We start from the raw sequence: 71,778 nt of genomic DNA on the forward strand, positions 1-71,778 counted from the left end.
AAGGGAAGGGGTTCCAAAGTGTAGGTGTCACAACATTAGAAAGGCCTGTTTCCTACATTGTACAGAATGCACTTCCTGATAAGATGGCATTTACAGAGGCCCTCACTGTAGGGTGATCTACTGGGTATAGAAGGATTGTGACAATCTTTCAGGTATCCTGGTCCCAAAACCAGCACCTTTAACTTAGCCCAGTAGCTAACTGGCAGCCAGTGGAATTCTTTCAACAGCAGGGCAGCGTGTTGACAATCTATAATCCGACATCCCATAATACTGCCTCCGTAGTCTGTGCAATTAATTATGCACAGGGGAAACAGTCAGATCTGAAAAATGAAACACCAAACTGGGAGACATCTTTGCTTCCAAACATGCATTCATTGTGCTGCCGGTGCTGTTCATGCATGCTTCTATATAACGTCGTTGGCATCAAAAGGTCCACCCCCACATCCAGATTTATTAATTTTTTGCAGAAAATCAAATGCTAAAAGTGGAATCAATGTGGTGCCCAGGTGGGTCCAGGGATTAATGCATATTCAAATGAGGCAGGTGGATCCTGACATCATGGAAGAAACTTGCCCCGATTTAGTCTGGGCTCAGCGCACTATGGGAACCAAGAGATAGCCTTGATTCCCTTCTTCGGGAGCGGGGCAGGGAAGTGTGATCCTATTGTTCTTGCTTCAACTCACAGCAGTTTTCAAGGCTGTTGTCCATGGTATCATCTGCAAACTGTCTTCGTGGGCTGGGAGTTGGTGGCACTATTTTACAGTGGTTCCACTCCTACTGAAGGAGTTGAGTTCAGAGAATGACTTTAAGGGATTATATGCTCATCCCTTGGCAGTTGTGTTGTTCAGTGCCCCTTAAGGAAGGTTTATACGAAGGTGCTAGGAGCACTTATTAGAAGATTTAGGGTGCAGTGTCATTATGGGTGGTAGTTTACTATTTTTGACTCAGAGCAGACCTATTGCAATTACTGAACATGGCAAAGTTGGTTTATAAATATTCTTATCAATGCATAAAATCCCAGCACAGTGAAAAGACCCCTTTACAAAGGTGGTCTGATCTAAATTGAGTCTCCAGTTTTCCGATTCATACTTACTAACCAAGCCTGAATACTAATTGGCTACTATAACAATTGATATTGTTTCTTTGACATGCTATCTGTCGCTTTTCAAGTGGACTGCACAAAGCACTGGAATGCTTCAGGTTATTCTGCTGTTCAGCTTATCTGCCTTTTGGATTACAGAATTTATAGTTTTAGAGGATTGTGAAGTTACAGTTGTAAGGACACTAAGCAAGATCGCTTGTTTGAAGGGTCAAGTATCCATAACTTTCCAGAATGGAAGATTAATAATTACTGGCAGAATAATTTATCTGTGTTACAGAAAAACCAAGCACCCATGGCACTTAGTTGACAATACAAGTATTAATTCCTTATTTGCATGATACATTAATGATACATTAATAACTTTCATGCTGTACTGATAATGCTTGACACCATCACATTTTTTACCCCTTACGTGTGTTTGTTTCTGTAGAAAAGCATACTTTTTACTTTGCTTGATAGGTCATGGATTCAGGTGTTCGATATATATGTAAGAAATGGTGGGTTTCCCCCCTTTTTTCTTTGCTAGACCAAAGGAAAAAAGTATCAAACAATATGGTGCAATTCAGATTCAGTCCACATCCATAATTTCCCTTTATCTGCCCAACGGCTGCTTCCAATAAGGGGCCGTGCATTGATGGTGGTGACAGATGTTGTGAGTTATTGTTCATGTGGGAAATGAAATAATACCATGTTTCCACAATATCACTATTGACACCAGTGCTATTCAAAGCAGTGGCCCACAGACCAGTGGCTGCCGGTCCCTGGAGACTACACCATAGCCCAGGTTGTGAGTGATGTTCAAATGTGGTCCCTGACACATTGCAGGGAGGGTGTGTGGAACTGCTGGTCCCACACATCAGATAGTTTGAGAAGCACTGCTCTACACCTTTAGCCCCTCTTATTTATTTTGCACGTTTACCTGCTATAGATGTTTGCCAAATGTATCCATGGCATCTAATCAGCGAGATATCTTCACCATGTTTCCACTAAAGCCCAGTGGTCTGCCTGCCTGCTCCCATAAAAAAAGTAAGAGCATGGCTTTGTAAGTTAACTTCATATTTCGGTCCTTAAGAATAGAGGGCAACTTTAATTGTGGTCCACAGTGTACAGTTAGACCCATAATTTGTACTGCATTCAGAGCCATGGATTCAGTTTTTATAGGGGAAGCCAGGGGTGAGGGAACTTTTCCCAGCCCAGGCCCACAATCCCTTCATGGGCAACCTCTCCAAGGGTGACATATCATTGGTGGATGTGGCAAGATACATACCACTCTCCATCCTGGCAAGCAAAATAGACTGTCGCTGTTACATTCTAGGCAAGTGAAATCACTAGAGGGCCTAGAGCAAGGTCAGTGAGGGGTGTGGCTTGGGCAGAGTCCCAAGGGCCAGAGAGAAAGCTTTGGGGGCCACATTCAGACCTTTAGGTCTGGGGTTCCCCATCCCTGGAATAGACTTTAATTGGTTTTGTAGTACGTTCAGATACCTTAAACAAAGTTTTTCAGCCAAAGGGGACACTATATTATTATTATTATTATTATTATTATTATTATTATTATTATTTTCTTTTATATATATACTGCCCCACACCTTTAACAAGCCATAGATAATTTAATGGCCGAAGACCTGGGCAAAGAGGAAAGTTTTTGCCATTAAAAAAATGTTTTTATTCAGTTTCCAGAGGAATAGCAGTGTTCCATGGCAGCTTAATGACTGACCAATTTATCGTGACAAACTTTTGTGGGCTAGTTCTTTTTACTTGCTTCACATTTCTAAGAATAATGCCTAAAGAGCCACAGAATTACAAGAATTATAAACATTAGAAAACACACTAGTGTTTCCTTAAAGGCTGCCAGGTTATAATACTCAGATATATCACCCTGGGTCCTGACAGCAATATAATTTGATGTGTCTCGAATAAAACATGCCAACACCTCTCCTGTCTTACACACAAGGAATCTTGGTATTTTCCAAAGCCATTTTCCCCTGAATGCAGATAACATCAGGTTTAACCTTCGTCCCATAAATATGCCTCAACTCTTGCCCATGCGCCATTAAACTCTGCGCATTCCTACAAAAAGTCAAGACCCCTTCGTTGCTACACCCCTGACTTTCCTGGGGTTCCATAAACCCAAACCGAAGAGATGGATCGCCGATACCGATCTTCCAGCTGCTTTTCACCATCATAGAGAGCCAGTGTGGTGTAGTGGTTAAGAGCGGTAGTCTCGTAATCTGGGGAACCGGGTTCGCGTCTCCGCTCCTCCACATGCAGCTGCTGGGTGACCTTGGGCCAGTCACACTTCTGTGAAGTCTCTCAGCCCCACTCACCTCACAGAGTGTTTGTTGTGGGGGAGGAAGGGAAAGGAGAATGTTAGCCGCTTTGAGACTCCTTAAAGGGTAGTGAAAGGCGGGATATCAAATCCAAACTCTTCTTCTTCATCATGTTAGGCTGGGAAACTGTGCACTGAATTGCCTCTAGCAGAAAGGGCAAGGAGAAACAGAATATTAGTCTGGTTCCCTTCCTTGCTGCACAGCACCCCCCCCCCCAACTCTCGATTTGGGGAAGGCACCTGATGGTCTAGAGCCGAGTCACCCACCCAGCCCATGTCCCTGTATATTAACCCTCGCGATTCTGCCAAGAGCTGCGTTGCCACCCACTTTACACACACCCCTGTACGCTGGGCGGTCATGCTTAGTTTCCTACCCCCGTTGCATCAAACTGGCTCCCTCTGTCCCTTCGCATTGCTCAAAAGCACGTGAGCCGCCACATCGCACACGTCCGCTACACACTGCAATTGCAGCAGCAGCAGCAGCAACATACCCCGAGCTTCAAATAGCAATGCAAAGAATACATGAGTCTCCTTGGAAAACCGCCGATATCCTGGGAATCTAGCCGATATCCTGGGAATCAGCCGGTGTCAGGAAGGCGCTTCCCCGCTCTGAAGGAAAGCTGATCTGCAGTAGCATAGGGGGCGAATCGCCCCGCAAACTCCCCCCCCCCATCAGCGCCAAGAACCAAGGCAAATTAAAAACTCGCTCCAGCATTCTAGTCCTCAGCGATTTGTCCGGGTTTTCTCCCCAGTCCCAAGTTAAAAGTTTGCTTTCCTATCCACGGTGGTCCCCACCCTGCGTTCTTTCTTGCACCAGTCCCCCTGCCACTTTTATAGCCCCCATTGCCCATGCATGTTAAGCCCCACGGTGCAAGGAGGTCACCGAGCTTGCAAGCGTGCTTAAGGGAGCTGTGCGGGTTGTAGGTTTGCAGCAGGCGACTCCTTTTGCGCCCCTGCAGAAGTTGATCCGGCTCGGAAACGCCTTTTGCTTTTTCATTCTTTATTATTTTTATTATCCCGAGGAGGTTGTTTGCACCCCCCTCGCAGCCATGGCTCTTTCCACACAGCCCTGCTGACATCTCTCTCTCTCTCCAAGAAGGCTTATCCAGCTTTTCCCTCTCAGCCCAAGAACTTTCCATATACAGGAGGCGCACATACACACGCATCCCGGCGCTCGGGCGCTCAGCAGCGCCAGCACCGGCTTCCCTCAAGACTCTGAGCGGCTCCAGCCTCTTCCTAGGGACGCGCCCGCCCTTTCACGCCCATAACCCCAGTTCCCACAGTCTGACTCCTTCGCAGGGGGCGCCTCGCTCCACAGCTCAGACTGTGCATGCCCGAGTGACGCATTGCAGGTACGAAGCCACCAATCAGCGGAGCCCCTCGGTCGTTGTCTCACTCGCACGTTTTGTCTTCCTCCGCGCTACGAAAAAGTCCCTCCTTTTCAAATTTATTTATATTCTTTTTTTAAAAAAAGCTACGACTTCTCGTTTCTTGTCGATCCTTGTTTGTTTCTCGACGAGTGGGGACGACTGACAGCATCGTGGCGGTGTGGGGAAGGAAAAGGGATAGACAGCCGCAGCGACGGTTGGTAACGGCTGCTTGAGGGCGTGGGGCCGGATCTCGTTTCGCCCCGCGCCGCGGCTTCTCTATGGTGATTTGGAAACGGGGGGGAAAGGAAGGGAGATGGGGCGGGTTAGGAGCGCGGAGGGATCCGGGAGAGCGGTGAGGTGGTTTATGAGGCGCTGCCGGCAGGCGTGCTGTGCCCAGTCTGAGGAGAGCTGCCGAGCAGTTAAGGTAGCAGGAGCGGAGGAGACGACTGACAGCGCGCCACTCCCGCCTACCGCGCTTAGCGAGGCTGCCTTCGTCTTCAGCGTTAGCTGCTGCCAAGCCCGGGCCAAGCCACCATGGTTAGCAAACGGGCGAGCGGGGAGAGGCGGTTTGCGTTTTAACTCGGATCGACGGTTGGGCCGCGCGCAATCGGCGCCTTTTTAACCTGAGGCGGGGTGGGGTGGGGGAGAGAGGACATCCGCCTCCCGGGGGGCTGTGGGGAGGCGCGGGGGAGGTGGTTCGTTTCCCCCCCCCCCGCTTGTGTGTTTTATCTCAACGTTCCTCGGCTGGATTCAAAATTCAAACCACCGGCGACAGTTGTTTTCGGCGCCATGCTGCTTTTTTCTCCCTCGCGTTCTGGACGAGAGAGAAATACGCATATGCACAACCTACATAGTCGGCGGCAGTTTTCTGCCTAGTCGAGGGATTTTTGTTTAGGGGAAGAGCGGCTGAGAAGGCAGGCGCAGGCGGCAGTTGGCTGCAGGGGCGCGCGCGCGTTTATGTGGGGCGGGGTGGGTGCAACAGCGTCGTCATAGCAACCGAGATGTCACCGCCGCCCCTTCCTTGGCAGCCCTCGGCTTGGGGGGTGGGGAGGCAGCTGCTGGAATCCAGAACCGCGATCGCTGATCTCTCTCGCTCTCCCCCCCCCACCCCCTAAACAAAAAAAATAAGGCTTGAAGGCGTATTTGGGGAGAAAATTCGGTGCATGCGGAACGGCGTGTTGTCGGGGAGGGGGCGGCTGCGAGAGGGAGAAGTTGCGGGGTGCTGCTGCTGCTTGATGCATTGCAAGATCGCACCTGGAGGAATGGGGGATGCAGGGGGTAACCACAACGGCAGCGCGAGGTCGCCAGCTTTGCTCGTCCTCAAGGGTAAGGGGGGAAAGGGAGAGCTGTAAGAGCAGATCGACCTTCGCATGAGAAAATGCAATCTGCAAAAGCCCAGAGGCTTGGAGTTTCATGATGTTTGTGCAAGGGGCGGGGAGGGTAGAATGAGGCAGACGGTGCATGGGCTCCCCCACCCCTGTGCTGTTAGCTAAAGAGTGTGGTCCCGGTAACCCCTGAGATAATATAAACCGTTCGCTGTTCTTGTGTATCCTTTTAAAAAGTAAAGGGTTTTTTTCTGTTGATGGCTGCTGTCGAGCTGTCACGTTATTAAGTAAAACTTGGCAGGGTTATACCGAGTTGTCATGCACTGGAATAAAGGCACTTATTTGGAAGGAGACTTGAGGCAATCAATCTGAGGGTCTGCTTGAACTATCCAGCAGCATAATGCAGAGGCTGTTGCTGCAGTTTTCACTCTAGGCGTAAACCCTTGTGAAGAGAGCAGCTTCCTTGTCTATTGGCAACTGTGACTCCCGCTGGGAGCGCAGCAAGGATATGTAAAAGGAAAAAAATCTTTCCATGCTAATTTTGCAGTAAGATCTTAAAGGCATTAGAAAGCTGGACATGATTTGATACTCCTAGTCTTTTGCAAAGCAAGAGTGTGCTGTGTGAAGGAGATGGCTACAGACCTCTGGCTTGGCAGTCATGGGTTTATTTTCACTTCCTATTGAAGGAATTGCTTAGATGAGCTCAGTTAATACCTTTTCACTCAAGTGAAGTTGAATGATTTGTTTTGACACTAAGGCTGTATGCGGATGTATTCATCAAGGGAAACTAGCTTTTCAGTGGCCATAAAAGTAGAGGTTCATATACCAAGGGATAATTTTAGATATTCAAAGCTATCAAGATTCCAGTTAGTGCTAGTATTCTGGGAACCTCATCTACAAGATGAGCATAATATATGAAAGTTGTTTTCTGTTACCCTGTGAGAGGCTTAATATTGACCATGTTCTAAATACTTTTCCATTCCTTAAATATATTGGGTGCTGTGTCTCGCAAACATAGTGACCTACCTGAGAGAAATTGTGCATTGCTTTAGATTTGGAGAGTAGATGTAAACCATTTTGTAAGAGTTCTGCAACATGTTTAATTTGGGTATGTCAGCCTCAGCAGCTGTCTCTTAAGCAGCCAACCCTGGACAATTATGAAGCTGTGCCTGGAATATGAATATACTGAAGGCTGGAAAAATCCAAGATGCCAGATCACAAACACTCAAAAAATAAATAAAGGTTGACACCTAGGAATATAAACTTACCATTGGCCGGCCACTTGAGAACCAGATACTGGCCTAGATGGAACACTGGCCTAATTCCACAGACCCTTTGCATTCTTTAAAGGCTTCTGTTTTGAGGCATTGGAAATTTTTTAGTGCCTACCTATGATACCTTGTTTCCCCAGGTACTGTTTGTTTCTCAAGCAATGTATTGTGAGTAAATGGTCAAACTAGAATAAAAAATTGATGGAGAAAATGAAACACTTTGAAGATCTTATCCAAAACTCAGGCTTTCTTCCTGGCGTCCTCCTTTTTGGAGCTCATATTGCATATATCTGTGATAGCCATGCTGTTAGTATAGGTGTTGGGTTCAAAGCCTCCCAACAATAGAGCCCCTTCTCTATTGACAAATATTTTCTTCCACAGTATTCCAACCTGGAACCCCTTCACATAAGGATTACTGTTCACTATTTCCCCCTCTGTCCTCAATGGAGTTTGCCTTAAAGCATTTCCCCCCCATCTACACAGAAATAGCCCTTGGTTCCTTTTTTCAAAGCTTGTCTGTAGCCTGTTGCTCACGACCTTCTACACTTTAAAAGTCTTTTGTTTTGGGGGGTGAAATTAGGGATGTCATGGAGAGAGATGGGTTTCACCAGGAGAGCTAGAAGCTATCATTATTTATTAAATTTCTATACTGCCCTTCATCAGTAGAACAAAACAATAATCCCTCTCCCACAAACACATTTAAAAGGGTATAGGATATTAGTCAGTCAAAAGCCTGGTTGAAGAGGAACATTTGCACCAGGTGCCTAAAAGTATATAATGAAAGGCTTCCTTGCAGAGAGAATTCCATACAGATTCACTGCAGAAAAGGCCCATTCTCGTGTTGCCAACCTCTCATTGAGGCGGCACAGGAAGAAGGGCCTCAGGATGGTTGCAGGGTCTGTGTAGATTCCATTGCAGCTGAGCCTGCACTGAAGCTCATTAGTATGTTTCCTTGCAGCATAAGTTAAGATGCTTGTAGATGTGAATGGCAGGTAGTAGCGACACCTCAAAATTCCATTCATGCTATGATGTTTAGGTCAGATTGTTGTTTCGCTTGATAGAGCTACTACAGAGTATTATAACTGGTAATTTTTAATGAAAGTACATGGTCAGTTCAGTGTATTAGTAGTACTCTTCTGTGGTGATGACCTCTTGGATGTGGGCCCCTCATTAATCCTAGCTTGCATAAAGGGATCCACTTTCATCTTGCATAGGCCTACCTCATATTTGAACTTGCTCACTTTACCTTGGCATGATAGAGGAGTGCTAGTTTACACCAGCACGTCATGATACCTTCCATTAGTTTCTCTGTCGTAATCTGAATTGCTCACACAACTTCCCCATAATACCATGCTTTTTAGTCTTGGATTACTTCATCTTGTAAGAAATGTTTCCTCTTTCTTTGCCACAAGTATATACCTAGACTCTGACCAGATGTTTGGAAGTATTCTATAAATGCAACACATATGAGCTATGTGTGCAATTGGCATGCACTCTTTCTAGGAAATATATGAATTGCAAAACTAGAATTTTAACCTCAAAGTCAATTTATTTATACCGGTTCTTCCTCCCACTCCAGTAATTTAAATCAATCCACCTTGCTTCATGGAGCAGGTCTAGCTCCGAAACAGGTGAACAGGGTCCTTGATCATATGCAGAATGTACAGCTTGCACCAGTGACTCACTGTAGTCTATTCAACTTACTGAAGCAAATCTTCTTGCCATACAAAGTTGCCATACACTTCAAATGTTGCACAATGCAGCTCTTTGGCAAATAAGGGATATAGTATATGACTGAAATACCTATCATCCCCCAAGCCCTGCTCGTGTAAGATTGTGGGTAAGGATGAAATACCTGATCCACCTCTCTCCACCCCACCTGACATAAATTTATTCAGAAATACACTTGATTCCTGTGAACCAGATGAACACCATTTGTAATCAAGATCCAATAAGTGAGTTAACAAATCAATTTGAGGGTGGGGAAAATAGCCAAAACAGGAGCTTGCCTTTGATTCTGGGCTACTCAGTCTTGCTGTTTTCACTGTCTCAGTGAATCGGTTTCCTGAGGGGAAGTGAGCAGCAAGTTCACAAGACTCCTGCTAAATTTTTTTTTAGTCATAGTATTAATGGTAACCAAGAGTGGTGCTTTTTGCAGGCTTCACTTCATGCATAGCTACCCCAGCATCCTCTACTTCCATTCAGTAAGTTTAGCTATATGTGTATGGCCATTTAGACAGTATATAAAAATAGATGGTGTTAAACTCATAAAGTAGAAGGGTGTGAAGCAAACTGAGAAAGCCCTTTCTGTGTATATTTCTTTTGCCTCTTCCACCACACACACTCTAACCTAACTTGAGGCCACAGAGAGAGTTAGGATCTTGGTTTATAAAACTAAAGACTTACTTTGTTGAAATACATACTGAGGTGCACCTTAGGTCTGGTATCTTCAAATGGAATGCAGTCCACTACAGGGTTATGAAGTGCAGGCCTGTGTAGCTTGTGATTTGAAAGCCATCTAGAAGAAAGCTTACCAGCAACATACAATGATGCACCAAGGCTTCAAATATATTTGTGCCAGAACAATTAAGTCCCATCCTTCAGTATCTTGTCACCTTTCTCTTTAGTAACTAAGCTGTAGGAAGCTTGAGTATGGGGAAGGCAGTTCGTGTCATTCCACTTTGGTTCATATGTATGTACAAGGAACTCCCTATTTGCGTGGTGGTTGCGTCCTAGGCATTTGCACGTGTCAGCGGAGCACGCATCTCCCCACCCTTTTTCAAGTCGAAAATGACCTATGTGTCCGTCAATTAAACATGCACAAAATGGTCACTGCTTGTAATTGGAAATTTATTGTATATCTAGTTGGAGATTGGGGAGCTTGCAACTTAACCTGAAAATAATTGAATCTGGGACTATAAAAGTGAAGATTACTTGAAAATGTGACAGATTTGAACATTAATTTCTGTTGTATCCAGAGAACAGTTCAGGTGGCCTGCTGGTGAAGGAGGTTGCTATTGCTCGGCTTAATATGGTCAGTTAAAATTGGTTGAATGGTTCTGTGGTAGATTGGACTATGGTTCTGTGGCAGACTGGGATAAAAATTAGTGTTCTGGACCTTTGGGTTTCCAGGTGCTACATTGGGCTACCATCATTCCTAATATTGGCTAAACTGACTGGGGATAATGAGGGTTGTAATCCAACACCATTTGGTGACCTGAGATTGAAGGGCACTGTGCTACATGATGCAAACTGAAATGCTTTCGTATTATGACTAATATGATGTAATATAACTTGGCTTTCCAAGGGAGGTGTGGCATTGGTAACTGCTCCTAAATTTTGGGATCCTTTGGAAAATAAGTAATGAAATCATACTTTTGAAAATGTTAGCTTGATTTTATTGATTTCAAGATTCTTACATTTCATTGTATGATACTATTAATAAGTAATATTAATATTATTGGGTGAATATGCTACTTAACACTTTATACTTGCATGCAGTTTTCACTAGGCTTTTTTAAAATTGAAGACTGATTTGTACGTATAGGGGTTTTTGTATTGTGGAGAATAGCCTTGTCATCTTACATAATATAAATTAATGCTATATTTAAAATCTGAAATACAACTGTAAGATACTGTTGAGTGCAACTTGAGATTTTTTGGTGTTTATGAAACTTATGAATGCTAAGAGACTTAGTAGAATTTAAAACATTTTTCATATATCTGTTTCTTGGAAGAATTACAGTTCACTTTTGACAACAACAAACATTTCTCATTTATAGTAACTTTCCATGATGCACATATAAGATGTGTTTTTTCTATAAAACCATTATTACTCTTAATGTTGAAAATTAAGTTTGCATTGAGAAAAATCTATATTTGCACCTGAAAGAAGCAGGATGTGATTAAGATGTTTAAAATCCTGCTCGCATTTTGCTCTGGTTTCTGTGAACATATTGGACTTGAACCACATGGGAACTTTTGATGCAACCGGTAACATACAAGTATAGCTCAGTTTATGCTGCAGGAAGCCCCATTGGGGTTCTTGACATAACCCAATAACATTACTTTTCCCCAAGAAGTGTATATTTTAAAGCATGATACCTATTGTGCATTATTGCCTACAATAAGTGTTGCACAACCAGTCTGCTTCCCAGTCCAAAGAACATAAATTCCCTTTCAGTTTAAATTTGGTCAACAGGATTGCAAGTTAAGGTGAGGCTCTCCATAGAAATTGGCATATGTGCCCTACTCAAAGTCATGAGCTTGCTCAAGCTGAATATATGGCAGGTTCTTCGTAATATCTGAAAGGATTATTCTATGCCTCAGATGAATATTGTTCCAGAGCTTCAGGGCAATTGAAAACTGCTCTTAGTGCCAGGGAACACATAGTACTGTTGATGTACAGTCTCTATAGTGTTATGACAAGTAATTGGCTAGGCCTCTAGTTCCAGTCATAATAAAATGAATCCTTGATGCACAATTTAGTTTAAATAGTTTTCTGGTTAAGTAACATGTCATCACATTTGTGAAATTTACTGGGTACAATATTGGATATCAATCTTTAGTTCTCCATTGTTACGATTCACTTTGATCATGCCCAACACAAAGCCGGTTCAGCACTGTGCTGTCTGTTTGTTTTGCATTATTTAATTTGAGGTAGAATATCGCTTGAGCAAACTGCCATCTGGCTTAGTTTCTCTGCTGCACCCAAGCAGTTGGCTGCTACGTAAGGGCAAGGGATGAGAGCTCAACCTGTCCCAGCTGTCAGCCAGAAAATCATCTGATGCAGATAACTCCTCTTCCTTTCATAAAAACTGCAGCTGTATGAGAAGGGCATGCAGGATCACCCCACCCCCATCAGTTTGCCGCGGACCAAGGGCTACTGGGATATTAGACCCATTTACTGAAAGGCAGTGCCCAGATTGAACCCAAGTAGACTTAATGTCCATTCAGATTTTTTTTTCTGATTCTGGCATTCCCAAAATGATTCCTTGCCAAGCTTTATGTGGAAATAGTGGTGTTTTTAGGAGCAGGCAAATCTGTAAGTAGGATGTCAATTTTCAAGGTACTAATTTAATTTCCCTTTATCTTTATAGGCTGATCAACTGACAGAAGAGCAGATTGCAGGTGAGATTCTAAATATACACTACTTGTGATCATGGTGATACAAAACTTGCGTAGTTTTCAGTTGATGTGCAACTTTTTGGTTATAAGTAGCTGTGATGCTATAAGTAGTATTGTAGAACTAATAATTAGAAGATAAACATTTCTTGTGTCACACAGCCTTATTTTTATCAGTACCCCTAATTTTATTATATAACTAAGAACTAACTACACATGACTTCCTGACATTCATAACTCACAGGATAGAACTGTTGCATTGCCTATAATACTTGCTTTTCTTGTTGTAACAAATTGGCATGTGTGCACTTCTGTACTACAAGCAGCATACACATTTACAAGCTTTCTCTCCTTGTGCAGCAAGTTACACAATCTGGATTCATACTGACTCCTCACTCCTTTGTTGCTATTAACCAAATAAGATAAAGAAATTAAGATACTAGTATTTTTGGTTTGGGGGATTGATTCTGTGTATGTGATTATTTAGATCTTTGTACCTCAGATCATTAATATTTGTCGAGTGGTAAAACTTTGCTTAATTCAAGCCCAAGTTTAATGATCAACTTCACTTTTAATTTTTTTAAAGATGCTGCCACAACCCAGGAAGTTGAATAATGTAGTTATTCACGTGTATCCAGTGCAGTTAGGTTTAATAGTCTCTTAACATGTATGATGCCAGTTGTTTAATAGTTTGTGACCACACCAAAATGTGGAAATCAGCAGACAGTTGTATGGTAGCATCAAGAGAAATTGCGTGCATGTGTAGAAAAAACACTTCTTTGTAGCTGGTCAGAATAAACATTGATTTTGTACAGTTTCCATTGAACACAAGCACTTAAATAATATTGGTGTAGCTAACATCTGCTGGTTAGTGAATCAAATCAACTGCTACACCATTTGTAGCCTTCAATTGATAGCGTTGAGTGATATGGTGATTTTATGTTTATCAAATAGCTCATTTTAAAAGTTCTCAAATCAGGTATAATTTATATTCATTAATACTTTTAAAGCATAGCTAACACTATGCTGGTGGAAGGATATTCCCAAAATTCAGGGCCTGCATTTATGTGGGACAAGATGGGTAAGCTGCTTTCCATGGTCCAATGCATGTCAGGTCTCTAGAAAAGTGTCTAATGGCAAATGTTGTGATACTTTGCACTGATAATAGAAGGGGTGAACATTGTACGCTACTACTGTAAGGTGTGTATGAAAGTAGTGTTATTGTTGCATAGATTCCTGTATACAATGGGGGAAATTGGGCATTTAAGTTTTGGGAATGAGATGCCCTTTATTTAAAGCTGCCCTCTGAATATTTGAATATTACCAAGTGTATAAAACTCAGTTGTCTACTAACCTTGTTCTAAAGTGATCAATAACAAAAAGCAATAAAAATAAAGCGGCAGTTTAAAAAATGTTCTGTGGCTATTGAATATAGAGCAAGTTGCTGATGTAATCTTAAAATCTTAGGAAAACATTTTTCATTTATTGGGATTTTAGTAACTTCCCTAAGTGGTTTTAATACAGTAGACAGAAAGCTTAATCCAGGGCATGTACTAGGTACTCCATACTTGAAAGGTATTTCCTCACCTTCCCTGAGGAATCTACTAGGCCAGCCACTGGATAGAAATAAAACGCTTGAGTTAACCAGCCCTTAAAAAATTATTTGCCATTTCTTTGATTCCTGATGTGTAGAGCATTGATTATAAATGGTATATAGTGTGATTCTGCAAGATGGGAGTAAGGGCTAGTTATGAATAGTAAGTGCCTTTGTAATGGGCAAGTTTTTATCCTTCCTTTCCCATCCTTACATTTAAAAAGTATGCTGACAGTTGTAGACACAGCTTGCTGTATTGGGTTGAATGGACAGCACTTATTCATGCGGTTTGCCACCCATTCTGCACATAGAAAATATACATTTTTTTCACATGTTCTAGACTGAGCGATACTCATGTTGAGCCTTAAGAAGTGGTAAGTGTTCAGAAGCTAGATAAAGAGCACCATGCAAGTGTTGGTGTATTTTGTCAAAAGTTGCACCGCTGAACCCTAGTGGGAACCACATCAAGATGTGTCAGGATACTAAACCAGTAGAACACGTTTTTGCATAAAACATGGGATAAATGTATCTACTGTCAGCATACATTATCATAAAGGAAAATAAAGTAGAGCCAGTGTGGCGTAATGGTTAGAGCATTGGGCCAGGACCTGGGAGAGCAGGGTTTGAATCCACTCAGCTGTGAAGCTCCCTAGGTGACCTGGGGCAAGTCACCATCTCTTAGCCTAACCTACCTCAAAAGGTTGTTGTGAGGATGAAATGAGGAGCAGGGGAACCATCTTTGATCTTTGAAAGATAAAGGTGGTATATAAATGTAGTAAATAAAATAAAGTTTCTTATTAAAGAATGGAATAGTGTGGTATAGGGAAAGTTCTGAGGGATTCATATTATATTCCACGTTTCTGATATTTAACTTGTGCTTCAGTGAATAACAGTGGTGTTTGTGAACATGAGATTAAAGAGGTGCATAAGTGGCAGAGAGAAAGCAAATGGAGTATTTAAACATGCACCTCATCTTTTGACACCTAGGTGCCCAAGGTAGCCAGCAGTAGTAAAATATAAAATATAAAAATCCATATTAAAAATACAAATAAAAAACCAGAGTGGTTTACACAGTAGAAAAACAAATACCAGCAGGTCAAAAGCCTGTATAAACAAAAAGGTCTTCATTTATTGACAAGGTCTGTAGGGTTAGGTGGACTACAGTGTGGACTATACAAGTGCCTATGGGTAGAATCCAGAGCCTGGACGTTTCTACCATAAAGGCCCTTTCTCATGTCTGTGCTGAACATGCCTTAATTATTGGCTGGACATAGAGATCCTTAAAGGTGTTAAAACTTGGGCAGTCTCACGTAGAAGGTGGTCCTTCAGATAAACCGGGCCCTAAGAAGTCATACTTTAAGAAAACATAATCAGCAATTTGAATTGTGTCCAGAAGCACATCAACAGCTGCTATGCGTATAATAAGTTTCTAGCAGAGTAGCTGTGTTGGTCTCCTACAGCAAAAACAACAGTCTTTCGAGGTGCCACATGACTGTTTTTTTGTTTTGCAAGAACCTTAAACTTAAAAAAAAAAATTAAGGTTAAAAGTGAATATTTTGGCTACAGGCTAGGTTTAAACATGGCTTCCAAATTCCAGGAAGTAACAGGAGGCATGCATTAGATTTGCTTTTTACAACAGCCTTAGGATAGAGGCTACGGCAGTGCAAACCTATGTTATCCTAGCTATCGACTCTTAAGTAGTCACCACTCAGAAGTATGAATTGTATGTGGCATATTCCTTCTTTGCTACATTTATACATGCATCTCCCAAAGTTGTTTAATACAGGGGGGGAAATGCTACTTGATTCTGCTGAATGTGTAAACTGTCTTAACCTTAGCATATTTGGCTTTTTCCTGGTTAACTGAAGGAAACAAATATCCCTAATGTAAAACTAAAAAGATACTTTAACTACTGAGAGGAGGGTTTTTTGCCATAAAGCTTTGAATAAACTGTTGAAACAAATAAAACAGTAATGAGTGTAGTAGTCTGAATTGATCTTTCAGTTCAAGCTTGAAACCTACTTAAATGTTGTCTGAAGGTCATGGAAAAACTGAGAAACATGGGATGATACTGCAGTATTTGGAGTCTCGCTGTAATTGGAGTCAATTTAAAGCAGGGAAGGGAAGCTTTTGGCCCTCCAGATGTTGTTGGACTGCAGTTCCCGCCATCTATGACCATGGAACATGACTGCTAGGGCTGATGTGAGTTGGGAATTCTAGAAACATCTGGAGGGCCACATACTCCTCTTCACTGTTCCTACTTTTAAAAAAAGTTCAAACCATTTACTGATCTTACCACACTAATCTGAATGCAGGAAGATTTTTCATTCTTGGTTGCCAGAACCCACAGTACAGTTTAGCAGTGGGGCATCTATCAACGCAAAAAACTTCATTTTCTTAGTCAAATTTCCAAGATTGATCAGTTCCATAAATTTCAAACTGTTTAACAGGTGTGCTATGCCATATGGTCATAGCAGTTTGTGATAAACTACTGTCAACACAGAGGTGAGCCAATCCAGGATTTTCCTATGGGCAGAAGGATAGGAAGGTGCTGCACATGGAAGGAGAGAATTAGTGAAATTCTTCCATCCATAGGAGCATCCACTTCAGAGTTCCATTCCACAACCCTATACAGTCATACCTTGGAAGTTGAACGGAATCTGTTCCGGAATCTGCAGGAAGCTCCTGCAGCCAATCGGAAGCTGTGCCGGACGTTTGGCTTTCGAAAACAGGAACACTCACTTTCAGGTTTTGATTGTTCGGGAGCCAAGGTGTTTGAGATCCAAGGTACGACTGTATCTCATTCTATATATCAATTTTTCCATATATCTCCCCTTTGGGCAAATTAATACTGATATTCTTTTCCTATCAAAACTTCTGCTCTTATCTCAACAAGATTATCAGCATCTATCCAGCTCTGTTCTTTAACTATCAAAGAGGCTAGTTATCCTGTTTTTCTCTGCAGCTGAGCATCTAGCCTTACATGGTCACGTTCAATAGGGGATTGAACAGTGTGCTCTTAAAATTAAGGGTAGAATAAAGTCTATGAACATGCAGAGATAATGGAGAGCCTTTCAAAAGTATTATTCAGTCCTGTCAGGAGAAAAGGTGGGGTATAAATAAATTAATAATAAAAAATAAAGTGGCACAAATCCGATGTAATAAAAGACTCAAAAATATAGACTGTTGTTCGTTACTAGAAAAGGACATGAATATTAGGGAATGTGAGAAACTTGGTAGAAAAGTGATAATTGGTAAAATAATAGATTCCTCTGGTTCTATACATGGACAAAGTAGCTAGCATGCTATATATACAGGGCACTGAAAACCTTCAGCAGAACAAATAGCTTCAAGGTGCTTCATAGGTAACAATTAATAAATGAAATAACAGTCAACTTTGGAAGCTTTTTGGCCTGGAAACCTGCTACTAGGGTCATATTATTGTTCCCATAACTACCTGAGGACAATTATGGAGGAATAAAGGTACTCATATTGTAAATGTAATGTACTTGAATTGGTGGTAACCATTCAGGAAGTATTATGCAATTGTGGACAACTTCCTATGCTGTGACAGTGGAAAAAAGAAAACGGTACTCAGAATTACTAAGAAAGGCATTGAAAATAAACAGCCTATCATAATGTTAGTATATGCAACTATGATGCTACCATGTTTGGAATATACTGTATCTGGTCACTCCATGCAAATAAACCACAGGGAAAAATACAGAAAGGAACAAATGATGGATAAGGTATTAGAGAAACTTTTCTATGAGGAAATAATGGTTATGGCTTTTCAAGTACAAAGAATTCAAACAGTTGACTTGACACGCTGTAAACTGGTTGAAAAATTGGCTGATCACTTGTGAAAATCATGGGCCTTTGGTCTGATCTAGCAGGGCTACTCTACAATTACATTCTTGGCAAGACTTTGCCACTTGTATACAATGCAGGTCAGCTTGAAAAACAGCCCTGACTTCTGCTCAAGGCAGGTTACATAAGAGAGTGTTTTAGAAAATGTTAGATACCTCAGATCTTGCTGAAACCATATTAGTTTGGACCTGGATGTGCTTTAGTTTCTTTGGATTCATTCATTGTGCTTAATGCTTCTCAATTCCTGTGCAGTTTAAAAGAGTTTGTAGAAATATAAAGTTGTACAAGCATATATTTAATTTTAAGCTGTCTAATCTTTGTACCCTATAGAATTCAAGGAAGCCTTTTCGCTATTTGATAAGGATGGAGATGGTACTATAACGACAAAAGAACTGGGGACAGTGATGAGGTCACTTGGGCAGAATCCAACAGAAGCAGAGTTACAGGACATGATCAATGAAGTAGATGCTGATGGTAAGCTTCTTCTAAAATAGTTAAGTTGCTCCAAAACCAATGGCTTTCATTTAACAACCAAATTATCTTACAGGCAATGGCACAATTGACTTCCCTGAATTTTTGACAATGATGGCAAGAAAAATGAAGGATACAGACAGCGAGGAGGAAATTAGAGAAGCATTCCGTGTATTTGATAAGGTATTCAATTAATACACTCGGGAGGGGGAATATCTGAAACTGCAAATTCAGAGAATTTTCATATTCAGCACCAGATTTCTAGTTTCAGCTAAGTTAGCATTCACACTCCATTTGGCTGGGTTGCTTATCTCAATCAATTAAACTTAGTGCTGAGAAACAGGTCAGATTCTTAATCTCCAGAAGCCCTGATATGAATTCATATGAATTTAGATGCAACTTGAGGTGTGCTGGTGAGGCCCTGCTTAAAGTATCATCTTATTTGGTTAACAAATTTATATACTGCTTGATTGTAAAAAAAATATCAAAGTGTCAGTTCTTTAAAACACTTCTTCATACTCTCTCCTATAAATGCTTTTAGGAGGTTGGTTCCTAACTGGTTCTGATACGTCTGCTGTTGATACATTTTATTGCTTAACCCATGTCATGAGCATTTTGAGAATTTGTTACTGTTTAAGATCTTACGTCCAGTTACTTTGTGACATTTCTGAAAAAGATCAAGCAACAGTTGGAAGTTGAAACTAAACCTCTCATGAGCTCTTGATGCTCCCTGTGAGAACAGGCCTTTGCCCTGATCTAGTCAGCTGTTTTTATGTTCTTAACCCATTAACAAATTGGTGTATGTTCGCAGAACAATTTTTAGATATTCTTATTTCCTATTAAGTAGTTCTTGCTGAGGCAGATAAAGGAAGCCCTCAGATACTGTGACAACTCATAAAGAGTAGGCATTCATTCATATCGCTACTGCCCTGCAAAACCTAGGCTTGGCTATGTTGGAACTATTTCATAATAACACTCTTTGCTCCAAACAAAATTAAAAAAAAATCCTTCCAGTAGCACCTTAGAGACCAACTAAGTTTGTTACTGGTATGAGCTTTCGTGTGCATGCACACTTCTTCAGATACCATTGAGTATCTTCAGATCCTCCGTTGTGGAAGTCTAGTGATGCAAACCAAGCAACAATCTAGCTAGTCAGCAACTGCATAATATGACTGGTTTCTGAAATTTAAATGATATGTTTCTTACAAAACAATAAAGGTATAAACAATTCTAGGGAGAATTTACGTATTGGCAACACCATTCATAACTTAAGTGACCTGCATGTTGATTTTATACCCAAGGCAGTCCAAAATACAGATGGTGCTATAAATTTTAAGTAGCTCAAAATTTCTGGCCATGTTGTGCACCTCTAGGCAAGGGTGGGATTTGAAGGGGATAGTGGATTAAAAAATGGAAGTTATGCCTGATCAAGGCAGTTTCTGGCATTTATTTCCTGTTGCATAAGTACTAACTTGCACACAGCTGAATATAGCAAAGCTCAACAAACTACTTGTAAATGTTTTACAGGATGGTAATGGTTATATTAGTGCTGCAGAGCTTCGCCATGTGATGACAAATCTTGGAGAGAAATTAACAGATGAAGAAGTTGATGAGATGATTAGAGAAGCAGATATTGATGGTGATGGTCAAGTAAACTATGAAGGTAAAATTGATAACTGATTTTCTCATTGACTAATATAGCCCTCATTGACTAATATAGCTGCCTGAACTTACTGGCCAGAATACAAATAAGGTTTGTTTCCATGCACATGTTGGAATATTCCATACTTGCATTCTTTGCTGCTGCTGCTTCAGCATTTGCAGCAAAGCTAGTGTAGTTCAATATGGTCTAACTACCATTCTGCCACAAACTTAAATATGCTTAATTAATAAACAATGAATAATAAACTTTGCATATTTCTGTACAGTAGGAAAGTGGTCTGTTCTCAGTGTAATGCAGACAGTGACTTTTTATCATAGCTGTTAGGTTTGTTCAGAAGTGCCATTGTAGTTTAAGTTGATCACTTATGTAAGAATAAACTCACCAAACAGATATTGCCCTGGGCTTAGAACATGCAGTTGGGCTATTTTATTTAAGGCATTTATATGCCACCCTTCAAAGTACTTATTTCAGGGCAGTTTCATTTGCATTATAAAAGCAAAACAAAATAATTAAAATATCATGAACTTCACTCCTAATGTTTGAAATACAGCATCCTTCTAATACTTAAAATACAAGCCATTAAAATATCTGTAAGGATAAAAAAAAATGCCTTAACCTAGCCCCTAAAAGATAGACATACTGGGAGCCGGGTAACCTAGGAAACTAATATGGTGTGTCTAATATTTGAAATCTTCATGTAGATTCCTAGATGGATAGCTTTTCAGTTAGGTAGATAAGAAGTTTAAAAGAAGCCTTGAAAGAAAACTGAGAACTGTTTATTAATGCAAGGAGGGGAGCTACTAGTAGTCATAAGTTGTTATTTTAATTGTTGCTTTTAAATGTCTTCCAGTGTATTTTGATTATTTTTAACTAGCTAGTTTTTATTAATGTTGGAAGATGCCTTGAATCCCTGCTTGGGAAAAGGCAGGATATAAATCATTTTTAAAAAATCCTTATTATCATTTAATATATATCTGAAATATATCTGCCTAAGTTATAGAAAGCTACCATTAAGAGTATTTCTAATAAGTAGAAGCACTTAATGTAGCAAGTTGATTCTTAATACGAACATGTTGCAGAAATACTTGAATAAACATGACTGTCTCTTTTCCTCTACAGAGTTTGTACAAATGATGACAGCAAAGTGAAGACACTGTACAGAATGTGTTAAATTTCTTGTACAAATTGTTTATTTGCCTTTTTCTCTGTTTGTAACTTATCTGTAAAAGGTTTCCCCCTACTGTCAAGAGAATATGCATGTATAGTAACAAACTCATTCCTCCATGTTTTTCCCTTTATCTGTCATCCTGATATTTTGGGAAAATGATCAAAGTAACAAATGTTTGCATGTGGCTTACTCTGGATATTTAAGCCCTTCCACACTTCTAAAGCTAGATGATGTGTTGGTCAAATGAGGGAACATCTAGTAGGTTATGCCTGTTTTAAAATTAGTTCTTTTAGGAAATTTAGCATGTTGTTGAAATGTAGTCTTAACTCTGTGTGGACTATGGACAGTCAACAATATGGAACTTAAAAAGTTTGCACTATTGCAAAACGGGTGTATTATCCAGGTACTCGTACACTATTTTTTGTACTGCTGGTCCTGTACCAGAAGACCTTTTATTCTATGGTTACTATGCTTTTAAAACTTTTGTTCAGCCACTTATTTTCAAAAGAATCTGCTTATGGCACAACTTGCCTCAAATCCATTCCAAGTTGTATATTTGTTTTCCAATAAAAAATTACAATTAACCCATATTGTTCCTCTGTCTCTTTAAACATCTTGTATATCTCTTGTCATGTTAATTCTTGATACTTCAATAGGAACTGCAGATACAGACTTAAGAATGTCGGGGAGATGGCCCATTGGAGTTTCTATGTTAGGTATTTGTTATCTGTAATGCCTCTATTGACACATGAAATCATTGATCTATTCTGTAGAGACACACTCAACTGTAAGGGACTGGTTTTGGGGTGTTGCTGGAGCTGGTTCTAAGTTGGGAGCTGTGGCCATAGTGGTGTTTTCAATTATACCCACTACATTAATTTGATGACCTCTGACTGCATTACTGTAAAAAGCTGAAAAGCATTGTCCATAATGTTTGCTTGAAGAATGAATTGGAAGCTTCAGCCTCTGTAGAGTGCAGCAGCTCATCTGCTAAGAGGTGTGGACAGATACTTGCATCATTTCTCAAAGCATAAGCACCGACTGCTGGTCTGTTTCTGGGCTCAATTCAAAGTGCTGGCACAAATGGCTTTGAGTATAAGTATATCAGTGAATGTTTCCTTTCATATGAGGCCTTCCTCCTCAGCATTTATTATCTTCCAATGAGGTTCTGCTTCAAATTATATCACAGGGACACCAGATTAGCCTTTATCAGAAGCATGGCTTTCTGTAGCATCCCCAATGCTATGAACTTTCTTCTGCAGACAAATAAAAATCTTGTTTCCGACAGCCTTTGGTTCCTGTTTTGCCATGCCCTGGCAGTGTCTTATGTATGCTATTTATTTTCTGTGTGTTTTTCGTTCATACAGTCTGTACTTGGTAAAGCTGCCCTGAAGCCTGAATGCTAAAGTGGTCTAAAATATTTTTAGTTCAATCTTCCTCATTCCACTAGTAAATGGGTACAAGCCCAAAACAAGGGTTTTCCCCCCATTCCTGGATGGACAGATTGCATGTGTTTCAAAATCAAAAGCTCCCTCCTGATTGAGAGTTTGTACATTGTGTCATAATGTCCATAGTGACACTTCATTATAACTGCTAGTGAGTGCAAGGAGAGGTACATAGGAAAGCTCTGGCCCTTGCCTCTGTAGTGACTCATTATGAGTCCTCTCGTTTTGATACAGGTGTGGGATAGCATCTGGGGATGGTCAGTGAGGCAAAGCATGGCCACATCTTTACAAGGCAGTTTTCCATGATGTACAGAAGTTCCACTCACTCACCAACCATAACGAAACCTAAAAGTCAAAATGCTTGGTGGCCGTCGCACTAATTTTGCGCAAGAGTCTGAAGACACGGTTTGTTACTCCTTTTCGTTTCCATTAAGCCTTTGACAATGTTCTATGGTGACTGATCACAGTGTGGGCCTCAGTCATATGCGTCATAACTAGGAAATTTCTCCGGCAGCTGAAATTTGGTGCTTGAGGGAGGGAGATTAAGAGATTTTATGCCTTCTCTCACCCCCTGTCCCCCACCATGAAGCAATAGGAATTCTGCATTCTGAAGAGAGACCTCAAGCCCTGCCTCCATGGGAAAGTGGATGTGTAGCGTCATCTTTGTATTACAAAAAGCCCTTAGATTGGGTAAAAGGATATTGGTCATAGCAACAAACAGGGATTCCCCACCTTAAAATACTGGTAATATTTACCTTGGTGGGGAAAGTCTCAATCAGTGCTTATTCACTTAAAGGTTGTCCAGCCAAATCTAGAATAGCAAATGCTCAGTTTGCTTTGCATTTGTTGTCAGGTCTGTTGGGAGTCTAGTTTCTTAGCATTTGTTAGATCTTTTTACGGCAAGCAAGCCCAGTTCAGGTGCATGGCTCCATGTAAAAGAGGTCACACATGATTCCATCACCCCACTGTTGCATGTTGAGAAGACCTGAAGCGAGAATCTTCCCACATTGTTGCTTAAGATGGTTTTGTGCAATGATCACCTGGAGTTCCCATTTTAAGTGTGTTCTGCCTATTACACAAAGACATTTCAGATCTTTTCACACAGTTCTGGTAAAACTGATGGGAACTGTGGTAGCAACCTTTCATGTTCTGAGAACACAGGCAAGGGTCTGTAGTATGCAGTAGTCATGGCAACTGCATATGATTCATCCTGTAACCATGCTGTGTGTGGACTGGTCATCTGGTTGCATTTTCATGGGGCATGACAGCCCTTCAAAGGATGAAATGTACTTGGGTCATGCTTTGAGAGATCATCAGAATAAACCCTTGGAATCTCCTGGAGATGGGAATGCCCTGATTTCCCTGGAAATGCACTTTAATTTTCATACGGTTCATTTATGCTGAAGAGAACAGCTGCATCACAGGGAGATTATTGGCAGGGTGTGTGTGTGCGCAAACGACAAAAGCCTTCCAATGTATCAAATTCTAAAGGCAGCACTTAAGCTCATCTGCTTTTTACAAGCACGAGGTCCCAGGTTCATTCCCCAGGAAGGTCTGGGAATGTCCCTTGTCTAACCCTGCTGGTCATTGTAGAAAACATTTAGCTAGATGGACCCAATGTTCTTGCTCAATATAAGGCTACTTCCATGTTCCTCGACTCCCACAAGCAAACAAAAGGCACACCCAAAGCAAGAGAGCAACTGATCTCGGTGGCTGGGAAACCAACTTGCAACTATGGTCTGGGATCCAAAGAGCTAATTGAAGCACTCAGAGCAGTTGGTGGATATGAGCGATTAGATTTTAATTCTTATTTTGCATTTTAACAGTAAACTACCATGCCGTATTGCAAAAAGCTTTTCAGATTCAGTTTATAAAGCAGTTTGCCATATTCTGTAGTGTTCAAGAAACACAAGTCCACTCTCATTAATTTGATCGCCTGGTACTCCACCTTCAAATCTTGACTATCCTTTATTGCCATCCTTTTATTCAAAATATAGATAAGCACCTTTTTTTTTTTTTTTTTTGCTGGAGGAAGACTGGCTTGTATTCATAGAATCAGGAGTTGGAAGGGACCCCAAGAGTCACCTAGTCTCCTCCCCTGCAATGCAGGAATTAATTCAGGTTACTTTTACGCAGATTAGGCCTGTTGAAATTAATGGCCATGACTAATTTAGGTCTGCTAATTTCAATGGGTCTACTCGGAGTAAACAATTGAAAATGACTAGGTTTTTTTTATAGAATTTTGAAATGGCTCTTTTAAATGTCTTGTTTGCACACATCGCTTTTGTCCAGCCACTGTCGCCTCTAGTCAAAGAGGTCTTGCAAGGTTCTGAAACAACGCAAAAACCTGCACAGCCTCTTCACCAGAAGGTTAAAATCAGGATAACGCTGGGATCACAAGGGACTTCAAAATTGGATTGCTGTAATGCACTCTGTGTGGGGGCTGCTAAAAGCGTTTTTTTTGTTCAGGCATGTAGACGTTTTAATCTGTTTTTAGCTTAACTGTTACTTTAATCTGTTTTTAGCTTTGTCTTTTATTGACGATTTTCATGTTTGCTTTGTTCTTTGTAAACTGCTTAGAGGCTCTATTTACAATCAAACAGTCTATACATTATCTTAAATAAATGTAAATATGTAGTAATTCCTCTCCCCCCCCAAAAAAAAATTTTTTTTGGCAATTAATTGTTAGTGCTTTTCTTTTCTTTTTTGAATATTTTTATTAGGAATTTCAACATAACAATTTATAAAAAACACATCATCCTCATCCCCCCCATTTTTCCCTCCCCCCAAAAGAACCCCCCTCCTACCCCACCCCCAGACTTCCCTCAGCTCCTCTCTCTGGTTTTTCATCAGATGTTATTCTCTGCATATTATAAAATTGTAAAGAACCTTAATTTATCTATCTATATATTACCAAGAAAAAGTTTGTGACTGTTTATTCAAAACCTGCCAAGGAGTCCGGTTCATTTTGTTGTTTCTTTAAGTACTTTGTAAAAGGTTCCCATTCTTCTTTAAAGTCTAATTGTTACTGCTTTTTAACTCTCTTCGATATTTTCTAAGTTCTCTGTTTTGAGCCACTTTCTGTTTCCAGGCTTTATCTCTTCCCATTTCTCCTCTTGCGTGTGAACACTCTAATATAGAGCCCTTGAATTGTGATGTCACAGATACCTTTATAGCTCTGGTGCAAACCAACAGCAGTACTCAGTTTATGTCCAAAAGAAGATGGAAATCCTAGCTCGCAGTAGGGGCGCAAGTAGACTGAGCGGACAGTTTGGGGTAAATCCTATACACTCATCTTTGGATTTATTTGTTTGTTCTTTTATTTGAAGTATTTGTACCCCATCCTCATTCAATGGTCTCTACGTGCCACACAATAACCCCAAGAATAAAAATCAAATATAATAAAATTAATTACAAATCACAAATAAGAGAGCCTGGAACAGCAGAAATAAAATAATCACAATGCACTTAGAATTGCAGTGTTGGAAGGGACCCTGAGGACAATTTAGTCCAGCCCTCTGCAATCCTGCCCACAATCACCCCTGGGCAGCCTTGAACCACCAACCTAGTTAACATCCAGATACACTGACCCATTATGCCACAGAGACTTCGTCCTTCCCCCAAAGCCTGGCTTTTAATAATCATAAAATCTTAGAATTGTATGACCCATGGGTCATCTAGTCCAACTCTCTGCAATGCAAGAACCGCAACTAAAGCATCCATGATAGATCTATAATACCTCCAAGGAAGGAGAAATAACAATCCTATATTTAAAACTGCATAATTAAGCGACAGCAAATATTTTGAAACAATGGATGTAAGCAAAATAAATAAGAACTGCAAAAGCAAGTCATGTGCAAAGCAACAAAACCCATCAAAATTCAAGATGAACATGTGGCAGAATTGCAGTACAGTGGTACCTCGCAAGACGAATGCCTCGCAAGACGAAAAGCTCGCAAGACGAAAGAGTTTTCCGTTTTTTGAGTTGCTTCGCAAGACGAATTTCCCTATGGGCTTGCTTCGCGAGACGAAAACGTCTTGCAAGTTTGTTTCCTTTTTCTTAAAACCGTTAATACTGTACCCAGGGTGCATTGCTTGAAGAGGTGCAGTTGCGACTTGACTTCGAGGAGCAACTCATAGCACGCAGTATGGTAGCCTTTTTTGAGGTTTTTGAATTCCTATGGGAAACCGTGCTTCGCAAGACGAAAAATTCGCAAGACGAAAAAACTCACAGAACGAATTAATTTCGTCCTGCGAGGCACCACTGTATAGAGCTAGAAAATATCTACAAAAACCCCATATATAATACACTGATCAAAATCATTCATGGACACATTCACACACAAAAGTTTGGGGCCATATCCTCTTCCTTCCCCTAACCAGGGCCGGTGCAGCCATTTGGCAGGATGAGGCTGCTGCCTCAGGTGCAGCACCCCACCTGCTCGGCCATCTATTTCAGGCGAGATCTCACATATCTTGCTAGAAATCAATGAGATCTCACCTGAAATCAGTGCTAATGCCGGTGTTGGTGGAGCAGGTGGCAGTAGGGCAGGATGGCACTTCCCATTTTGCCTCATGCAGGGCAAGATGCAGAACATTGGCTATAACCCAACGTAAACACACTATAAACCAGTATAAACCACACAATGATCACACTGTCCTTACACTCACTGCATTACAGCACCCACTCAGTTCTCACTTCAGAGAATTCAGAGCCAGCGTGGTAAGGTTAAGAGCGGAGAGAAGTAAAGGAAAGAGAAGAAAATATAAGAAAAAGAAAATACTTCCGATTCTTTGTTCCATCAGCTTTATAGACTTAAGCAACACCCTTGCTTCAGAATAGTTACCAACTCTTCTGCTTTCCATAAACCAACCTTTTTTCAGTCTTCAAACCCAGATATCACAAGTTTGTTTTCCTTTCTGTGCAAAAAGTCCATAAGGGGTTTCCAATCATTAATAAATGTCACCCATGGTTTTTCTCTACTTAAACACGTCAACTTCTCCATCTCAGCCAAATCCATTAATTTCAATAACCATTCTTCCATAGTCAGTGCTTTTTTCCCTAAAAAAAAATATTTAGGGGTACTCTCATTTTCCTACTCATATTGAAACACTGCTCCTCAGTGAGGCCAAACTTAGATTCACAAAATGTTTAGGGGTATGCGTACCCCCCCCCCGAAAAAAGCACTCTCCATAGTAGATAATAGTGAGTCCTTCCAGCTTTGTGAATATGGCAATCTTGCCGCTGTGTTCTTATATTAAAATAATATTCCACAATCATTTTCTGTTTTTATATTCATTAGTCCCAGCAGGAAGAGTTCTGGCTTCAGTTGAATAATAATCTTCAAAATCTTCTGCATCAATGTGCATATTGGTATCCAATTTTTAAAAAAGCTTTTTTACACATCCAGGAAAGTTACATATGCCATACAGCTTATCCACACCATGAGAGACATGAGTGCACATACTGCCCATGTCCTAGTGCCATAATTCTGGATACACCTCGCTTTGGTTTCTCTCCCTTCCATTGATGGTCCTTGTTTGGAAAGCAACACTATCTATGCACATTGTTGGAACCCCTTGCATCAGGATGTATGTATTTTATTTTTGTGCTTTGTAGCATATGTGAAGATTTAGGGTTTTGTATGTGTTCGTATGTAGGCAACATGTATACAGTACATACATCTATGACCAATGGACAAATGTAAAAAGTTGAACATAAAATCTGGATTTCTTTGAAGGTTGCTGACAAAGACAAGGAGAAAGAAGTTGATTTTGCAAGAGATGCATGGTGGAGGGAATCTCTTAGGGTATGTATAATGTTCATTTAATTGTGCTTAGCTGTGGGTCACCAAGGTGGAAACTGCATGACCTGAGATGATTGTGCAGAGTTTTAGAAGGCGCTCTGCATTTTTCCAGCAATTGCAAGCCCCAGTTCTTAATCGGAGCAGAATTTTGGAATATATTCATTTACCGTGAGCCTTCTGATGTGGAAATCTGATGTGGAAAAGGGCACTCCATCCTTTGCATAATGCACATGGGAACAATGCTAATATAAAGCACACCAACCACCCCTGTAGGGGTATTTTGCACGAATTGACTTGATTCATGTGGATGCATCATTATCTTGTATACTTTGGAAGCGAATTTCAACCTCATTTTTTTTACCCCTTCGGCCACTTCAATCTGTGGAACTGCCACTCTTCCCGGGGCTGCATAATACTTGCTCTGCATTTCTGAGAAATTGACCTTTTAGCATGGCGGCACCTAAGCTTCATAACTCCCTGCCTATTTATATTAGACAGGTTCCCTTCTTTTGAGCGCCTGTAAAAAAAGAAGCATTTTTGTTTAGGCAAGTATTTCAGACATGTAGAATGTTGGCATGCATCTTAATTTTTTTTTAAAGTTTTTCGTGAGTTTAAATTATTTTTAAAATATCTTGATTTGTTGACAGTTTTTTAATCAACAATGAGATTTATTTGTTTTGTAAACTGCTTCGAATCTTTTTTTAAATTAAAAAACCCCATCAAGCAGTAAATACATTTTATCAAGTAGACAACTTTTTAACACTACAAAGTACAACCAGAGCCCTTATTTTATGTAGGGTGAGGGGTGGGGAGTCCATGATGGAACAAACCACCACTTTTTAAATCTTGCCAGCCTTAAAACAACCAGGGTGGAAGGTGTAGGAAGGGTGGGAAGAAAGAGAGGAAGAGAGAGATTTTACTTCCCCTCATCCTCATTTTTGAAATTTCCCCTTTTATCAGTTTCAACTGGAGGAGGAATAACACTGTATGCAATACACTCGCACATCCTCACCACACATTTAAAGCACATTGCTTCCTCCGAAGAATCCTGGGAACTGTCATTTGCACTTTGCAGAACTACAATTCCCAGCACTGTTGGCAAAACTACAGTTCCCAGGTAATTCCCCTCTGTTGGAGGAAAGAGCTGTGTATGCTACACTAACTGTCCTCCCCCTGCCCCACCAACAAGTGGAAAATGCTGTCCCTTCATCAGTGCTGTGGTAAGAGTCAACTGCCATCCCACTTGGCTTCTGCACATGGAAAAGGAGTGGAGGCCATCTTGTTTTTTATCTCAGGCAGCAAAAAGGCTGGCCCTGCCTGGTTCAGACAGTGTGGTATTAAAATAGAGAGGCAGACGAGACATTACTGTAACCGAAGCCAACTGATTTTAATGCGTTTACTCTAACACTGGAACTCCCCTAAAGGTTTTTGGCTGGCATCTTTTAACGGTTAATAACAAAACAAAACAAAACTGCTATTTAACCACAAGGAGAGTATGTGTTTGTGGATCGAGGGCCCCGACCCCGCTATGTGAAATAAATACACAAGGACACGTGATATAAGGTTAATGGGCAAGAAAAGGCCACAACTTTATTGATTACAGCAGTGAAAAGGTATTGGCTTAGGCATTGGATGACTATAGGTGGTGGGTTTATTCAACAGTAGGTGGAGCCTGTTGATGCTCATCCAACTATAGGCTCACCCCCTGATGTCACCGAGGGTCGTGCCATGGCCTCCCGCCAAGCAGGCATCGGACGGAATACACGACCGCCAGATTCCTTTAACGGAATAACCCACGGTGGATAGCATAGGCGATGGCCACCCCTAGCCCTTGACACAGCACAACACATGGATCCAATGCCTAACCTACCCACCAATACCACAAAGTTTGTGACGATTGCTACGAGGTAGGCGAAAAAACCAGAAGGCCTAATGCCTAATGGAAAAATTCCTACCAGGCCCCCCAGCCAACCAGGGCGACCAACCTAAGGTCCATAGCAAGGCCAAAAACCTAGACCCTGAGCTAAATGGGAGTGGAGGGTGGGTGACTCGCTGCGGGTCGACGAGGACTGAGGAGGAGGCGGAGCTGGCACCACAGCATTAAGCTGCTACACACGCCCCCCGGAGGCACCTGGTTGGCTACCTCCGGTGGGCGTGGGCGCCAGCCAGGTAGGAGGGGAGGGGGCTAACGCCCCCTACAAGGGGCGGAGCTCGGTCTCCCGCCCACAACCACTCCCCTCTCTTCCAGGGAGGAGAGTCTTTATGCTTTAAAGAACACCATTTAGAGGGGAAGAGAGGAATGGACACTTGAATGCCGTTCCTTGTCTGCTGCATTGAGCTTCTTAGAGGAAAGGGAGGATAAAACCTACAACCTAGAGCAAATAAGTACGACAAACCCCGAAATCCTCAAGTTAATTGCTAGCTGTGGGTCAGATTTCAAGTTTCTTTCCTTCAGCCCACCCCAATACCAGGCTGCTACCCAGTCCGGGATTTTCTCGAGGATGCTCAGCTGAACCCAGTGAAGCGGACGTACAATTTTAAAGGGGAAGGCCGGAAGAGGATCTCCATCTTCCAGCAGATGACTGACATGACCCTACCAAGCAGCTTCAAATACGTCCCTCCTTCGTTTGTGGAGCTGGCTGAGAAAAAGCGCTTGACATATTCCTTCAGGAGCATCTCGAGGGAGGCGCCCACGACTGCCTCCTATAGAGATAAGGTAAAAGTAAAGAAATGGGCCCATTCATTAAAAAAAATATTTGGGGGGGGGCATTCATTTTAATAACTAAGGAGGGGGGAAACCCAGCCAGATGGGTGGGGTATAATAATTGATCATCTAATGTTTATTGGATGGATTTCCCCCCCTAAATTGATTTTTGAATTCTGAATTTATTGTTATTCATGTTTTATGCTGTATTTTATGCTGTTTTTTGTTACATCAATTAAGTGTTTTAAATTTGTTGTTAGCCACCTTGAGCCTGGTTTTCTGAACCGGGAAGGGTGGGGTGTAAATAAAAATGTATGTATGTATGTATGTATGTATGTAAATTGGGCTGGGAGTGGACAGTGCTTCAGATAGAAGCCTTCCTCAAAGAGAGGACTGTTCTCTGATAGAGGACAGTCTTCTATGTGAAGGCCTATCAAGCAGACAGGGGCGCCAACCAGAAGGAGTTTCCGCCCCCTCAGTATTTGTGTGTAGGGGGTTAAGTCCCCTCCCTCAATATTGAGAGGGCTGCCCCCCCCCCCCCCGCAGCCTGCCACCGCCGGGTGAGCATTTGTGTGCGCAGAAGGGTGCATGACGTCATTGTGTGTGATGTCACACGTGCGTGTGATGTCATGTGGGGAGAAAGTTGGCACCCCTGCAAGCAGAACACATGACCCCACCACATGAACCTGCCCAATAATCAAGCTCTGCGAAGAGAGAAGAAGCAGGGCCTTCTGGATTGTGGCACCTTCTCTCAGAAATCATCTGAAGGCAACCCTCTTCACAGCTTTCAGAACAAAGATAATGTTATAATTTGAACGTTGACTTGTGAGCTGCTGAAACTTTATTTGCTACTATTTTATAATCCGTAGAGAAAGCTTTACCCTGTCAGATTTGTTAGCTGCCTCCTGAATCTTTGTGATGAGGAATTGTGGAAACAACTATTTTAAATAGTATATAATAAAATAAAACTTGGGTTACTGACATTTGTATTGTGTACACTTGATTCCCCGCAGGATATAAACACTGACCCCGGGCAGTACGATCTTTTCCCTCCTCCTGTGCCCACTTTTCCAACCAAGTGAGTACACAGTCTTTGCTAATCTCGTTTCTCCCTCCCGCTCCTGCCCCACCCTGTACAGATTATTTTTGCCTGCTTTATTTTAAAGCCTTCATTTTGCCTCATTTCCAAGCGGCGGCAAATCCCATGGCTTGAGGACAAAGGGCGATTCATGCCACCAACTCAGATAGACTCCTGCTGATTTCCATAAGCAGGCTTCAATTAAAAAGATGGTTTGTTTTCAAGAAAGCACCTCGCTTTGAGGGCTGACCTCCATTTGCACTGAGAGCATGACACATGGTGGGGGCGGGCGGGCTGCATGCTTCTGAAGACCAGTTGCTGAAAACCAAAGGAGGGAAGAGGGCTTGAGTCCTGTTTCTGGGCATCTGATTGGCCACTGTGAGAACAGGATGCTGAACTACATCAGGGATCAGCAAACCTTTTCAGCAGGGGGCCGGTCCACTGTCCCTCAGACCTTGTGAGAGGCTGGACTATATTTTTTTTTGGGGGGGGGTGAACGAATTCCTATGCCCCACAAATAACCCAGAGATGCATTTTAAATAAAAGGACACATTCTACTCACGTGAAAACACCAGGCAGGCCCCACAAGTAACCCAGAGATGCATTTTAAATAAAAGGACACATTCTACTCATGTAAAAACATGCTGATTCCCAGACCATCCGCGGGCCGGATTGAGAAGGCGATTGGGCTGCATCCGGCCTCCGGGCCTTAGTTTGCCTACCCATGAACTAGACTGACCTCTGGACTGGTCTGCCAGGATCTCCTTAAGTTCTTGTCCAAAGAATCAGACACTAGTGCATTATTTTTATTTGAATTTATTAGTTTGGTTGTTAGTTGCTACACACACAAACAAAATCTCCAAATGACCAAGGCTGCGTACATGCCGTGCATTCAAAGCAACCCCTACCCCAGCAAATCCTGGGAACTGTAGTTTGGGGAGGGTGCAAAGGCACTATTAAATAAGCAAAACACCTAAACCCACGGTCCAATTTAAAACAACACAATTGAAATAGGTGTGTTTCCTGCACATTCTTTAAGCTTTGCATATTGTCTGCTAAGTTGCATGCTGACTTTTGATCAGATACATTTCTAAGCTAAAAGAAAAATGGGACTGGGGACCATTTCTGAAGTTGAGGACTTCTCAAAAGAACTTAAAACACATTCTCTCTCTCCCCCCCCCCCCAATGCAGGAATTATATGTTTCGATCTGCAGTCCAACGGCTTAACACTTTTGGTCCGGTAAGTACTCTGCTGATTGAGGACTTGTTAGGTTTGCAAGGAAGAAGAAAGTAAATGCGCACTTACAAATAGATGCTAATATGTAAGATTCACACCTGCTAATGAAGCAAGGAAGCCAAGGCATTTCATCATGGACCTGAATATTCCCTGAAAATTGTGATTGGCTGTGAGTGCTGGGAATTCTAGTTGTAATCCCAACTCTCTCTCAGAAAGCTACACTTCTCACCCTCCCTTGGTTTGGAGCTGTGACAGTTAAACAGACTTGAAACTAGTGTAAATTTGGGATGGCTCTGTGGGTTAAACCACAGAGCCTAGGGCTTGCTGATCAGAAGGTCGGTGGTTCGAATCCCCACAATGTGGTGAGCTCCCGTTCTTCGGTCCCTTCTCCTGCCAACCTAGCAGTTCGAAAGCACGTCAAAGTGCAAGTAGATAAATAGGTACCACTCCAGCAGGAAGGTAAACGGTGTTTCCTTCCGCTGCTCTGGTTCACCAGAAGCCCCTTAGTCATGCTGGCCACACGAACCGGAAGCTGTACATCGGCTCCCTCAGCCAGTAAAGTGAGATGAGTGCTGCAACCCCAGAGTCATCCACGACTGGACCTAATGGTCAGGGGTCCCTTTACCTTTACCTAAACTTTTTGGGGGCTTGAGCCTTATTGAGCCAGGGTCAACCCTCTGGAGGCTTCGTGCCAAAGTGGGCTAAAATGTAAAAGGGAGTGTGGCCAATTTATTATTATTCTTATTATAAAATATACTTTTTGGGAGGAGGGCATACACTGGAGACTTTCTGAAATGATTCCTAAGGCTGAAATCCTGTACACTCTTACCTTGGAGTAAGTTCCATTAAATTTAACAGAACTTCCTTTTGAGTAGACAGGGTTAGAAATGCAGAATTTCTGCACTGGAAAAAAACTCCACACGTTGTTTAATTATTGTATTTCAATCGCATAAGGTGTGAAGGGGTGGGGGTGTTATCCAACATGGCAACTTGATGCTCGCTTACATCTGTTGATGGCTCCAGGAACAGCTTTCTTCACTAAGGTAGCAGGGTACAGAATCTCACCGTGGGCCTTGCATGGATGAAGTGTGACATAAGGGGGAAAGGGAGTGGTGAGCTTGGGGGCATGAGTCATGATGATTCACATGCATGCATTCCTGGTGCCCTTTGAGTCACAAATGAGCCAGCTCCAATGTTATCACTCTGCACCCATAAAGAGATGTTCCCATGGGACTTGCAGGCAGCCTCCCTTGCACAACGGAGGATGGGTCTGTTGCAAAGAGGCTGCTGCTGCTACTTTAGGAATGTTGAGCCTGAGCAAGTTTGCCAAGTGGTAGTAACTTCGCATGCTGAGCACATAACCACTTGGTAAGAAGACTACCCTTTCCTGTCTTGGTTTGGAAATCCAGGCGAAATATTGAGATTCTACTCACTGCTTGGCAAGACCATACTGATAATATGGGTGGCGCTGTGGTCTAAACCACTGAGCCTCTTGGGCTTGCTGATCAGAAGGTTGGCAGTTCAAATTATTATGACCGGGTGAGCTCCCGTTGCTCTGTCCCAGCTCCTGCCAACCTAGCAGTTCGAAAGCACGCGAGTGCAAGTAGATAAATAAGTACCACTACGGCGGGAAGGTAAATGGCATTTCCATGCACTCTGGTTTCTGTCACGGTGTTCCATTGCAGCAGAAGCGATTTAGTCATGCTGGCCACATGACCCGGAAAGCTGTCTGCAGACAAATGCTGGCTCCCCCGGCCTGAAAGCGAGATGAGCGCTGCAACCCCATAGTCGCCTTTGACTGGACTTAACTGTCCAGGGGTCCATTACCTTACCTTTACTGATGACCAGCTTTACCTAGTCATTGAGATGCATGCTGTGATAATCATGGCAAGGAGTTGTCTATAGTCAACTCATTTTTAGACTCTGTTATGGGACAACCTGAACATTCAAGGGAGATGTGTGGTCAGAAACGAGCTTTTGAAAACCTAACCCAGATGTCTGGGCAGCTATGAGCATGTGAAGAATGCCTAACAGGAACCTAAAGTTTATAGCACTAGAGTTCAAGAAACACTTTCCGCACAGTCGCTTGACCACAACTCAGCATGTCTTTAAATAGAGTTACGGCTGGCATTGTTGGACTGAATATTGTTACTGCTTTGCTGCCAATGCAGAAATAAAAGTTTGGGCTCCTAGTATTTATACTAGGCATCGTGAAGTCAGAGGCTTCATACTGCCGCCAAGAGCAAACACTGATGTTCTATGCTCCTATTCTCTTCTGCATTGTAAAGTAATTTGAGGACAGGGTGTCCCTCATGTAGACTAATTTACTAAACCAGGCCCAATCCCAGTTCAAGCATTGCTCTCTTAAGGGCCTGCTCTCCTAAGGGCTGTCTGTTCCTTTATATTGCCATACCCTCCAACATTTCTCTGATGAAAACAGGGACATCCTAAAGAAAACTGGGACATTCCAGGAACCCGTACGGCTTCTATAAATCTGGGTGCTGTACTTGGAAAACAGGGACACTTGGAGGGTCTGTATTTCTTCAGGGAAAGATCTCCTTTCCTATGGGCTCAGATGCGCAGCTCGTTTCCACCAGAGGCTATGCATTCAGTATCATGAGCCCAATGTTGTAGAACTCGCTCCCAGTTGATATTCGACAGACTCTCTCCATGTCAAACTTTTCAAAGAACTTTCAGGCGGCATAGTAAGGAAGTTTTCTGTTGTTACGATTCATTTTAATTGATCTTATCCATTGTGTGCGTTTAAATTTTTGTGTCAAAATAAAAAAATTCCTTCCAGTAGCACCTTAAAGACCAACTAAGTTAGTTCTTGGTATGAGCTTTCGTGTGCATGCACACTTCTTCAGATACATTGAAACTGGATTCTTATCCCATTATACATGACTAAGCCATTTCTCACCTTCTCACCCCTTGCCTTTTCCTGTAAGACCTATTACAGTCGTTAAGAGTCGTCAACAGGCTCATCTCAGCTATCTGCCAATCTCCCATTCCCACCACCCTTCTGAGTAATACCCCTCCCCACCTTCTCACTATATAGAAGGATCTGGCAACTTCTGTTTCAGTATATCTGAAGAAGTGTGCATGCACACGAAAGCACATACCAAGAACTAACTTAGTTGGTCTTTAAGGTGCTACTGGAAGGAATTTTTTTGACTATGGCAGACCAACACGGCTACCTATCTGTAACTAAATTTTTTTTTTGTGTACACTGCTTAGAAGCTTCAGAAATTAAGAGGTTCATAAATAGCTTAAATAAATAAAACCAGACCATCACAGAGTCCGTATATTGGGTAGCCTGTGCTGGCAAACACCAAATACTTGTTACATCCCCACAAAATAATGCTGGAAGAATGCTGGAGAGGGAAGAACAAGAGAATCCCTATTAGAAGTTCTGGCCTTCGGAAGAACTTATGCATTCCACTTGCAAGGTATGTACGGTCACACCTTTCCCATTTGATGGATGTGTTGACTGTGATTGTCCAGATATAGTCAGGAAGAACAAGCGCACGTCCGTTATTGATGCATCTGTGCCTTCGGTTAATAAAAACCCAGAATTCAGGAGCTGAGGCTGCGAGGAAGTATCAAGATCTTGTCATCAATATTAAGCAAGTGTATCAGCTGGAGAGCGTATGAGTCACCCCATCATAATCTTGATAAATGGCTTGATCCCGAAAGCGTTGAAAAGGTAGCGTCGACCGTATGAAACTCCCCAAAAGATGAATCAGTCATGTCCTCGAAGCTGTCACTTGAACACCGGCAGAATTATCCAGAAGACCTTGAACATCGCCAACGCTGGAGCCTATGTGTGCTTTTCATGTCTCCCCCACAAAACATTCTTGCACCTAAATGTAGAATTTGCACCAAGGGGACGTTTATGTCATGATCTGTGAGGCAGATATTATTGTATAAACCGCTTTGGAAAAGTACCGCAGGAAAAGTGGAGTGCAAATATTAAATCAAAAGTAAACTCAACATTCAAATTAATTGTATCTTTAGACACTTGTCCTTCTTCACACAAGCCTGGTTGTGGAAAATGCTAGCTTTTTAAAGAATTTGCAACGTATTTTTTGTTTTATTTTGTAAGGATGGTTGAAGACATGAAAGGAGATATGTGTTATTTGGTTATTGTGCTTAGCTCATGGAGCACAATTTGAGAAGCCCATGTTCTAAAACATAGGCACTAACCCTTTGGGGCTGAGGACACCTCAGTCCCCCTGAAGTATGTGGGGACATGCCTGAGCCCCAACCCCCAATCTTGTGGAACTGGGCCAGGGTGCCGGAGGGCCCTGCCAGGCCTTGCGGCCTTCTCCCAATGCGCGTGATGTCACACGTGTGTGTTGCACATGTGATGTCGCACACACATGATGGGCTGCCCCCCAATGTTGGGTGGAACTTGGCACCTCTGTTCTAAAGGAATCATAGTTCAATAGCAAAACATGTAGCTTACATGCAGAGGGTTGCTTGATACAGTCTCTGGTATCTCTGCTTTCCTCCACCCCAAAGATACCAGAGGATATGGGAAACCTCTGCCTAAGACCATAGAGTGCCGCTGCCAAAGGAGACCACACAGGCTAGATGGAAAAATAATTTGACATGCTACTACAGGCAGCTTTCTGTATTCCAGCTTTCTCAAGGTCTCATATGCTATGTTAGGGGTGTTTATTTAGGGTTCAGGGCCTTCTCGGTAGTGGCACCCGCCCTGTGGAACGCCCTCCCACCAGATGTCAAAGAGAAAAACAACTACCAGCATTTTAGAAGACATCTGAAGGCAGCCCTGTTTAGGGAAGCTTTTAATGTTTAATAGGTTATTGTATTTTAATATTCTATTGGAAGCCGCCAAGAGTGGCTGGGGAAACCCAGCCAGATGGGTGGGGTATAAATAAACAACAACAACAACAACAACAACAATAATAATTCCCCAGTGATGGTGAACACATCTTGTTCCTTGTGCACATCTGTTTAAATTGGGGTGAGGAATCTGTGGACCTCCGGAGATCATTAGACTCCCAGTCCTATCTGCCCCAGCCAGCATCCGTAATGGTCAGGGATGTCGGAAATTGTAGTTCAGCAACATCAGGAGGTCCATGGGTTGCCCAGCCCTGATAAAAATGCACACATTGGAACAGAAACGCACAATGAAATTGGCATTTCACACATTCCATCTACTACTTTGTTGTTGACATCAGTCTATCTCAAGAGACTGTTGAGTGCGTGTCCGGGGATGAAGTCAAATCACTTTTCCCAGTAGTGATGTATGGAAGTGAGAGCTGGACCATAAAGAAGGCTGATCGCCGAAGAATTGATGCTTTTGAATTATGGTGCTGGAGGAGACTCTGGAGAGTCCCATGGACTGCAAGAAGATCAAACCTATCCATTCTTAAGGAAATCAGCCCTGAGTGCTCACTAGAAGGACAGATCGTGAAGCCGAGGCTCCAATACTTTGGCCTCCTCATGAGAAGAGAAGACTCCCTGGAAAAGACCCTGATGTTGGGGAAGATGGAGGGCACAAGGAGAAGGGGACAACAGAGGATGAGATGGTTGGACAGTGTTCTTGAAGCTACCAGCATGAGTTTGACCAAACTGTGGAAGGCAGTGGAAGACAGGAATGCCTGGCATGCTCCAGTCCATGGGGTCACGAAGAGTCAGACACGACTAAATGACTAAATAACAACAACAACAAGGAGCACCAAGATAACCTCCCCTGGATGCAAGCCTGGGCAGTGTATATAGAGGCCCTGGGCTGCCCAGACGACAAGACCCGCCCCACTCTCGGCCTTGCTGATGTGGTCCAAAGGAAAGCAGAGCAATACATTTGGCACCAGGCGCCATCTGATCATCCGGATTTGTGTAGGGTTTACTCCTTAGCCGTTTCTGCTCCCTTGATGTGCAGAACGGCTGGTTACGCAGCCTTCCAAAGAGGACTCCCTCTTCTTCTGGTACAGAAACAATCATCGGATCATCACTAGTCCCTATTTTTCTTTGGAAATGTTTCAGCTGGTGGAACACACTGTGCTATGAAGCCAGGGGGCAGGGGGAGCGTTACAGCTTCTTAACACCTAACACATTTAGTGAACAGAGGTGACAGTTTGTGGCTGTGATTCATGCCTGACTTACATAGAGAAAAAGTGCCGCGCTCAAATTAGCCACCAAATCGGTATAGTATAAAAGGAGAACAGTCGACCTGTTGTCGAGCAATCCAGACAAGCTGCGGAAAGGAGAAGGCCGCAGTGAGACAAAGGTCCAGATTTACTGGCTTCCTCCTTTGTAACAGGTGAAACTTTTAAGGAGGCTGATATGATAGCCTTTACCAGGAATTGACAGTCTTTACCAGGAATGAGGAACCTCAGCCCTGGGGTCCAGATGTGGCCCTCTAATTCTCTCTAGTGATCCTTAGGACTCTCCCTAGGCACACTGCCTCTTCCCTGGCAAGACCTCCCACTGGCTCTGCTACATGCCACCTATGAGTGGTGTTTTTGCCTGGCTGGAATGTGCCCATGAGCTCTGATAATGCCACTTGCTTGTCTAGATGAAGATATGTGAGTGTACAAACACACAATGGTACAGAATTTCTCCTCCCACTTTTGCCTTAGGCCCTGCCCAGTGGCTGGCATGTGGCCTTGAAGGGTTGTCCAGGAGGAGATGCAGCCCTCAGACTGACAAAGATTCCCCAATCGTGGTCCACCCAGCATGTTGCAAAATTCAGTTTTTGTTGGCACAGAATGTGGGTGTGCTAAGTGCAGTGTAGTCACAAACCTGCTTCAGGTTCTGTTGAAGTCCACGTCCAGCACATCAGCCACTCATGGCAAATTGCTTTATAGCCTGATGCTTTCAGCAGGTTTGCCTGGGAGTGAGGTCAGAGGCAGACCATAGGTTGTCGCCCCCCACCCAGAGAGCAGACGTTGGTCAGAAAGGTTGTTGACATCTGTCTGTCTTGGTAGACAATGGAGGAATGAGCCTTTGAGGGTGAAGTCAAACTTTGGAAGTTTGCAATGCCTGCTGTAGCTGTAGAGACTGATGCAGGAGAGACATGTTTTGTTGCAACTGAAGCAGATGAAGGCGTCTGGTTGTGCTGCTATAGGTGCACCACAACATAGGCGCTCTTCCAGTTGAAATGTAATTGGTAAGGGTTCATGCAGTTTTGAAAAATGGCGAAACCTGTTCATGCAGAGACCAACAGTGCAGTTGTGGGGGGTATTTTTTTCAGCCTGAGGGAAGCGTTTTCTTCTGGGTGACCTCCCAGGAGCCAGCGGTGGGTGAAGCAACAGAAGTGACTTTTACCTTTATACAGAAGGCTGGCTTCTACACATGCTCACATCCCTCTCTTCCTCCACCCAGGCCAGCAGTGTGCATTATAACAATTCAAGGGCTCTCCTGGTCCTTGGAGATCATGGGGGATGGGGAGCTGCCCTTTGCAGGAGGAGGAGACACCCCAGCTTCTTCACTAGCCTGACTCACCTCTGCCTCTTGGCCCTCCTCCTCTCCAGCCTCCGCTTCTGCCTCTGATTCTGGACTGCTCTCTGCTCACTAAACCCTGTTGCCTCTTCAGCTTCCGACACCTCTTCCTTCCAGTCCGCTCCCTCTTCTCCCTCGGGCCACTCATCATTGTCCCACCACCAATCCCCAGGCTCTGAGTCTTCATCCCTTGGGGGTTCCCCAGCTGGTACCTCCCACCATTCCTCTGCGTCCAGCCAGCCCATGGCATTGTGTGTGTGTGTGTGTGTGTGTGTTGATGTTGGCAAGGATTCTCCCTGCCAAATAAGCCTGGCATTTTTTTTCATCAGTGTTGTGTACTGAGTTGAATAGGATCCTAAATGCAGCAGTCTGATTGGTCCTAGAACAATAGGATCCAAAATGCAGCAGTTTGATTGGTCTGCAGGAACCACCCAATCCAGCTCCGGATGGAAGTGAATCCGCAACCTGATTGGCCCACAGGAGAATTCTGGAATTAACCAATCACGTGTAGCCTATTGTGTAAAAAATGTATATAAAGCAGATACTTTGGGGAAACTTCCATTCCTCCTCCCACTATGAGCTGAATAAAGAGCATGAAATCCACTCTCGACTCTGAGTATATTTCAATCAGCTCTACAGCGCCATCCGCAGAACTGATTCAATGTCTATTTCGCCCTCTTGTCTTTCGGAAAGTTATGCCTACGTGTCTTTTTTTCTTTTGAAGAAATAAAGCGACCCAGCTCTGCTGTTTTTCTTTGGGCTTAAAGAACCTCTGCTCCTTCCAAATACCGTGGCTAATTTTCAGATGCCAGCCATGCCAAATCCTTGATCAAACACAGAGCGGGATTTTGACTTAAAAGAGCACACTTCTCCTGTCCCCCTGATCAGATTAGCGCTTTTGAAGTCCTACAATGGAGGATCCTGGGGAAAGGGGAAATCCTTGCCAGGGCTGATCAGCATTTCTTTTGTGAAAACAGAGCAAAGGATTGTGTGCAACTTGAATTCTCTTGAGGTTGTGCTTTGGCTTTTAAATAGATGTTAACCTTTTATTTGAAAATCCTTGAGGATCTCATTAATGTCCCGATGCCAGGTGGCCTTCCGTGATAGAAGAGACATTTTGTGTAAACAACAGCTCCTTAAATGAGTTATTGATACAGCTGCTGTCCAATATTTTGCAACAAATGAGCTGTAACCGACATCTTAACATTTGCAGCAGCAATCGCCAAAACGTGTGCTTTGCAGGTGATGGTCTGCACTGCCTATTATTTGGGGGGTGGGACATGGGACACGACAAGACAGTAGAGGACAGAGGACCTTCATGAAGGGTCTTTTGAGGGACATATGTGCAATGCACTTCATTGCACATTGTTACCATATGTGCAACATTCACCCTGGTTTATTACCCTGGTAAGTAAACAGACAGTCACAGTTTCCTGTTACAGGTGTAACAGGAAACTATGGCTTAAAGTAGGGATGGAGATCTGGGGCTCTTCAGATGTTTCTGGACCACAGCTTCCGTCATCAATGACCACTGGCCATACTGTCTACAAGCCAACTATGTCTGGAAGACCCCAGCTTCCCATCCCCTTGTTTAAAGAGATGAGGATTTAAGTGCTGAAGCTGGTCCACAGAGGGAAAGGCAATGTATGGGGCCCAGTGCTCACTCTCAACTTATTTAGCTGTTAGTTCAAGCTTTCCAAACTCTTCATATTGGTGACACACTTTTTAGACATGCATCATTCCGCGGCACAGTTATTCAGTTTTACTAGCAAACCAGAGGTTGAACTAACTCCTTTCCAGTCCCAGGAGGACCGCAGGAAGCGTTCACATGACACACCTACACACTGCAGACAACACACTAATGTGTCATGATCCACAGTTTGGAAACTGTTATTAAGTCAGTAATGTTATGCCTAAACTGCCCAATGTAAGGGCCAGTTCAGATGTAACAACCATATCTATGGTTTAATTGTTATGAGCATGATGAACCGCCAGGGTTGCACATTGCCTCCTCCACTCAGGTGGAGAGGTCATTAAAGGAATCCAGTTGTGGTTTGCCACAAACCACTGTTTACTGTTTAGTCTGAATACAGCAACCCTTGATTTATTGTTCTCAAACAAGGATCTGAAACCAGGATCAAGTCATGGTTATGACCAGACTGTTAATGGTTTTTTAATATAAAGAATAGGGAAGCATAAATGTATCAAAACCGGAAAGAAGAAACCTTCGTCTAGTCCCAGAAGGAGGCCTGTCCACCTGCCTGTTTCAGTTGCTATGGAATGACTCATCTCTCATCATCATCATGCTTAACTTTTCCCAAGCGGTCATCCGCTTTCCGTTTATTAAGATTTCTTTCCGTTAAAACCATGAAGCAAATTTTTGCTTGGCAAAATACCCAGGGAATGGAATTTTCCAGGCCTAGCAGATTTTTTGCCAAGTTCAGGGGTGAGAGGTAAGGCATCTCAGCACGGGGGGAAGGGGGGGAGACTAAGGGCCAGTGACCTGTTGGCTTGCCCTGTCTTGCTGTCTAGGTTCTAACTGTTTATGGGCGACTCTTCTCCCTTCCTTGCTTTTAAAGTGGACTTGAGCCAGACAACCCTTCAAATAGCGAAAATCCTCTGTAAAGTAGGACACTCTCATCCTACACTCTAAAGTTACGCATGCTAGCTTGTCCTCAGGGGAATTGTATTCCCATGAAGTTGGAGGGCATCAGAATGGGGAAGTCTGGTCTACAGGCTGTCACAAAGCATTTCCTTAAAAGTGACTGTTCTTCTCAAATGCTGTTGTTTTTTAATGTCCCTACTATGTTGTGTCCAGGTGCATGGGTGCAGTCAGGATTTATTTGGGGTGGGCAGGCTTCATGTATTTTATACTGTATTTTAATATTTTGTTGAAAGCCGCCCAGAGTGGCTGGGGAAGCCAGATGGGCGGGGTAATAATAATAATAATAATAATAATGTGGGGGAGGACCTCAGTTAGTTAAGTATTTTTATTGATTTACTTGTTGGGGGAGGGGCAGCCCCCCCCAGCTATGCCTATGTCCAGGTGAAATTTTCAGAAATCTGTACAAAGCCCTTAAACCTCTCTCTCCTCTGGACAAAATAAATTGCTACAGAAGAAAGGATTGGGGGGGACGGGGACAAAACAAAACACCAAATACACACAAGAGAGGTTGCCATTTCAAATGTGTTAAAAAAGCATCATTTTTATGCTCTAAGGAACATGACAGATGCTAACACATGAACACGAGAGGCGGGGAATAGACAGGCGTTAACTTATCTACTGAACATAAATAGATTTTATTTTTCTTGGCTTTATAACAATAATATGAAAGTGTTGCTTGACGCGTTGGTGCCACTTGTGTCTGCGAGGGATCGAAAATAGATGGACGGGCGTAAAGGGTTTTGTTGTGAAGCAATGAGACAGCCCCGTGATCTGTGTCAGTTGTTCATATATTAAAAGGTTTGCTTGTTTCTCTTTCCAAGATGAGGCTGATATCCCGTAATTACTTCAGGGGCATGTGAACCTGTCAGAAACCATCAGCGTTGCTCAGATCTTCTGTGGCAAAAAATGAAATGTTATTTCTGGCTTTCTCAGAACACAATGAAAGGACGGGAATAGTTTGTTCTGTGCCAGTGGCTCGTAAACTGTGTTCGGAAGGTGAACCCTGGGGTTTTCCTAGGATCTTAGCAAGGATTCTCGATGAGACAATTACTAATGGCCGACCTTGGAAGACAGCTTGCCCAATATTGCAAATGTTTACCAGGTGTTACTAACCTCAAAGTTGGATTGCTTAAAGATGCTCTATATGGGGTCTCCCTTGGGCTTACTCCGGAAGCAATGGTGGTACTTTCTCTAATTTTATGTTATGTCATGCTCCCCATGGCAGCCATTTTATGCCAATCCATGCCCCTATGGTAGCCATTTTGTAACTGGCACCCTCTGCACACTCTCAAAATTCAAAATGGGCCCCCAGTCCAAGAAGGTTGGTGACCCCTGGCTTCCAGACTGAAATGTGACAATATCATCATCATCATCATCATTAAAATTTCTATACTATTCCTTAAGAGAGGACCTTTTCTGTGTTGGCTTCCCAATTGTGAAATGCTCTCCCCAGAGAGGCTCACTGGTGCCATCATTATGTCTTTAGGTGCCAGGCAAAAACATTCCCCTTACCCAGGCCTATAGCTATTAAATAATCTGTGGAAGTTATTATGATGACTATTTTAGTATTAGGCTGTCTGTCAGTAAGCTTTTTATTATGTTTAAGCACTGATGTTCTGTGATGTGTTTTTAATGTTATACACTGCCCTGGGATCTTTTGATAAAGGGAAGTATATAAGTTGAAATAATAATAATAATAATAATAATAATAATAATAATAATAATAAACAAATGGAGGATCACAGCACAAAAATACATAACATTGTAATGCACAAAAACAATATGGCCAGTTTTAAAGGTCATTTAATGTTTATTTTATAAATTTTTATTAGTTTTTATTAAGTATTACAAGAAAATAAAAAGAAAAAAGAAATAGAAACAGAAATCAATACATAACACTGTAAACACATTTATCTATGTATTTTCCAAAATGCAGACTAGAAAAGAAGAAAGACGAAAGATAAAAGAAAAGAAAAAAGAGAAAAAATACTTTTCATAATCAATAATACCAAATCCATACTTCAAACATTACAATATATAAATCCTAGTTAAAATATTATAAAAGACTTCCACCACATTCACCACACGTCTCTAAGTTATCTAGTTCACCTTTACATCTGTTCTTCAGTCACTTCCTTTCCTTAAGTTCTTTCATAGTCCATCAAATCTTTGTGTTCTCTATATTCTTCACAAGGTTAGTCTAAGCACAGAAACAATGGGAATGCTTAAATGAATATTTACACAAGCAGGGCTCAAACAGGATAGTTTGGTTGTACTTAGGCCATATAATGTTTAATTAGCCAAAAGCCTGGGAGATGGTGAATATTTTCTCCTGGCACCTAAAGATATGCAGTGAAGGCACCAGGCGAGTCTCCCTGGGGAGAGCATTCCACAAACAGGGAGCCTCTGCAGAAAAGGCCCGTTCTCCTGTTGCCATCTTCCAGACCTCTGGCAGAGAAAGCGCATGAAGCAGGTTCTCAGGTGCTGATCTCAGGATCCAGGTCGGTTCATATGGGAAGAGGCGGTCCTTGAGGCATTGCGGTCCAATTAATGGTATTAATGATCCCGTCTATGCATATGTGAACATCTCTGAAATAAACCATAAGCATTATTATGTTGTAGAAAGAAGGCCCAGGCCCGGGTACATATAACATAAAAGAAGTCTTGCCTACGCCTATTCGGTCATGCTTCCTGTCCAAAGTACCACGGTTGCTGCCATCCCATTCTGTGAGTATGATTTTCTTTACTGACCAAGAATTAATTCAGTTATAAAATGCAAACTTCAGAATACAAAATGGATTCAGCATGTAATCTCGCAGCATCTTAACACAGATTGTTTTAATAGCTTGCCTTGTTGAAATTACGGTTAATAGAAAAAATATATATTCTAAAATGATAATGACTTGCCAGACCTGTTTTGATATAAACAGAGGATTTGCCATGAAGAAAACCCCACCTTAATATAATGAATTTGCCCTTTTTATCTCGTCCCTTAACAGGGTACATTATATTTTCCAATCATTATTGCCTCTTTCATATTCCAGCTTGATTACAATTAGTGCGCCAATTGTGTTTATGCTTGCACTCCATCATCAAAACAAAAATAAGATTGCCAACCAATAATCAGAACGGGTCATATACAAACAATTACACTTTTAAAAAGCATATCAGGATAGAACATAGACATGTTGTCAAAACCTAAATCGCTAATTAGTATATACTTCTATGCAACTTTGGAATAAAATGAGGTGTTACATTTCTCTTTGCTTAACGAAACCTTGAGTTCTGGCTTGTGAGTTGAAAATATGCTCATCTAAAGAGTTAGAGCTTGGCCCCTTGTATTGACCATTTGTCTTTGCCAAGATCAGAAGAAGCAGCTTGAGACTTTTCAGCTATATAGCTGCAAATAAAACGTTTTAAGTGTGTTTTAAGTGCAATATACAATGTGACACTAGATGGCAATGGTGAGCCTTATGGAAAATTCAATGTATTATTATTATTATTTTTTAAAGCATTTCAGAACGGTTTTTATATGTGTGTAGATTCCACCTCTATTCTCTGAGCAGAAATGAAAGTTGTATCTGGATTGGATAGGTGGGGATTCAGGTGTCTCAGCTGCCCCAACACTTGTTTTGAGTCAATTTACCATTGCTTGTGCCTATTAGGCAGGGAGATCTGTTGTACCACATTTTGTATTACCTGGCTCAGAAATTTGAAATGTGAGAACTCATAAAGCTCTTGCTCAACCATGAGGCAAGCGTTACATCCCTAAAAGTTTTTCTCTGCCTCAGATTTTCACCTGAACCAGAGAAGAATGTCAAATTCTCGCCCCGTTTGCTTCTGAACCCATTTTCACTCCCCCCATATGTCCACTTACCTCTCTTGCTGTTCCAGGGATAGCAGTGTTGGGAGGAAGGGGTGGACAGTATTTCTCTTTCTCTCCTCCTCTTCTTCTTCTGCTTTCTTTCTCTCCAACATCAGGCATGTTGCTACCACCGTTACCCTGATGCCAGTAGCCCTGGGAAATGCAATTTCCCTAGTGTGCCTCACATTTGTAAGCAGTTGTGTGGGAGGGAAAGGAGATAGTTTTGGAGGGATGGGGGGTGAGCAGGTGAGCAGATGATAAAGACGAAGGAGGGAATTTGCTCCTCCTAAGGAGGAGGGTGGGTGAAGGCTTAAGAGAACCCCTTTGTGCTTTCGGGTGATTACTTGGGTTCAGAATAAACTGAGCTATTTTTCCAAGTGTGGGAGGGAATATTTCTGTGTGGTTCCTCCTCCCAGTCCTGTTCTCAGCCTGATGTGAGGTATTTATCACTAGCTCAGAGAGGTAGAGAGATAAACATACACACACAGAGAGAGAGCGCACACATATTATGAAGACATGGGATTTAAAAATAGGTTAGCAGAGAATGGGTTAAAAATAAAATACAGGCTTAAAATGGTAACCAAAAATGTTATCACTTAGTTAACACACTGATGTGGCAATCTTGTGCATGCTGGCTCCAGTGTTTTACTTTATGCAAGCCTACCTCGGTTTAAGGGATGCGGGTGGCGCTGTGGTCTAAACCGCAGAGCCTAGGGCTTGTCGATCGGAAGGTCACGAATCCCCGCGACGGGGTGAGCTCCCATTGTTCAGTCCCTGCTCCTGCCCACCTAGCAGTTCAAAAGCACGTCAAAGTGCAAATAGATAAATAGGTACTGCTCCAGTGGGAAGGTAAATGGCGTTTCCGTGTGCTGCTCTGCACTGTTTTGGCTTAGTCATGCTGGCCACATGACCCGGAAGCTGTCCCTCAGACAATAAAGTGAGATGAGTGCCGCAACCCCAGAGTTGTCAGCGACTGGACTTAACGATCAGGGGTCCCTTTACCTTTACCTTTTACCTCGGTTTAATCTAATAATTGCCTTGTTTCTTACTCTTTCCATACAGAAAGTTCCTGGCCCAGGGAGTTACTGGCCTACAAACCAGTCTCCAAAACAACCAAGAACCATTGAGAGTCTGGGAAGGGAGCACACTATCTTCTTCAGCAATACTCCAGAGCTTTAGAAAACAAGAGTGGTGCAGTACACGAAATTCAGGGGCACTGATTCTGAAAGACCGCTCCTTCTTCTACCTCATCCATATCCCATTCCTCACCAGGACCGATCGGCCCACTTTTATTCCTTTGGCTTTCAGTGGGCCACAGTGCCAACACCATGATGCGATTTTGTGCACTGGGTTCCCTGCCTCCATTTCCTCCCTGGCCCTTTCCTCGCATCCTAAGATTCTTCATTGTTCCTGCTGTTTGACGTGGCTCAGTCGTGTTCCTCCACCACTCAGTGCGCTTCTTTCTGTTAGCAAGGAAACTGAGCGATGGGAATAAATCCTGACCCCAGAGTCCTTGTGAGCTGCTGGTTGGGCTGAAGCCAGGTTCCTCTGCTGGCTCGAGGGCACCAATTCTCCTGCACGCCTCTCTGGATTCGGTAGAGCTTAACCCGAACTAGATACAAAGAGCGTTTGATCAAGGACAGCCTCTGCTGAATGCAAGATCTGCAGTGGAAAGAAGAAGAAAAAAGAACACAGATTGCTGAATGATTTGAGGGGGCTCAGCCATCACAGCCTTTCCCTGAGGTAGAAGGAAAAAAGACTCTGTTGCTGATCTTTTTATATTCCACAGATTTCTGTGTCCTCACCCCACCCCACCCCACGTATTTCCAGTCAGTCAGAGCATTGTCTATCACTCAGAAGCATCCCCACCCCCAGTAATGGTACTGAAGTCAGTGGAGCCACTCTGGAATAAATGGCTTTCGGAAATTGGTGCTGTTCTCTTTGCAAGGTTTCAAAGGGTGGTGTAGCCCTGGATCCATCTGCTAGCAGAACAAACTTCTACTCATGTAGTAGGGTTTCCATTTCTACTCCTCATCCTTGGGTCCCATAGGTGGTGGGGTGGGTAGAAGGTGGGATTGCTGGAACCGTGTGGACATCAGGAGATGCAGTGGGGAAGAAGCAGTGGAAATTCTACCCTCCTTCCCCCAATAGGAACCACTGCTGAATCTCATTCCTTACTGCAAACAGAAGAAGCCTTATAGTAATCATACAATTTTTGTCAATAAAATATTGGAAAGTGGGGTGTGTGTGTGCTATAATGGAAGACTGGCTTACAAAGCAGTCCTAAGTTTATTCAGAAGAAGGGAAGTCCTGCAGAGTTTAATGGAGCTTCTTATTTTATTTATCAATGTTTATATATTGCTTAGTTAAAAAAAAAATCTAATGGGTTTACCAAAAATGGTATAAAATATTCATTTAAAAGCATGATACCGACATATGTTAAAAACCATAGAATTAAATTATAGAATGCATTCTTATAATTAAAAAAAGGAAAGAATGCCATACTATGTACACACAGGGATTAAAGCGAAAGTGCAGGCTTTTATTACACTTGTCCTGCTTTCACAGGACTTCATATGAAATTCTCAGTACACAGTGACAAGTTTAAGACCTGCGTGGCTTTAGATCTGGGATGGGGGGCCTTCCAGATCGCCCATAGCCCCAACCAGCATGCCCAATGGTTTGGTTGGGAATTATGGACATATTATCTTGTAAGTGAATTTAGCAGGGCAGCATAAGTGAAACATGGCATGTTATGGTTGCAAATAGCACCACTTTATTACAGATGCCTGTGGGACGGTTTGACCTCCTTTGTAAATATGTTTCTGGGGTTTTGATTCATTTTGTATTGGATATATGACTAAGCTGATGATAAATGTCCGATAAGTACTGTCAGTGATCTCCTGTACTGCTGTGTGTGGCTGGTGCTTGCAGCACTGTAGTTTAAGGGCAGGTGGGAATTATAAATCTATGAGAAGTAAACTTCAGTGCCCATAATTCTTTGACGGGGGAAATGTACTTTAAAGGTATAGTGTTATTAAACAAAGCGTTGGTCTTTGTTTTGTCTTGAAAGAACACAGTTCATTTTTCAAATACACTCACTCTATATTTTTATTTTATCTAAACCTATTATTATATAGAAATTAACAAAGGAATGTTAAAAAAGCAAATAAGTGGATGACCTAATTTCAATCAGTGTGGTCTTTTACATATACTCATAGGATTCGTGACAGTAAATTGCTCTCGAAACACATTTCTGTCCAATTTTGTCCTCTTAATGGAGAGCTTCAGTCAGCGAGGAAATTCAACGAGAAGGAAATGACTGGCTGATAAATGAACCAAAATCTCTAAGGATTATTGATCATTATCCAAGGAACTCTGGAGAACAGGCCTTTCAAAATAAGGGAACAGTTGTTTAGTGCTCCTTACATACCCTCCAACATTTCTCTGATGAAAATAGGGGTGTCCCATTCCATAATGATAATTTTACTATTTATACCCCACACATCTTACTGGGTTGCCCCAGCCACTCTGGGCTGCTTCCAACATATATAAAAACATAATAAAACATTAAACATTTTTTAAAACAACCTTCCCCATATAGGATTGACTTCAGATGGCTCGGGGGTTGGATAACTCCACACCCTCCAACATTTCTCCAGTGAAAACAGAGACAACCTACCATACTTTCCATCATTTCTCTGATGAAAATAGGGGTGTCCTAAGGAAAAGCGGGACATTCCAGGACCAAATCAGAAACCAGGGTGACTTCTCTAAATCACGGACATCCCTGGAAAATAGAGACACTTCGAGGGTCTGTCCTTATAACTTTTTTTTATTGCGAGTCTACTTAATCTCAACTGCACGGTCTTTCCAGAAGTGCTCTTAAATTTCATTAACTTGAAAGCAAGCATCAAAGTTCAGCAAGTCACTGCTAGTTGATCTCATCAGCACTCATGTGGTGTTAATTTCGAGTGTTAATATGCACATAGGGACCTGCTGATTTGGCCACGTAGGCCCCCATCTACACTGTACATTTAAAGCAATATTGTACTACTTTAAACATTCATGGCTTTCCCAGAGCATCCTGGGAACTAGTTTGTTGAGGGTGCTGAGATTTGTTAGGAGACTCCTCCCCCACTCCCAAGATCTAAAACAGGGGTCCTCAAACTTTTTCAGCAGGGGGCCAGTCTACTGTCCCTCAGACCTTGTGGGGGGCCAGAATATATTTTTGAAGAAAAAATAATGAACGAATTCCTGTGTCCCACAAATAACCCAGAGATGCATTTTAAATAAAAGGACACATTCTACTCATGTAAAAACACGCTGATTCCCGGACCATCCGCGGGCCGGATTGAGAAGGCAATTGGGCCGCATCCAGCCCCCTGGCCTTAGTTTGCCTACCCATGATCTAAAACATCCAGTGTTATTCTGACTGCAGCTTCTCATCCACTCATTTGGGTACTGCCGTTTGCAGTGCTGGAACTGTCCTGGGAAAAATAAGCATGGAACAAATACGTAGTTACTTGTCAGGGAACTGCCATCGGAGCTAGAGGCGGAGGGAAGGCTCCAAAGGGATGCAGGAGAGGGTCCCAGTAGGGAGAGAGGCAGCCCATCTGCTGGGGAAGGAAATCAGCGTAACACCAGTGGAGAAGGGGGGCAGATGGGGGAATCGGAGAGGAGGCTCCAAGACTCTTCGCTGGAGACCAGCGGAGAGAGTACGGGTACTCCGCTGCCCACACCCTCCCTGCACAGAAGACTTCCGCGCAGGGAGAGTAGGAGGAGACTTGGCGTCAAACAACTTTTATGCTGGAAAAGGTTTAAGAAACACCCACTGACGGATTCTGCCAGCGACTGAGACAGTCACGATGCTGGAGGCTGTTCAGTCAGAAAGGGTTTAACCAGGTAACCTCGCCAGCAGTGGCGGCAACGTACGCACGAGAACCCCTAAATCCATTACATTACTATTCTTCTGTAACTAGCCAAGTTAGCTTTAGACACCACAGTGAAATTGCTATTCTGTGGTCTATAGCATTTTGGACTGAGCTTTGCTAAATATTTGTTGCAGCTCTGATGGATGGTCATCTGTCGTGGATCCTTTATTTGAGATTATTGCATTTGCAGGGGTTAGACTAGATGTCCCTTGGGATCCCTTCCAGCTCTACAGTTCTATGACTTTGTGATCCAGAGCACATATGCAACACCTCTAGAGACCAAGGATGGGCAAATATGTGCATTTGGGTTTCTCTCGGTTTCTCAATTTTCCAGCCTTAAATTCAGTTCTCCACATTGAAAGGACCTATATTTCATTATTGCGCTTACAAAGTGGATGGCACAGTGAGTCACATGAAGATGCTTCTCATTAGTGTTGACTGAAGAGCAACTTAACAAGTCAAATGCAAGAGCTCTAGAGGAAAATAAACAGAAGCTTTACCCTACAATGCCAACCATTGTGCATTGTGGGTCATATAACCTTGCTGTTGGTGGTAAGACCAGTACCACAGGTAACATGACACTTTTGCAGCTTCATGTTGAGGCAGGAGATGAAATATTAAGCATTTAGAATCTGGGGGAGTGCAATGCTAAGCACACTTTTGCAAGAATGCAGAATGAGCTAATACAGTTGCATGGCCAGATTTTGAGGGGAAATGTTATGACGGCTAATGCTTCCATAATATTCTCAGTTTTAGCAGATGCAACAGCAGATATCTCTGACACAGAACAATTGTCTCTAGGTGAAAGATTTCTGGAAGAAAGTGATGGGAAGGCCTCTGTACATGAGGGATTCCTTGGGTTCGTTTCAGTCTCAGACCAAATGGACTACACAATCTCATCTGCTTGCTCTGATTCTGATTTAGATCTCAGTAAGTTAGAATACAGGTTGTTCCATCACGGCAGGAAAAGAAGGTAGCAATCAAGCACAAATAAGGGCAATTTCTCTTCAGGTAGCCTTTGTTCACTGCCCATCCCACTGCTAATCTCACTGTAAATGATCTGTAAGTGATGTGTATAATAGAGCTGACACAATTAAAGCTATCATAAAAATTTTCCATGACAGCATCTGAAGATAACATCAAATACTCAATGTACCAGTGTCGTGTAAAACATGGTGGACCCAGAAACACAAGGTTATCCATGCGTTTGCAGAAAGTTACCAAAGTATTTTCTTGCAACTCGAGCAACCATCAAAGCAATGCCGAGAAACGATAACTTTTATATCAGCTGCGTGCATCGATGACACTAACTTTTATTGTTTTGTCTTGTGAACATATTCTTCAGTGCTGGAGACAGTCACACAAGCTCTGCAATCTGTGAAGTTATATGCAATGGAAATGAAAGCACATATACAATAGTTGTTGGGAATTATTATTATTATTTATTTATAAATTATTAATAATAATAATAATAATAATAATAATAATAATTTTTATTTATACCCCGCCCTCCCCAGCCAAGGCCAGGCTCAGAGCGGCTTACAAGCAATAATAAAAACAAGTTGAATGATTACAACTTAAAAACAAAATTAAAATATTGAAACATTAAAATATTAAAATGTAGCCTCATCGCAGGAGGAGAAGGAAAGGAAAACAGAAAGAGAGGGAGGGAATCAAATTGGCTCCAAGCCAAAGGCCAGGCGGAACAACAGTCTTACAGGCCCTGTGGAAAGAAATCAGATCCTGCAGGGCCCTGGTCTCATGAGGCAGAGCGTTCCACCAGGCCGGAGCCAGTGTTGAAAAGGCCCTGGCTCTGGTTGAGGCTAATCTAACTTCCTTAGAGCCCAGGACCACTAGGGTGTTGCTATTTGTGGACCTTGAGGCTCTCCGTGGGGCATACCGGGAGAGGTGGTCCCGTAGGTACGAGGGTCCTAGGTCGTGAAGGGCTTTAAAGGTCAAAAGCAGCACCTTAAATCTGACCCTGTACTCCACCAGGAGCCAGTGCAGCTGGAAAAGCACTGGGTGAATATGCTCCCATGGCAGAGACCCCGTGAGGAGCCTCGCTGCAGCATTCTGCACCCGCTGGAGCTTCTGGGTCAGCTTCAAGGGCAGCACCGCGAAGAGTGAATTACAGTAGTCAAGCCTGGAGGTGACAGTTGCATGGATCACTGTGGTCAGGACGGGGCGGGAAAGGTAAGGGACCAACTGCTTTATGCGGCGAAGGTGGAAAAATGTCGCCTTGGCTGTTGCTGTAACTTGCGCCTCCATGGAAAGGGAGGCGTCAAGGATTACACCCAAACTCTTAACGGAAGGCAATGGCACTAATTGGGTCCCCGCAAGAGAAGGGAGTTGGTCCCTCATCCCCATGCCATCCTGACCCAGCCATAGGACCTCTGTCTTCGAAGGATTTAGTTTCAATCGGCTCCCACGAAACCATCCAGCCACAGCTTCCAAGCATCTGGTCAGTGTGTTCGGGGCCGAGTTGGTGTGGCCATATGGAACAACACATGGAAGCCAGTGAAGACGCTAGGCACAGAGGAAACCTAACTCCCAAATAAGGCTGGCACACACCTGGAAGGTGAATATATATATTAAAGGTGGGATGTGCTGAACTTCAGAGCCGCCCAGAGTGGCTGGGGAAACTCAGTCAGATGCGCGGGATCATCATCATCATCATCATCATCATCAGGTGCATAGCAAAGGCTTTCTTATTCCAGCGGGCATTTTCAGATGCTGTTGGGGTCCCTCTTCACTTTTATTATGAATTTTTATTGTTTTATTCTGTGTGTGTGTTTTAATGTACACTGCTCAAAAATGCCAAACAGTCGAGCAGCATAAATGGCGCTTCCTTTTCCTAGAATCCAGCAACATTTCAGGAAAGATTTTTGCGGTCCTCTGAGGGAAGAAGACAGGCTGCCGCTGGCTCACTGGAGTGTCGACTTATGCCAAGTCAGGTTGGTCATGCAGGACTGCTGAGTCCCAAATTGTTCTCTGATGGCTCTGCTGAGCTCCTGTCAGGCCGACTGGCGCTTCAGAGAATGGCAGGCTCCAAAGATGTGGCCGGAGCAAAATGGAAGAACCGAAGCGACATTTCCCGATACGGAAGTGAAATGTGTGTGTGTGTGTGTTTATATGTGTGTATTTACAAATGTAGCCAGGCTGTTCCACACACACATACAAGATCTCTGCTCTGAGGTAAAGGTGGAATGTTCTAGAAAACAGAACTGTCCAAGTTGGTGGCCGTCCCGAGGAACACAGAAATCTGCCATCCCTCTAGCTGAGTAGTGTCTGCATTAAATCACCAACATTTCAGGCAGGGGATATTCCCTGCCATCTCTTGAGATGCCAGAGGATTGAACCTGATACATCCTCTAGGCCAGCCTTTCTCAACCTATGGGTGCCCAGATGTTGAACTACAACTCCCATCACCCCTAGCTAGCAAGGCCAGAGCTCAGGGATGATGGGAGTTGTAGTCCAACAACATCTGAGAACCGCTGCTGTAGGCCATGGGTAGGCAAACTAAGGCCCAGGGGCCGGATCCGGCCCAATCGCCTTCTCAATCCGGCCTGCAGACGGTCCGGGAATCAGCGTGTTTTTACATGAGTAGAATGTGTCCTTTTATTTAAAATGCGTCTCTGGGTTATTTGTGAGGCCTGCCTGGTGTTTTTACATGAGCAGAATGTGTGCTTTTGTTTAAAATGCATATCTGGGTTATTTGTGGGGCATAAGAATTCATTCATTCCCCCCACCCCCCAAAAAAAATACAGCCCGGCCCCTCGCAAGGTCTGAGGGATAGCCCCCTGCTGAAAAAGTTTGCTGACCCCTGCAGTATAATAAATAATCAATTAACACACAAGATGTAACCGGCTGTACGTTTGAAAAAATAATATATACTATTTATATATATTATTTTTTCAAACGTACAGCCAGTTACATCTTGTGTGTTTACTGCATATGTTTCATGTAACCAGAGGTTTGTTGTTGTTTTGGCCCCTGCTGTGTAGGCAAAGAAGACGCTCCCTCGCTGAGCTGCAGCCCTTTCCTACCGTAGATGTTCTACACAATACTTGTGAGTACTACAGCTGTCATCTTTTTGTTCTGGGTGTCAGAGAGTGGGCTGTTTAAGAAGATGTAATAATACAAAAGAAAATGAGGAGGGCATAATACCCCCTCCACACACCCTTTTCGGTTAGACAGCAATCACTAGCAATTTCCCAGTCGTGGCAACATGCTTCTTTCTCTTGACAGTGTACTAGCGCTGGTTTTTCCACATAATACAATATCCCTGTAATCGTTTTGTGGAAAAGGCTAGGCTAGGGAAACTTTTGCAACTGGGGGCACAGTTAGCTTTTTATAAAATGCATTTTCCTCTCTCTTTGCTTATCTTTTTATTCCTTGCCTATTAACACTTCAGCAGCACATTAGCATTTGTCTGTATGAACTCCTTTAATATTTTTATTTGTTTTTTATGTGCTTTTCATAGAATCGTAGAGTTCGAAGGCCCCCCTAGGGTCATCTAGTCCAACCCCCTGAAATGCAGGAATCTTTTGCCCAATGTGGTGCATGAACCCATAACTCTGGGATTTAAGAGTCTGACTGAGCAACTCCAGCTTATATACTGATGGTTTGTGTTGTATTTTAATGATTTTACTTACTATTTTTATGTTGTGGATTCCTTGGTTTAAAAGAAAAATTAAGTAGTTTATGAATATTTTAAGCAAATTAGCAATTTTTAAGGTGTTATTTTTAACACAAACCTAAATATCATTTAAATGATTATTATTATTATTTATTACATTTGTATAGCACCCTTCATCCATAGATCTCAGGGCAGCTCACAACATAAAAATGCAATATAAAAAAGACAAAATACACGATAAAACTAAAGAACTAAACAAACCCAATTATCCCTCCTCCCACATAAAATAAAGACAACAGTACTATTTGACCTGTGTGTGTTAATACAGATTTTTTTTAGTAACTAAATATTTCTTCATTTCTTTTTAATTTTTTCCTTTTTGTCAAACCCCTGTTGAAAAAGCACAGCAAAGTTCAGCTCCCACATTTGCAGTTTGACCAGTTCAGTGGGAGGAAGAGCTCCCATTTCCAGATTCTTCTAGAGGAGGGCAATGGGGAAGATTTGATAGTGTAGAGAACAAGATGCAGAGGGGTCCCATCCTCCCCATTTGATTTCATTTGCTATCAAGGCTTTCCATGAACTACAAACGCTCAGCACTTTGCATGTTGCAAGAAAAAGCAAATTTGCTGGCAGGCTCAAGTGCCTAGGAAGAGGTGCATATTGAGCAGATGTGAGCCAAAGGTTTGTAGTAGCAACCGGAACAAATCTATTTATTGCGCGAGTGTAGGTTGCCAGGCACAGCCCTGCTGGATGATAAGGCTAATGAGAAATAAAGTGGGGTTTTTATTTTACTTTCTTTCACAATGCTGTGCAAACAATTGCACAGATGGAATGGCATTTGAGGAGAGAGCGAGAGAGCCGGAGCTTTTGTCTTAAAGCATGTCAGGATTCATCTCTTGTGTACGTAGCAAGTGTGTCAATATTTGCAACCCAAGGCATGGTGTACGCGGTATTTGTTGCATTCGTTCCAGACCAGCCGTCACTCGCCTGAAACTTCACACCCTGACCTGTACTCTGCAAATGTCTTTCGCAACACTTGCTGCTGTGCATTGCCTGGACAAGAGTAGATGCCCCCAAAGACATCCTTGAGTCGAGAAAGGTCAAGCTACCTCACACCCAACACTTCCTATTGCTGGCACGAATATTTTCACCCACTTTGCTTGCAAGCTGCAGATCTACCCCATTGCCACCTGCCATCATTTGGAAAGTGACAACAATTACAGTCATACCTCGGATTACAGCCGCTTCAGGTTGCGTTTTTTTGGGTTACGGACCGCCAAAACCCGGAAGTACCGGAACGGGTTACTGCCGGGTTTCGGCACCTGAGCATGCGCAGAAGTGCTAAATCAAGCTTTGCGCATGCGCAGAAGCACTGAATCGCAACCTGTGCATGCGCAGACGCGCAGACATGGGTTGCAAACGCCGTGGGTTGCGAACGTACGTCCCGCACGGATCACGTTCACAACCCAAGCGTCCACTGTAATGGCTTTCTATATACATATATACATACATATACCACTATTCATATGAAAATATCGGAGCACTTTACAACAATGGTATATGAAAACATACCCCCCCCCAAATATTAAAAGTTAAGACCAGAAATCAGCTAACTATTGTGGAAAGGTACATTCTTAATTGCCTGCATAAGCTTAACGGAATGGGAAAGTTTTCTGGAGACATTTAAAAGTAGGAACAGAAGGCGCCTGCTGAATCTCAGTTGGCAGATGACACTCTTGACCCGATGCCTTTGTCCGAAGCCCCTTGAGATACATCACCTAGAGATTTTATTTTATTATAAGTACCTCTACTATTGCTACTACGACTATCCAGGTGAAAAAAAGCTTGCACTTGAAAGCATGGATGTGTAGTAGCCTGCTGAATCTCAGTTGGCAGATGACACTCTTGACCCGATGCCTTTGTCCGAAGCCCCTTGAGATACATCACCTAGAGATTTTATTTTATTACAGTGGTGCCCCGCAAGACGAATGCCTTGCAAGACGGAAAACTCGCTAGACGAAAGAGTTTTCCGTTTTGGAGGTGCTTCGCAAAACGAATCTCCTATGGGCTTGCTTTGCAAGACGAAAATGTCTTGTGAGTTCCTGTGGGTTTTTTCTCCTCCCCCCCTTTTCTAAGCCGCTAAGCCACTTATCAGCTGATCTGATAAGCCGACAAGCCGCTAAAAGCCGCTAATAGCGCTAATTCGCTAATCCGTCAATGGGCTTGCTTTGCAAGATGAAAAAACCGCTAGACGAAGAGAATCACAGAACGGATTCTTTTCGTCTTGCGAGGCACCACTGTATAAGTACCTCTACTATTGCTACTACGACTATCCAGGTGAAAAAAAGCTTGCACTTGAAAGCATGGATGTGTGGCTGATGTAATAGTGATAGAATCACAGAATTGTAGAGGTGGAGGTGACCACAAGGATCATCTAGCCCAACCCCCACAATGCAGGAATTTTTGCCCAACGTGGGGCTTGAACCCACAACCCTGAGATTAAGAGTCTCATGCTCTGCTGACTGAGCTATCCTCATTAGTTTGGCCTGGCTAGGGTTGATGGCAGTTGAAGTCTGATAACATCTGGAGGTCCAGAGGTTTCTCCACCCGTGTTCTAAGTCATTAGTTGATTTCCCTTATAATGAGCTCAAGATGGGAAAGGACTGTGGTCTCTGTTAAGGTTTTTTAAAGGTTTTGGGATAAGTTGACTATGACTGTTATTTATTGTCTTTGCGAGATCCAGCAATGCTATTTCGTGTGTATGTACAGCATGTGTAAACATGCCCGAGCGATGACAGAGGTCTCTTGGGAACCAGCTGGCTAAAAAAAGAGAGAGGAAAAAGTTGCACATTCTTCACAAAACTTGGGCAGGGCTGGGAGTGGAGAAAAGCACACATGGACTTTCAGGGATGCTTTGATATAAGAACAGGGGGCAGTTAGATCAGGACTGGCAAAACTTTTACAGATGGAGGATCACAGTGATAATCTTTGGGGTGCAGGAGCATGTCAGTGGTGTATGGGGCCAGAGGCAAAAGAATGAGTGGTATGATTCTTACTTCCGTATACTAGGCGACATGCCAGGAAGGAAAAAGTCTGAGGTTTCTACACATATTGCCTCCCCCATTCAGGAAAGTAAGAGACATTATGGAGAGACCCACACTACATATTTAAAGCATGTGGTTTGCCATAAGGAATCCCAAGTTTCTTAAAGGTGCTGGGATTTGTAGCTGTGTGAGGGATAAACTACGGTGCCCAGAATTATTTGGGGTGGGGGAGCAATGTACTCTAACTGATCTGTAAGCATGCAGTGTGGATGGCAGGTCAAGGATACATTCCAACTATGCGAAGGGTGTGGAGTGTGGTCAGTAATGGATCTGTGACCTGGGTGGAGGCAGTGAACTTGGGTAGATTCCCTAGGGCTGGATAGAGAGATCTGGAGGGCTGCATTTGGCTCAGTTGTACTCAAACTTCTAAGTACCACAAGAAGGGAGTGATTCTGAAAGAAGGGGGGGGGGAGGAGCTGTTTTTCACAAAGGCAGAAGTTTGAAGAAATATGGAGTGGAGAACACTGAGAGGAAAATGGTGGGCTTTTTTAAACAACAGTGGCTTGACAAAAGCAGGGATGGAGAGTAATGGGGAGAGTCCCAAGGGCCAGGCACAGAGTTTTGGAGGGCTGTACTTGGCCCTGTGACCTGCAACTCCCCAACTCTGCTTTTAGGTAAGGAGTGGGTAGCTTTTTTTCCAACTCAGCCACCAACCACTTCCCCACTCCATCCCTTTTCCTCTGTCCCCTGCCAAGGCCTCAATGTGTAGCAACCACAACACCCAGCCAAATTCTGGTCTTCCCTTTCTCTCCTTCCCTCCCTCTCCTATCCCTCTGGGATGATTCTGGAAGGTCCATGAAGCACCTTTCAGCACAGCATCCAACTGGCTCCTTGCCTTGCCTTCAAGATGGTCCTTGGACGTGTCTTGTTTAGTTTTGAAACTGTCCTTCACACTATCCTGGATTCTTCCCCTAGCCAGAAATGCAATTTTCTGTCTATCACAGCTCTCAGCTTTGGAAATTACGCAGGGTCTGCCTCAGCCAGCAATGCCGCAAATTAAGTTACTGTCTTGCCCATCATAATGCATTAACATAATGCCTCCCTATCTGTCTCGGATCCTGAGTCCTTTTCTCCCTCATTATCAATAGCTGGCAAGATGCATTGCGCAGAATGTCTAACAGGTTATGTAAGGACAGTGAAGGAAGCTCTCTGCAGGCCATCAACTTTAATTGCTTTGAAAAATCTGTTTGTGTATAGATCCACCTGTGCCTTTAATTCTGTCAGTCAATCATAACAACAGCATGCTCATCACTCAAGACTGGCATGCTTGGAACTCAAGCCATCGTCTTCTAACAACAGATTTGACCAAAGGGTCATCGTGAATTACATCCTAGCCAAAAAACAACATCAAAACAAATGCACAGAGGTCCCAACACCCTATCCTTAGAGGAGTCTGGATTAGGGGTTGCCCTTAGTACACACCTGACACCTTAGAGCTGGGATTGGGGGGGGGAGACAATCTACATTGTCACTTTCGTGGGGTTCTTAGTGCCCTCTAGTTCTCTGGATCTACCCACTGGGAATTTCCCCCCTCTTCTGCTTTGTGTGTGTTTAAGTGTGTGACTAGGGATGAATGCATCAGTTAGTTTTGGTATGTCTGCTTCTCATTTTATCTAGTTCTAATTTCTGTTCTTTACATTTCTACAACAGTTTGAAGTACATAACTAGATATCTCTATCTCTATATCTATATCTATATCTATATCTATACAGTGGTGCCCCGCAAGACGAATGCCTCGCAAGACAAAATCTCGCTAGACGAAAGGGTTTTGCGGTTTTTGAGCTGCTTCGCAAGACGAATTTCCCTATGGGCTTGCTTCGCAAGACGAAAACGTCTTGCAAGTTTGTTTCCTTTTTCTTAATACCGTTAATACAGTTGCGACTTGACTTCGAGGAGCAACTCATAGAACGCAGTGTGGTAGCCTTTTTTGAGGTTTTTGAAGACTTTGGTGATTTTTGAAGCTTTTCCAAAACTTTTCCGACACCGTGCTTCGCAAGACGAAAAATTCGCTAGACGAAAAAACTCGCGGAACGAATTAATTTCGTCTTGCGAGGCACCACTGTATCTATATCTATATCTATATCTATATCTATATCTATATCTAATGTTACAGGAAACTTTAGTGTGAATTTATTCTATTACAGTGGTACCTCAGATTAAGTACTTAATTTGTTCCAGAGGTCCGTTCTTAACCTGAAACTATTCTTAACCTGAAGCACCACTTTAGCTAATGGGGCCTCCCGCTGCTGCCGTGCCGCCGGAGCACAATTTCTGTTCTCATCCTGAAGCAAAGTTCTTAACCTGAGGTACTATTTCTGGGTTAGCGGAGTCTGTAACCTGAAGCGTATGTAACCTGAAGCGTATGTAACCCGAGGTACCACTGTACGCGCATTTTGTATGCAACATTGCCTAACATACCCATTACCACGAAGCATTTTTGTTTATTATTTTCCCCAAATATGTTTATTTTTGTACACATGACTTGGCCGGAGGAGCTGAATGACAAACTCTGAGAAAGTGCAAGCTTTGAAGGAGAGCTGCATTTCAGTATGCGCGTTGTTTTGGGAAGTGTGAGCTGTACATTATTTTGGGAAGTGTCAACAAGGAAAATGAACCAATTGGCTCCCTGCCCTCACCTTATGTGTGAGACAAAGAAGGACTGGCGTGGTGCCCATTGTGCAAAAAGAGCTATACATTCATCTTGCAAACTGCACCCATTTGGGACTTTGGTTGGGCCCATTTTGGTTTCTGGCTCCATCCATCAGCTGCAACCCTGGATGACTTTTAACAGAATCATAGAATTGTAGAGTTGGAAAGGACCCTGAGGATCACCTAGTCCAGGGGTCAGCAAACTTTTTCAGCAGGGGGCCGGTCCACTGTCCCTCAGAACTTGTGGGGGGCAGGACTATATTTTTTTTGGGGGGAAATGAATTCCTATACCCCACAAATAACCCAGAGATGCTTTTTAAATAAAAGGACACAATCTACTAATGTAAAAACACTCTGATTCCTGGACCGTCCGCGGGCCAGATTGAGAAGGTGACTGGGCCAGATCGGGCCCCAGGCCTTAGTTTGCCTACCCTTGAGTCCTAGTCCAACGCCCTGCAATGCAGGAATATGCAGCTGTCCTATATGGGGATCGAACCTGCAACTTTGGCGTTATCAGCACCACACTCTAACCAACTGAGCTATCCAATGACCCTTTGTAGGGAAAAAGTTCCTGAGCCCCCATTTTAGTAGGCCACATTTCCTGTGTTTGCAGCAGTCTCCATTCATTTCAATCCACCGCAGTTGAAATGAATGGGAGTTCCCCAAATGAGCTGGAATTCTGTGCATGCCTGGGACGCCTCTGTGTATCTACACCCACAACATGCAGGCACCAGTTCCTCCCTCCTGCTAATAGTGTCGAGTTGCAGGCTCATCTTAGAGGATCAGAGATACGCCCCTTCCTGCGTATCACTTCTTCAATGCTCTGCTGTTTTGTTTTCCACCAAGCATGAAGGGTTGGCTTCTCTCCTCCTTCATTCTTAATGTTCTGAAATAACAGTCAATCTGGAATTTTTTTCTCTCTCTCCTCCCCCCCCCCGCCCCTTGTGGATATTATGACAAGACTTGCTGTAGCAAACAGCTCTATTTCTGGAGCGTCAAAACACTCAGGTGATAAGAAACAATGCTAAAAGATGATGTGCTGTGTGTTAACAATGATACATGATGCCTAGTAAGAATAGAGGGGGGAAATGTATCTTGCAGTATACACAAAGTTGAGTAAGACACTATTATATGCATCGGGGAAAGTAAAGTAGGAAATGCAAGAGAAGTAATTCAGGAAGTAGGTCATTGGCAACTCAGTACCCAGGTATCTTCAGGGCCACTATTGGACCACGAAAAGGATGCATCTCCTTAACCTCTGAAGAGGCTCGTGTAGCACAGGGCTGATGTAATTTTCTCTCACCTGCCAGTTTGAAAAGACTACAGGTGGCACTGTGGGTTAAACCACAGAGCCTAGGACTTGCCGATCAGAAGGTCGGCGGTTCGAATCCCTGCAACAGGGTGAGCTCCCGTTGCTCAATCCCTGCTCCTGCCAACCTAGCAGTTCGAAAGCACGTCAAAGTCAAGTAGATAAATAGGTACCGCTCTGGTGGGAAGGTAAACGGCGTTTCTGTGCACTGCTTTGGTTCGCCAGAAGTGGCTTGGTCATGCTGGCCACATGACCCGGAAGCTGTATGCCGGCTCCCTCGGCCAATAAAGCGAGATGAGCGTCGCAACCCCAGAGTCGGTCACGACTGGACCTAATGGTCAGGGGTCCTTTACCTTTGCCTTTTACAAACTCTTTTGACTCTGTAAGCAGGGCTGGCCCACCCATGAAAAAAGGTGTGGCAGTTGCCTCAGGTGGCAGGATGTACTGGGGCAGCAGATCCTGATGTAGATCATTAGTGCCTCCTTGTTCCTGACGTAGATATTCAGTCACCCCTTCTCCCCTGATGGGAGTGCCAAAATGTCTTGGGCCGGCCCTGGCTGTAGAATAGGATAAACTTCATTCCTTCTGATTTTAGGTGATATTCAGTTTCCTAGGAAAAACATCAGCCAGGTACAAAGGCTCAGGAACTGGATTTATTTGTTGTGTGGAAAACTGAAAGAGTTATGGAAGCCAGAACAGCAACTGTCCACACTGTAACATTTTGTTGCAGATTGCTTGATATTAAATTATTATATAAGGTACAACTTATGCCCAGAGGGCTGTTACTACTAGACAATCCCATTAGAACAGCTTCAGCACATTCTGATTCCTAGGTCCCACTAGGAGGCAAATGACTCTCCTATAACATTAGCCTTTTGCACAATTTTTGCATTTATGTTATTACACTGATGAATATATAGACAGCGAAAGATTTGGACACTGATTTTGAATCAATATGTAGAACGGAGCCAGCGTGAAATATGTAAAGAAAAAGAACCCTTGCAGTGTCCTGTGGCTATTGCGATGGGCACTTATTTTACTTTATTATTTAGCAAGATTTATATACCGCCTAACAACCACCACCACAAAAATCTAAGTTATTCACATGCATGTTTCCTGTTCAGCTCTGAATCTCAAAGGGTGGCCTTGAGAGAGCACTAACTCTTGCTACCGCTTGTTCCTCAAAAGCAGCCGCACAGATTCTCGACTCTCTAGGCAATCAGCCCTTACCCTTCAGCAGTTGGAATGACATCGCATCAGCTTATCAGCGGCATGAGGTGGGGGCAGGGGACTCACAGGTGACAGTGCCTTATAAATCCTATTGGGTGAAAGGGAATCTTAGTCATCCTTCATGCCCTGGCTCAATGGCCTTATTCCTGCCATTGTGGGGGGCCTTGACAGCTCAATGGGAGGAATGACTTTCCATGAACTCGGCAACCCCAAGCAGACCTTTCTATTAAAGGCGGCGCGGCGCTGAATGTGGAAAAGGCGATTTCCGCAATATATACCTCTAATTAATTTTCCTATCCCTCCAGCACCTATTACGCTGCAAGCTGCCTAGAATAACAGCTGCCACCCGTGCCATGTAACTGAGAAGGACCTGTGACACTATTGTATCTGGTTTCTTATCACTTACCGAGCGGATCCGAGTATCCACTGCACAGGCGTATCCATCAAATATGGATGAGGAGGGTAGAATGACTGTTTACACACTGAAAATCTATTTCGGTTACACTGAAAACACACACGAGGCGAGGGGGCTGGTTCAGGCAGGTGGCGGATGCAGAAGAATGGAAAGGGCTTTTTTTCATTGTCTTGCTGAGGTGATGCAAGAGTTTGGCTGCTGTTCACGGCAGCAGCTGGCTTTTCGTCCCCACTCGGGGTGAACCTCGGGGCCACCGGTGAGACCCCAATGTTTCTGACCCCAATGATGTATCTAGGGCCAGCCCACTGGTTTTACACACAATGTGTCAGGGTGGGCATCGGTTACAGGTCAGCGATAATTCACAAGGTGTCGGTGGACTCACTGAAGCCTAGTGAGCACAGCGACTCTTCCCAGCAAGTCTTGCCCCAACGAGGCAGTTGTGAGGAGTGAAGGCGTGTGATCTTAGGCAAAACAACAGCCAGAGTCATGACATGTGCAAGCTGGAAGCTGGGAGACACAGAGAAGTTTAAGGGGATGTTTAATGCTGTGAGCTTCTCCATCCTATGTTCAGGTTGTGTATATGTACCGAAGCTAATAATAATAATACTAAATTTTTATTTATACCCCGCCCTTCCCGGTTCAGAAAACCGGGCTCAGGGTGGCTAACAACAAATTTAAAACACTTAATTGATGCAACAAAAACCAGCTTAAAATACAGTATAAAACGTGAATAACAATAAATTCATATTTCAAAAATCAATTTGGGGGGGGGGAAATTCATTCAATAAACATTAGATGATTACCAGGGCTAGCTGGCTAAATTAGTCCTATTTGGGCCAGTGAGGAGAGCAGGGGAGAATTAGCTGTGGGATCCCAGAGCGGGTAATCTTTATAAAAAGGGGAAGGGGAGGGAAGGAAGGAAGGAAGGGGAATAAAAGATCAGGCTAAGTTCAGATTGAAAGCCAGGCGGAATAGCTCTGACTTACAGGCCCTGCGGAAGGAAGTTAAATCCTGCAGGGCCCTGGTCTCATGGGACAGAGCATTCCACCAGGTCGGAGCCACCACTGAGAAGGCCCTGGCCCTGGTGGAGGATAATCTGACTTCCTTAGGGCCCGGGACCTCTAAACTATGGTTATTCATGGACCTTAAGGTCCTCTGTGGGGCATACCAGGAGAGGCGGTCCCATAAATATGAGGGCCCTAAGCCACAAAGGGCTTTAAAGGTCAAAACCAGCACCTTAAACCTGATCCGATACTCCACCGGGAGCCAGCATGAAAGTATTGTTTTATTTTATTACGATCAGTGCTGTTTTTCTAGAAAAGGAGGTGCTGGAACTTACCATGAACACCTCCCTTGTTCTCTTAGAATGGCAATGGTGTGCACCTGAGAGGTGCCAGAACTGAGATCTGGCTGGGGGAAAACCCTGCGTTGGCCTCCAGTTATATGGGAATGAGGTCTGACAGAACAGGAGGGCGAGTGATATTTGCTACTGACCAGTGCCAATTTTCACTGAGGTCAATCAATGGTTTTGGCAAATGAATGTCAGTTCAAGAATTGTGTGCAGTTACCTAGAAGGTGCAACAGATCCAGTTACATTATTTACAAAAGACACATGTGAAAAGTCAGGAACAATCCAAACTTCTTATTTCCCGTCAAAATCTGCTTTCAATCTTCTTTGCCCGCAAGTGTATTTCTGCTTTGAAGTAATCAGTAGATATTATTTCACTACATACACCAGATAAGAGAATTAATACATGATTTGCTGATTCTTCTTGAATACTAATAATGCAATTAGCAAGAGGGAATACCTTCCATCAATGAGATCATCCATATGCATTTTGATAAATATGAAAGAGAGAGATATTTTGATCTGGTATGTTCTGTGTAACAGACTTCTCTCCTATGATAGCCCCTTTTGTTTTCTTCCTTGTTGCCACCCACAAAAGAAATGTTTATGTTAGTTTACACCAGGGGTCAGCAAACTTTTTCAGCAGGGGGCCGGTCCACTGTCCTTCAGATCTTGTGGGGGCCGGACTATATTTTGAAAGAAAATAATGAACGGATTCCTATGCCCCACAAATAACCCAGAGATGCATTTTAAATAAAAGGACACATTCTACTCATGTAAAAACCTGCTGATTTCTGGACCCTCCACGGGCCGGATTTAGAAGCTGATTGGGACAGATCCAGCCCCCAGGCCTTAGTTTGCCTACCCATGGTTTATGCGATCATTTTTGCCTCCATTATCTGCTTTGTCAGTTCAGTACTTAATTGAAAAGCTAAATAAACAATTTTAAAAAATGAAAAAGGAAGAAAGAAAAGGAAGCAGCTGTTTAGAAGCTGCTCATGGGGTATAGTCCTGGATCAACACGAGTCACATCCAGGCTGTGTAAACATTTTTGCTCATGGCTGGAGGTTACAGGAAGTTAAGGTTTCTCAGGAGCAATTCAAAAGGGTTTGAACTGCTGAAATGTACAGTAAAAGAAGAGCAGCAGCCACCCTGCAAAATATATCTCCCCAATCCATCGGGGAATGCAAAAGGCATGATCTGAGTTCAAAGTCCTAGTCCAACCACTGAAAAACACTCCAAGGGTGTGAAGCAGGGCAGGTGAGACTTGTGACCTGGGCTGTGGTGTGAGGAGAGTCCTGAGGGCCAGATGGAGAATTCGAGGGCTGCCTTTGGCCCCCATAGCTCAGGTTCTCCGCTCTGCTCTAAAAGGTGAATCATGCCTTGTGGTAAAGTTTTGGTGTTCTTTTCTCCTTTTGGAAAAAAAAAACACTCCATCTCTTTTTCTTGGAGGTTATCCTTGGAGCAAGTTATTATCCTTTCACACGGATAATGAATTCCTAGCGGTCTGGTTTGAGCAGGTTTCTGCTCTGGAAACCGAAGCTTGTAATCTAAGGCAGTGTTTATGTTGTCAGCCCAGGACAAGGGGATTTGCAGCCTTGGATCCTCTTCGGAGGCAACATTCATTTGCTAATTACCTCAGCCAGACAATGACTTGTAGGCTGATCAGCCAGCTACCTCTGACCCACAATGGCCAGACTGCCCTTAACCCCTTGAACTCACATTTCCCCTGAAATAAATACACGTCATTGTGAAGGCAGCTGCAGTTTCGCCTCTCATATGACGACGGAGTGCAGGCAGGGATGGGAACAGGACAAATTTCTAAGCACCTGTTTCCAAGCGCTTCTAAAGATGGCAGCACTCGTACTCCTCAAAGCGGCAGACTGCTCTTGCGCAGGGTTTCCATAGCATTCTGAAACGGAAAGGTTGTTTCAGCTGGTTGTTGTATTACATTATCATTTTATTTTGCTGTATATCTCTTTGCAAACTGCTTTGAGAAGAAAAAAGAGGTTTGTTTGAACCGCACGGAAAAGTCGCAGGCCGTTCTGTTCAAATGTGAACATGTCTCCTTAAAGGTAAATGTAAAGGGACCCCTGACAGTTAAGTCCAGTTGCATACGACTCTGGGGTTGCGGCGCTCGCTTTATTGGCCGAGGGAGCCGGCGTACAGCTTCCAGGTCATGTGGCCAGCATGACTAAACCGCTTCTGGTGAACCAGAGCAGCACACGGAAACACTGTCTACCTTCCCACTGGAGCGGTACCTATTTATCTACTTGCACTTTGACGTGCTTTTGAACTGCTAGGTGGGCAGGAGCTGGGACCGAGCAACAGGAGCCCACCCCGTTGTGGGGATTCAAACCGCCAACCTTCTGATCTGCAAGCCCTAGGCTCTGTGGGTTATACCACAGCGCTACCCGTGTCCTATAGCCACCTGCGTCTCCTTAGCACCCTGTAATTCTTTTGTCTTTTTGTCTGAGGCAGATCTTTCAAAACACACACCTTTGCTGGAAATGAGGGCTTGGGGTCTTAAAAAAACAACACCCTTCCTTTCTGGCACTGGAGGAGACACAGAAATCCTTGGCTTTTTCACGTCCTGGAGGGGCAGGCAAGGCTGCTACCCACCCTAGCTTTTAAAACAACATTGATCCACCGCCTCAGGTGATGACTGAGCAGTAAACTTTGGCCTTGTGGGTCTTGTCTACATAAAGGTCTGCAGAATGTGTTTGAATTCAGGAGGTTCCACGTTCAATCCCCAGCATCTCCAGGTAGGCCTGAACTATACTCACCTGAAACCCCAGAAAACAGCTGCTCATCAGTGTTTAGCATTGAGCTGGAATGACTGGTGGTCTGAGCTGCACCAAGCAGCTTCCTATGATCTCCCACAATGCCTCTGTTTCAGTAATGGTGCACCCAGTGGCTTTGGGGTGGGGTGGGGTGGCGCAGATGGCAGTCCCCACCAGCTGAAAATCCATCTCTTCTTTTGTGGGCCTTGGAACCAGGTAGCCATTTTTGGCTCAGGGCTAGTTCTCACCATCTCTAACCTGGATTAGGATAATCCCTTTGGACTAACACAGATTAGGATAATCCCTGAGGGAGAGTTTGTACAATCACTCCCTGTGAATTGTGGTCTGCTTTAGCTCTGCTTAGGTCATGTAGTTTATTTCTATTTAGCACATCCTGTCAAACTCTCACCAATTTTCCCATCAGGTCAGGGCCAGAGGGAATTAGATGATGTGACTTGAATTGGCAAATTGGGCTGATCCAATTTCAGCATTGAGTCATGGACACTGTGAGACAGCACCTGTCTCAAACCACCTTGAAGATTCACGATTCCATTGCACATGAATTGCTGGACATGTGTTAAATTGTCTTTTGCAACCAGGAGTTCACTGGAGGCTTTTCTCAGGATTGGATTCCCGAAAGCTTGTGATATTTGCAGCAAGCATGAATTGCAAAGAACGACAAGCAGCAGGAAATGACTGCACACACAACACAACACATCTTTCTCCATGGAATTTGTTTATTCATCTAGTGAGAGTCATTTGAAACTCAATGCTATCACATTTCATACGAAAAGGCATATCAAATCTCAGCAGCATCACAAACTAGTTTGCAAATAAAACCAGATATTATGTGCGGCTTCCTTGAGGATGCTACATTTTAGAATGGTGGCTGGCTGCAAGAGGGGGAAACGGTAGTTTTGTTTGGAATATTCTGAAGCCGTTGGGGAAACTGGATGAACTTTAGTCCCCCATATGGATGATGAACATCAGTCAAAGGCTCCTAAACTAAACCCCATTCCGGAAAAAGATGTAACCCAACAAAAGTGAGTCTCAAATAAAACCTACATAGTGTACATCAACAGGATTTGTGTTTGTCATGAATAGTAGTAGTTTCATTGCTTTCAATGGGATTTAAATGCAACTAGATTTTGCTTGATCATGCCTTTTAGATATAGTATTTTTCCTGTAGAAGGACAATGAGCAAATCTAATAAATAGCAACAGTCACTGGAATATAATAGGAGAAATATTTGGTTTGCTCCGCTGTACGTGAGTAACACCTCTTAGAGACTCTCGGATACAAAGGTGACATTTGACATTTCTGCAGCACTGAATGCAGGGTTATGCAGGTTTGCTGAAGTCCTGGTCCATAAAGCATTATTCCAAGGTTGCTTGCCCCTCCCCAACTCCAGGAATGATACTACATGAGCACGTGGCATAATTTATGAGCGTGCTGCCTGGCGAAGGCAAGGGCTTCCCTCCACATTGCCACCCCACTGAAATGCCAATTTTCGCCTCCAGAATATGGGGTGCAAAAATGAAAAGGAGGCCTTTTGGCAGGTTGCTGGGGGTCAGAGATTCGGCTGTGCAATCAAAGCAGGCGCTATGCCACTGAACTACCATATGCAGTGATGCTTCATCACTTTCATGATTACACTATGATTAACGTACACAGCAAAAAACAGGCCTTAAAGTGGCCTCGTTTTCTAACGCTTGGGCTGCAAAAGCCTAGTCTAGGCTACTGAGGTGATTGTTAGTCCCTGAGAATGAGAGAAGTGAAGTAGTTAAGGGGCGCTCTCCCTTTTTTTTA

The 71,778-nt window shown here is 43.2% G+C and overlaps 3 protein-coding genes across 5 annotated transcripts in view; 2 read left to right on the forward strand and 1 right to left on the reverse strand.

The window, feature by feature from the left end:
* Positions 1 to 5,161: 5,161 nt before the first annotated feature.
* CALM2 (calmodulin 2) lies at positions 5,162 to 21,872 on the forward strand. The gene is made up of 6 exons (XM_082218037.1): positions 5,162 to 5,335; positions 12,494 to 12,524; positions 18,313 to 18,456; positions 18,530 to 18,636; positions 19,981 to 20,116; positions 21,236 to 21,872. The coding sequence occupies exons 1-6, from the start codon at positions 5,333 to 5,335 to the stop codon at positions 21,262 to 21,264; spliced, it is 450 nt and encodes a 149-aa protein (XP_082074163.1). The 5' UTR covers positions 5,162 to 5,332; the 3' UTR covers positions 21,265 to 21,872.
* A 1,016-nt stretch (positions 21,873 to 22,888) lies between these two features.
* Positions 22,889 to 49,484, forward strand: STPG4 (sperm-tail PG-rich repeat containing 4). 3 transcript variants are annotated; one of them, XM_082217956.1, is made up of 7 exons: positions 22,889 to 23,134; positions 28,471 to 28,539; positions 30,992 to 31,252; positions 32,254 to 32,318; positions 33,510 to 33,558; positions 46,316 to 46,420; positions 48,621 to 49,484. In XM_082217956.1, the coding sequence occupies exons 1-7, from the start codon at positions 23,087 to 23,089 to the stop codon at positions 48,735 to 48,737; spliced, it is 714 nt and encodes a 237-aa protein (XP_082074082.1). In that variant the 5' UTR covers positions 22,889 to 23,086; the 3' UTR covers positions 48,738 to 49,484. The 3 variants fall into 3 exon arrangements, with proteins under 3 accessions (XP_082074082.1, XP_082074083.1, XP_082074081.1); XM_082217955.1 differs by lacking the exon at positions 22,889 to 23,134 and adding an exon at positions 25,888 to 26,005; XM_082217957.1 differs by lacking the exons at positions 22,889 to 23,134; positions 46,316 to 46,420 and adding an exon at positions 25,887 to 26,005.
* Positions 49,485 to 70,688: 21,204 nt separating this feature from the next.
* Positions 70,689 to 71,778, reverse strand: part of TTC7A (tetratricopeptide repeat domain 7A) — a 194,337-nt gene continuing 193,247 nt past the window's right edge. Inside the window, exon 21 of the mRNA XM_082217467.1 lies at positions 70,689 to 71,778. This exon is cut by the window's right edge and continues 3,720 nt beyond it. The gene's annotated coding sequence lies outside the window, so the exon portion shown is untranslated.

Source organism: Podarcis vaucheri, assembly GCF_965113315.1.
Source record: "Podarcis vaucheri genome assembly, chromosome: 3".
NCBI lineage: Eukaryota > Metazoa > Chordata > Lepidosauria > Squamata > Lacertidae > Podarcis > Podarcis vaucheri.

Coding starts and splice junctions, on each gene's coding strand:
- CALM2 (XM_082218037.1), top strand. Junction 12,525..18,312: donor GACAGAAGAGCAGATTGCAG/GTGAGATTCTAA, acceptor TGTACCCTATAG/AATTCAAGGAAGCCTTTTCG. Junction 20,117..21,235: donor TGGTCAAGTAAACTATGAAG/GTAAAATTGATA, acceptor TTTCCTCTACAG/AGTTTGTACAAATGATGACA.
- STPG4 (XM_082217955.1), top strand. CDS start 25,952: ATGGAAATCCTAGCTCGCAGTAGGGGCGCAAGTAGACTGAGCGGACAG. Junction 26,006..28,470: donor GACTGAGCGGACAGTTTGGG/GTAAATCCTATA, acceptor ATTTCTTTGAAG/GTTGCTGACAAAGACAAGGA. Junction 31,253..32,253: donor CTGCCTCCTATAGAGATAAG/GTAAAAGTAAAG, acceptor GATTCCCCGCAG/GATATAAACACTGACCCCGG.